The sequence below is a fragment of the Triturus cristatus genome, chromosome 4_1 (genome assembly GCF_964204655.1).
Source record: "Triturus cristatus chromosome 4_1, aTriCri1.1, whole genome shotgun sequence".
Lineage (NCBI taxonomy): Eukaryota > Metazoa > Chordata > Amphibia > Caudata > Salamandridae > Triturus > Triturus cristatus.
Window position 1 is genome coordinate 271,094,721 of NC_140585.1, and position 72,089 is coordinate 271,166,809.

Consider the following 72,089-nt stretch of genomic DNA (forward strand, 5'->3'; position numbering starts at 1 on the left):
TTTCTTGGAGAAGGGCAACTTGCACTCCCATACGGTCCAGGCATGCAAACACTGATCTGATATTTTTTGGTATGTTAAGGCCTCGGACATTCCAAGTAAGGAACTTGATCACACTATTCATCGTGAAGGATCTTCCATATGTGACCGCCTAACCAATTGTCTAACATGTGGTAATCGTACATAAAGATCTGTCTGAAAGTGTACATTTTACATTCTGGCTGTCCCACGATGACCCCACCCCACCCTCCACCCACTTCAGCTGCCCCAACATGCCAAAGCCATCCCAAAACCCATCCCAGCCCTCCCCCCAAACTCCCACAACTAAACAACAGAGTCGGGATACACCCATTTTTTTGTGGGGAGCGCAGAGACACGTGCCTCCTACAAGTAGGAGTCAACCGAGCTCAAAAACAGTATACTAGCAATGCATACCACCGGCAATATGCAATCACCACTATGAGGCTGCACCCGCGGGGACCCAAGCTACACAAACCAGGGTAGGGCTGACAGCATGGAGGACCCAGGAAGGGGCATAAAAAAGAGTTTAAAGCCAGTATAAAGGGCTCGCGCTGCCAGCAGTTAGCAATAGATCGGCAAACCCAACATAAGAAGAAAGAGGCTGCAGAGCCAGGCAAATGGTAGCAAACATGGTGGGCACAAACTGGCAGGAGATAAACACCGTAAGCAAAGATAGACAATAAACTTAGAGCCAGCTGGACAAGAAAGATATAGCATCTCAGATGGACAGCAATATATCAAGAGAGTCAGTAAACTACGATTAGCTGGCATAGTGGTTCGCTGCTCTTCTTCCTCAGTTGCAGCTGTAGAGTCTCGCTTCTGGCGTTTCAGATGGTTGGCATGTTCCATTGCGGCCTACGGGGAGGAAAAAATCTTATTGTCCTCAGTAGTGCCTATACGAAGCCGAGCCGGATACAGCATAGCGTAGGGGACCCCCTCATTTTGCAGAAACTGTTTTACAATGCCAAATTCTTGCCTAGCCGTCTGTGCGGCCAATGTAAAATCGGGGAAGAAGGCCAATGTGTTGCCCTGATGGACAATAGTACCTTTCTCTCTTGCTAGATGCAGTATGGTGTCCCGATCCCTGTAGTTCAAGAATCTGGCTATTATAGGGCGAGGAGGGGCCCCCGGGACCAGCCGTGCAGCTAAAGAGCGGTGGGCACGCTCCGCTATAAACATGCTGGATAAGTGCTCTGTGCCAAAGATATCCGAGATAAGATGCTCAACATATGTCTCCATCCTGCCCACATTTGTCAACTCTGGTAACCCAGTAATACGGAGATTGTTGTGCCGGGATCGCGCCTCTAAATCCTCATTCTTTGCTTGGATAAGTGCTAAAACCTTTTCCATGTTAAGGGTTTTATCCGTGACCGTACTCAGACCATCTTCAGTCGCCGAAACTCTTTGTTCCACCTCCCCCATGCGTGCAGTTTGTTTCTCAAGTTGAGATGACATGTGGTCTAGTCGATGGTTCACAGCAGCCATCGTGCCCTCGATAGACTGCAAAGTGCGTTGCATAGCCAGCAACGTGGATTCTAGTGAGGGGGGGCCATCCGCGCAGGCATCAGCCTCCGAGTCAGAGACGTTTTTTTGCGGAGTCTTGGGGGCCCTATGTGACTCGACGGTAAGGCGCGGCTGGGATTTGTCAGTCCTTCCCATAATTATTGAGTAACGCCACAAGAGCTGTAGGCAATAGTCAATGAACGTAGAGCCGAGGGCGAGCATGAGGAAATGTCCAACCTGACTACTCCCCCTTAGCGTGAATCTGTTAGTGACCGTCGACCAATCAGGCCTCAGGGCGCAGGAGCGCAAGCCGTGGATAGGGAAGTAGGCTTCACACCGGGAGGGGCCCAATTGCACAGATACCTCCGGAGGGGACCGTCCCAGTAGATCAGATGTCATGCGTGGCAGGTCAGGAGTGTGGCAGCGTGCTGCAAGTTGCCGGGGTGCAGTCAGATGTGCACCACTCAGGGGGGTCAAATAGCGAACACACAGCAGCCCCCCGCCGTCCAGGCTAGCGTCTGCCCTATCCAGGCCAGGGAGTCGCGGCCTACCACCAGTACTGGGCAAAGGACTTCCCCATATTTGTAACGTAGACGTCACCTACGCAGTTAAGGAGGGCAAACCAAATGGCGGTGTATGGCTAGTACCTCACAGACTCACAGAGCGCTATATGGCTAGCGCTGAACTTCACAGCCGGCCCTTGCAATGAGGAATTCTGGAGACCGGTGAAGCCCCCGCTGCACTGGCAAGAGCCCACCCAGGGATGTATCCAAGCAAGTCAGGCGTGTGAGGCAGCAAGCAGGGGGGAGGCAGCGTGCCCCAGGCCAAGGAGATGCACCATGTGGCTAGCGCCGAACGTCACAGCAGACCCCTGCAAAGAAGAATTCGGGGGATCACTTTAGCCCCTGCTACCCTGGCAGGAGCTTGCCCAGGGATATGTCCAAGCAATCCAGGTGTGCAAGGCAGCAAGCAGAAGGAAGGCAGCGCGACTTGTCAACCATGCACAGGACAGGCGGCTTAGATCTGTGAACCAGCAAGGGAGGGCATGCAGTGTCACTCGTGGTCCGTTCAGGCAGTATGGCGGGGACCCCAGAAGACCGTTGCGCAGCAGGGTCAGCAGCGGCTCCCGCCCCGGTCACCAAAAGGCCCAGCAGGAGACTCTGCAATGCACCCCGCGCTAGCCGTAGGCCGCGGCCGGCTTCAGGCCCGACCCCGCCTCCGCAGCTTAGACCCGCGCCGGGCCCCGATCCCACGCACCGCAACCAGCACCGACAGGCGCGTAGTAGATCCAGTGACGTTCCGCTTCTCCGCAGGGGGGCCGCCTCAGCCGGTAAGGACCACCGCCCAGCCGTCTCCCAGGCGCCGCTGCCCGTCACCTCGCAGCAGTCACCTCGTAACGCACAGATAGCGGCCTCACAGAGCAGCATCCAGCCGCGCCAACAACGAGCCGCACCCCAGCAGAGATCTCCCCAGGTTGCAGCCCTCAGATGAGCAGGGGGGAAACGTGCAGCAGATGTCACATCCAGGCCCCAGGTGACAGCGTGGCCTACCGCGACCCAGCAGCCGCCATTTTCCCCAGCACAGTGTCGAATCGAGGTCAGTGTGTTTTGACCAGTTGAAGAGAGCTCACGGGCCCGCAAGCGGCATGTGCAGGTGCAGCAAGCAAGGAGAAGGTCCCTCCGTCCACTAACTGGTGTCCGAATCGATGAATGCAGCAGATATTTGGCAGATGGCAGCTCGGTTTGGCAGAGCCTCACAAGTGTGCGGCCATCTTGCCATGCCCCCTCTAGCGCCCCCCGAATACAATGGAGTTTATGGGGATTATTCCCCTCACATTGTGATGAGGACAATCCATATATGGATTTACAGGAGGCCTGTGGATGTACACTTCTCGTACACTGGGTTTTGTTCTCCTGCTGCGCCATCAACAGAAGAGAGTACCTCCTTTGTTGTGGGAATGCTATGGGCAGTGGAAGTCTATGGGGCATATTCTCAAGTATTTATCGCCGAATTATCGGCACTTTATAGCAGCCAAAGTCGCGATAAATTTATTGCCCCATTCACAAGCTGATACTAACAGCCCATACCAATTTACCTGTGATAGCAGCCGCAACAAACATCGTCACCGATGACCTCGGCAACTAACGCTAATGAGATGCAGAGTAGGCGTTCCCGTGCAAAAAGCCGTGACAACACCACTTCGCAACATTCTCAACGACCAGCCAGATCGGTGATAAGATCCCAAAATAGGCGATAAGGCACGTTAGCAGCGGGAAATTAACACCTGCTCTTACCTGGTGTAAAGTCGGACAACCACCGGCACCAGTGACCAGACAAGGGAGCACAGCCCAGAGTCACACATGAAGAACAACAGATGCCCTGGACCAACTGAACATGCAGCCTGGAGCCCCCATAGGGCAACAACACCCACTGCCACCACCCCTAGGACCCCCCCGCCCCCCGGGCCCTACCCCAGGCACCCCCCCCTGTGGACAAAGACATTGCACATCAACTCTACGAAATCATGAACCAAACAATTTGCCTGAAGTCGCACAAAAACATGTGAGGACAGAAAAAGGAGAATCACACATTCATCTTAGAATAACCAAATAATCCGTATATTACAGAATAAACCCAAAGCAACAATTCTGAAGAGTCATGGTGGGTCTTCTCAGGACATTCTGTAAGTCACAGCCTGCAAGACATAAACCTAGATAAGAAGGTGTGTCATGTGCTCATCAAAGTACAGAGAGAGAGAGCGAAAGAGAGATAGAGTTAGAGATAAAGAGAGAAAGAGAGGGAGAGAGAGAGAGAGAGAGAGAAAGAGAGAGAGGGAGTGAGAGAGAGAGGGAGAGAGAGAGAGAAAGCGAGGGAGAGGGAGAGAGAGAGAGAGAGAAAGAGAGAGAGAGAAAGAGAGAGAGGGAGAGACAAAGAGAGAGAGAGGGAGAGAGTGAGAAAGAGAGAGTGCCAACACTGCGGACCCAGGCCTCACTGCTCACCTGCTGCCACCGGTGCCAGTACACACTGCAGTCCCCCAGGTCTCTTATCTGAAACAGTTTCCAGAGACATGAATGGCAGAGTCCATACAGTTGCACACGCCATCATTGCTTGCCTGCCCCTGTGCACACATGCTGCTGCATCCCAGCCCCTCCCGCCACCCAGCAGTGATTGCCCGCCCCTGCGCAACCAGGCCTCACTGCTCACCTTCTGCCACAGGCGTGTCTCCAAGAGGGCCCAGCACGTACCGGTGGTAGCTCCAAGCCCGGTGCCCACGACCATGGCACCCTCCACATCATGCAACCCCGCACCGGGGGCCACCAGGTCACACACTCTGGGTCTTGATTTTGCTATGGCAGAGACCATATCAGTGCACAGGGCATCGTCGCAGGTTGCACACCCGCTCAGCACTTTAGGTGCCCCTACCTCAGTGCACCAAAAGACAACGTCCCGTGGCGGTGTGCCTGTGCCTGCCGCAGTGTATGCGGTGCCATCAAGTCTGTGCACCGCAAGCCATAGACCCTTTATGATTGGGTCTCGTGGTGCGGACGCCATAATTTTTTCTTTTTTTTCTTTTAATTATTTTATATAGCGCTGAATCACCCCTAGGGGTATCTCTGCGCTTGTAACAATCCTACTGCATCGGCGAACTAATTAAAAGAGATAGGTTTTAAGGAGTTTTCTGAACTGAGAGATGGTCATGTCAACACGGAGATATTGTGGTAGTTCATTCCAGAAAACCGGGGCCAGATAAGAAAAAGCTTTACCGCCAGTACGTGATTTTTTTATTCTAGGGATAGAGAGTAAACATTTAGATCCAGATCTGAGAGAGCGTAGAGGGGTGTAAGTAGTTATTTTGCTAGAAAGATAGGACGGACTGAGACTGTTTAAGGCCTTAAAGACCATGCAGCCTATCTTAAATGTAATCTCTTTTCCTTACTGGAAGCCAGTGAAGCTTAGTCAAAAGAGGCATAGAGGGAGTCCTGTGCAGAGCTCCCGTAACTAGGCGGGCCGCCGTGTTATGCACAACCTGTAGTTTATTTAAGGAGGCTTCATGAGTCGAAAGAAGCAGAGCATTACAGTAATCGATTCTACTTATGATCAAAGCCTGTATCAATGTTTTCCTATTGGCAGGAGGAAGTAAGGGAAAGATTCTCCTGAGTAGGCCCAGAACATGGTAGCATGTGTCAATTGTTGAATTGACATGGGCATCTAAAGTGAGCTTTTGATCGATTTTAACGGCAAGATTTTTGATCTCCTGTTTAGGAGTGGGGGCTTTGCCCAGCTCCTCAGGCCACCAAGTAGGGAACCAACAGATGGTAGCACCTCCAAACAGCATAATCTCAGATTTTTCTGAGTTTAATTGGAGGAAATTACTTTGCATCCAAGAGGCAATAGCCATCATGCCCTGGGAGAAGATATGTTGGATATCAGATCTGTTTTTATCAAAGGTAAGGAGGAGTTGGGTATCATCTGCATAAGAGATGGGATTAAAACCCAAACTTCTCATAAGCTTCGCCAAAGGGGTCACATAGATGTTAAAAAGAGTCGGGCTCAAACATGAGCCCTGAGGGACCCCCTTGGTAACCCAGGAAGGGGCAGATTTGAAAGGGCCCAGGGTGACTGTCTGTGTTCTGTTCGTTAAAAATCAGTCAACTATTTCAGAGCGAGTCCCTTAATTCCCAACCCCTGTAACCTCACCAACAGAATCTGGTGAGAGATAGTGTCAAATGCTGCTGAAAGGTCAAGCAGCCCCAAAAGTGCTGCCTGACCATTGTCCAGTGCCATCCTGATGTTGTCAGTCACCTCTACTAAGGCAGTCTCCGTACTGTGTTTGGCCCGGAAGCCGGATTGAGAAACATCAAAGGAATGGGTTGACTCAACAAACGCCGATAGGTGTTTATTAATATGCTTTTCAATAAGCTTGCTCTGCAGGGGAAGCAGAGAGATGGGGCGGTAGTTGGTCAGCTCAGAAGTGTGGATTTTTAGATTTTTACGGATGGGGATGATTTGAGCAGGTTTCCATTCCGAGGGAAGACTCTCAGAGCTCAAAGAGCTATTGAGAATGGTGCAAATGGGTGATGCAAATTGGGCCGAGAATTTAGAGAATACTTTAGCAGGAATGATATCGAGAGGGGAACCAGATTTGGTACATTTCAAAAGAGATATAACTTCTGTAACAGTAACAGCGGGGAAAGTGTGTAGTTGAGAGTGTGTACTCGTATGATTAGAATGGTCTACTATAGGGAGGGAGGAAGAGGAATTTGCTGAAATGATTTTCTGGTAAATATTTTCAACTTCTCTGAATAAAGAAAGAAGACATTTTGTCACAAAAGGATTGTGAGGCAATGTCAATGGTCTCACAAGCTTTCGGATTAGTGAAAGCCTTTAAAATTTGGAAAAGCATCCTGCGATTATTTCCAGCTTGATCTAACAAAGATGCAATGTGAAATTTGCGGGCCTTTTTAATATTTTTATGGTATGTGGTTAAGGCGATCATGTCACCCCCGGCACTGTGAGGTGGCAGGGCCCTAGGATCTCATGCATGAATGTTAACCACACGGAGACACGCAGTTACAGAGTGTAAATGGCATCCAGCACATGCGCCAGGCCCTTCTTATTGGCAGGGTCACATGTCCTGTGACGCCTGTGCTGGAGGGTTTGTGGTGTGGAGTCTCTCCTCCTTTTTCAAAAGATAAGGAGGACCAAAGAACGTTGGGAGTGGGATGGACTGCTTAACATGAGTCACAACCTTTTGTGAAAAGGCTGCCCTGTTACTCAACATCACTTTATCTAGGAAAAAAATGGATAAGGCAGGTACACTGAGACAGTTTGAGGTTCACTCACGTGATAAGCAGAAGTTCAAGTGACCAGTTAAAAGGTTTTCTGAGTCAGGACGTGTAAGGGACAGCTGTGCGGTGGTTCACAAGGGGTGTATTTGATGAAAGTGCGGACTGAATTGAGGTCCCACTAGGGGATCACAAAGGATTTGAGGGAGAAACATGCCAAACGTTTTAAAAACATTACCAGTAAATTTTATTTGTACAATGCCACCCCGCTTTTTTGCCGGCAAATGCAAAAGACCCGGCAAAAAGGCGTTACTGGTGCCCACTGCAAGTCCTTGCTAGGCCTGGAATTAAAAAATCAACAAGACATCTGGCAGTTTGGCCTGTAGTGGGTCAGTATTGTGGGTACCACATCAGGTCACAAACTTGTCCTTGCATCTGGCGTGGACAGAATATGTAGAGGAATGCCTAGCAGCAAGGATGACTTTCACAACTTCAGGAGGAAGACTGAGTGCAGTCAATTGTCAGTGCTTCATGTGCATGCATGGAGGTGCAAATTGTGCAAGCCTGGGTGCAGGATCCTGCCCTGCCCTGCTACTGCTACAGGAGATCCTCCTGAAGCAGCAACTTAAGCAGAAGACAGATGCTCATTGCCAGAAGTTCTGTATAAGACACTTTTCTTGCCCAATCCGGAGCCACTAGGATGACTTAGGCCTGGTCATTCCTGATGTTCTTCAGAACTCTGGCAGCAGAGGCAGCAGAAGAAAGGGATACAGAAGTCCCATGCTCCAATCTATATGGAATATGTCTTTGGGAGAGAGCCTTCTTGTAAACTCCAGCAAGCAACAGTTTTGACATTGTGCATTCTCAACAGTGGCGCAATGATCTAGCCAGGGCTCTCCCCATTACTATAAGATTCCCTGTGCCACCTCAAGATGCAATCGCCACTCAAGATCCTCCAGCTGCTGGCAGCAGAGTTTGTCTGCCCTAGAGTTAAAGATTCTGTCAGGTGGTTCACAGCCATTGAAGTGCCCCGGCACTCCAGCCAGCTCCTGAGGCAAAGAGCCTTCTTGCACAGGATCCCATCACGCCTTGCCTGTTGCGGTCCCACGTGGTGGTGGTTATGTCCATGAGAACTTGAACCAGCCTTTTTCTAATGAGTGGTACGGTGGCTTTCAGTGCCAAGCAGATGGCCCGCAACTTCAACAGGTCAATGTGAAGTCAGATCTCCACCGCAGACCAGAGTACTCTGATCTCAGCCTCTCCAAAATGACCTTCCCGACCCTGAGGTTCTGTAGCGATCCGAACCCGTGAATTCGGTATCATAGTACTGACACGATTTTGGTACCAATGAACCGCAAACGATCCATTGTATACGTGACAGTGTTTTCGCTGCGCAACTAGCACGAATTCACTGGAAACTAGGGCATTCTCTCTAAAAGTCACGGCATCCATTTTAGTTACGCCATCCATCTTGTTTCTTGCCCTCACATAGTCAATGAACGGACGATGACCCCGGCAGAGTCACCTTGTTAAGGACACATAAGCTCGAGCCCCGAGAAAGGCTGACGCTACATGACTAGGCAGAATCAAGCTGCCTCCCTTGCCTGAGGCCAGTCCTGCTATACTGGTTCTCGTGTCCGTTGTCCTGACTGAAAGGCCGAAGACGATTGCCCTGCCCGTTTATGATCCATAAACACCTCTTATCCTACATTTCAATCCTTTGCACCTGGCTCTGCTCCTTTCTTTCTGGGCTTTTACAATGGGGAGGTTACGATTTTTATGATGGGGAGGATCAAGTAGAGAATCAAAAACTGTCGAGAGGACCTGATTGAATACCGAAAACCCACAACTAATCATTGTTTGATATTTATTTATTGTCTGTTTGGGATACCGGGTTAGGCATGAGAAATATTCGTGTAATGTTGCCCCAAGACATTTTTCTTGTATTTAAGAAGCAACCCACTTAATGCAATTTGAACAGTCTCGTAGATTCTGCCTCTGTGTGGTTCCTATGATTTCTGTATCCCTGCAGTAAATAAACCTTGGTCTTTGACGCCGCCATCGAGAAGCCCGTGTCTCTGTTATTTGTGCACCGAGACAGGAGGAACTCAGGGGTCTTCGGGTGTTGTTTCCCTGACACCTCTGGACTCTTAAAAGTCCAGAACCTCAAATTGGCGCCCAACGTAGGGCGACGTCATCCGGTACCGGTCCAAAGCCTGAAAAGCTCGAGAAGTTTCGTGTGAAGATTCCGAAGGGAGGTACCCCGCTTCATCGATCCCTGCATGTCGTAAAAGTGGCCCGACGATCTCTTCCACGAGGGTTCCCGTTCCCAGACGGCTACAGAGGACCGCTGCCTTGACTGTCGCCCTGTCTTGGACCCGAGGTGCAGACCTTAGTACGGCGAGACGTAGACAGGTTCTCCTTGGTGACGTCTTCCACATTTCAGTTAAGTATTAAGTGGGTTGTGCTCAGTTTGGTTATTTGGATACGTTTGTTTTGGATTTGTAGATTATCATTGGTTGCTCTTGGTAAGATAATCTTTGTATTTGGTATTGGTTCATTTTGGTAGGCCTAAGTTCTCTGCGCATTTTGGTTGGAATTTGTCCTTGTAGTCATGACTAAGGGTAACAATTGTTTTTTGTCCTGGTTACGTTGCAACGGGGATTCACGGTTGGAGGATTCGTGTTTGGTTCCTCCGATTGGGACTCCTACATATGAGCTCTATTGTAAACATGGTGTGGGTCCTATTACGTATAATGAAGTATGGGTCCGTTATACCAAGAAAGATGGTGTCCTTAGTTGGCCACCGCATGGTAGTTTCGAAACAGAAATTCTAGATAATTTAGAAATGAAGTTTTTCAAGAAGAAAGCCCGGCCGGCAATGTTTGATTCTTTTCGCGTATGGCGCAAAGAAGCCAAACAGAGAGAAATTAGGAAAACGAAGAAAGAACAGAAAGAGAAAGGGTTGACCTTGATGGAGTCTGCTAGGCAGCTGCATGTCAACGAGACCGAGAAAGCAATAGAGATAGAGAATAGAAAACACAATTTGGCGATTGATAAATGCTACCCTGTCTTGCCATCTCTTCCTGCTAAGCCGATAGAGGACCCTGAAAAGGATCCTCTGTTGTCTTACCTGTTGAGTTCACCTCCACCGTATGCACAGGGTATTACAGCACCACAGTTACTACCTGTTGTACAGCCAGCTGCTGGTCAGCATGGAATAGGTGCTCCACTTCCTTTGAATCCAGCTCCTGTCTTTCCCGTGATCAATGATCCTACGGCACCCCCTCTCCCTGGGTCGCCTATTCCGCCTTTGCCTATCGTTTCACAAACTGCTTTACCTACTACTCCTACCCTTACTACTTCATCTGCTTCAGCTGCCCTGTCCCCAAGCCCTGTCATTCTGACTCCGCTTTCCGTTCGTCGGAAAATAACCGACTCTGTAACTAATATATTAACCCCTCTTTACAGGTCCTTAATTGGGACCCCCGTTTCTGACTCTATACAGAGACGTAGCCAGCTTCCTGGTCCCGAGGAACGAGGCACGTTAGATTCGACAGCTCTTAGGTGGATGTCGAAAGCTGCGAAGTATGATGCACGAAGAGTGTTAGACACATTTATGCAATGGAATGAACCGACTCAACGTTATGTTTTTGACGTGATGTGTTCTCTTGTGCGTGAAGAATGGGAAGATGATGACTTAGATTCCGTCCCCTCGGATTTAATAAATATTCAGCAGAAATTCGCCGCAGGAATGGTGATAGGTTCAGAAGTAGGGAGAGCGATAGAATTGATTTTAGCTTATCGGGATGAGTCCCCTTTTAGGGCGACAAGAGACCCTGATGGTACACCGATAACTAGGAAAAGACGAGGTCAATATCCGATGAGGGAAGTTCCACCGATATGGCGTGATGCAGTTCAAGCTGATGCGGCTCAGGGTATTTTAGCTGCTCCGGCACAATTCCAGAGAGTGTGGATACACATTCCTTGGAAACGGGCTGAAGTACTAGCAGTAAAACAAGCATTACCAGATCCTCGTAAGAATCCTGCTGGTTATTACAAAGAATTAACGCAGACAGTCCAAGCATGTATCATGAATTTGGCAGACATTGAAATGTTATTTGGTAATGTAGTACCACAGCCTATATGGGCTAAGATTCGGCAAGAGAACCACCCAGTCGCCTTAGGAGGTGATTGGCCAGCTATCGTAGCGGCAGACGCACAGCAGGTTGACGGAGCTAAACCTGAACCTCTGATTGCTGACTTACCTGGCTGAATAATTAACCTGATGAAAACGCTGATGCCAGCGTTATGAGTAAATTGGGATAAACTATCAGCATGCAAGCAAAAGAAGGACGAAAGCGTCTCTGACTTCTTCACTAGATTTGAAGAGACTTTCGTAGACCACAGTGGGCAAGATATGAGTACCGAGGGAGGTCAGAGGTTGTTTGTTGACAAGTTCGTGTTTAATTTACTACCTGAGCTTAGTAACAAGTTAAAGGATTCTGAAAGTGCATGGGCGGTGTCGACGACAGCACAGATACTTGCAACTGCACAGTATTATGAGAATAGAGAGAAAGAAGAGAAGGAAAAGTCAGAAAAGAAAACGAAAGATTTAAAAACCAAAGTTCTTTTGCAACAGGCATATCCGCCTCGTTCAAATCAGTCAGATTCACAGCAGCGACCCCAGTTTCAACAGCAGCCACAATTCCAGCAAGGGACGGCCCAGAGATTTAATTATAGTTTTCCCCGACAACAGTTAGCATGGAATCAGTGTGCCTATTGTAAAAAGGAGGGTCATTATAAGAATGAGTGTCCAGTACTACACCCACAAACTAGTGGTGTCCCAGCACAGAGAGGTCATGTTGGGTTTATGCAAGTTCCTAGAGGTAGAGGACGTGGTACAATGACACCACAGGCTGATCGCCAATCGAAATATTTCGACCAGCGAAATGTACAACCTACGCAGCCAGGTAGATCTCCGCAGTATCAAGTTGAAGATTACTACGATCATAATGAAGAAATTCATAGAAGCGAGCAATAGGACAGCCGCAGGCAGAGAGAGGGAGTAGTATCAGTTCCAGTTGATCAGAGTGGACCTTATGTCGCAGTAGCTACCTCAGGCGTGGTCGAACCGTTTCTGTTGGATACTGGTGCGGCAAAAAGCTCAATCATGCATGCGAAACTCCCTGGCGCACCTTTGTCCGGCTTAACGAACACTTCAGTAGGTTTCCCAGGCGCCCCTGTTCAAAATCCGGTGTCCAATCCTTTATCTATCTCTGTTGGGCCATGCAAGTTAGAAGCACCCCTTATCCTAACTACTGGTTGTAATGAGAATCTCCTTGGTTTAGACCTGTTGAAACGCCTGCATGCGACACTGTACTGTTCTCCTTCGGGAGTACAGCTCACATTAGGAAAAAGAGTAATCTCTCCGATGTACATGTCGATGGACAAGCTCCCACCGGAGCTACGTTCTCTCCCTGATGCTCTTTGGGCGACTGGTCCAAACGATGTAGGCCTCTTGGAAATTCCCCCTTACGTGGTAAGTCTGAAAGCTAATGTTAAATTTCCACGAATCCCACAGTATCGGATTTCAAACGAAGGTGAATAAGCACTCTTGCTGATTGTGAAAGACTTGATACAGAAAGACGTGATTGAGGAAACTAGAGGAAACGTCTGCAATAGTCCTGTCCTGCCGATTTTGAAACGCACTGACCCTTCCAAACCTCCAATCTACAGATTTGTGATTGACCTCAGAGAGGTAAATAAAATTGTGATTCCACAGTTCCCAGTGGTACCAGATATCACCGCATTGTTGACGTTGATTCCTGCATTGGCATCATGGTTTACGGTGATCGACTTGAAAAATGCATTTTTCAGCATTCCGATAGCAGAAGAAAGTAGAGACATTTTTGGTTTCTCCTTAGGAGGACGCAGTTTCAGATTCAAACGCGCTCCACAAGGTTATTGTGAAAGCACTTCAATTTATAGCCAAGCATTAAAAAGTCAATTAGACGCTCTTGTACTTCCTCATGGTGTTGCTCTGATCCAATACGTAGACGATCTTTTATTAGCCGCTGACGACAAGGAAACTTGCAAAGCAGCTACAATTTCTTTATTGCGTCACTTGTCAGACCTACATCACAAGGTGTCACCTTCTAAACTACAATATTGTTGCCAAGAAGTGACCTACTTAGGTCATCTTTTGTCAAAGGAGGGAAGAAGGTTGACCCCAGAGAGAATCAAAGCAATTTCACAGATGACTGTACCAAGCACACAAAGAGAAGTGCGTGCGTTTTTGGGTATTACGTCATACTGTAGGCAATGGATCCCAAATTTTTCTCTCATGGCGAAACCATTGGTAGCCCTGACTGGAAAAGGTGTCCCAAGCCCTTTGCCATGGTCTGATGAATGTCAACAGAGCTTCTCCGACTTGCGTAATGCGCTGTGTTCAGCTCCTGTGTTGGGTACTCCTGACTACAGTAAGCCGTTTACTCTATATGTCCACGAAAGAGAAGGTTGTGCATTGAGCGTATTAACGCAACAATTTGGCGACAAGCAGCGGCCCTGTGCATATTTTTCATCCACGTTAGATCCGGTAGCCAGAGCATTGCCAAGTTGTTTGAGAGCCACGGCAGCAGCCGCAGTGTCTATTCGACAGTCTGCTGGATTAGTCATGAACAACATGCTAGTAGTCATGGTTCCACATGCTGTGGATACACTCATGAATCGAACGAAAACTCAGCACCTCACCAGTGCTAGATTATCAGGCTACGAGCTGACACTATTGGCAAGTCATATTCAGATCAAGCGATGCAACATATTAAATCCAGCAACGCTGTTGCCGACTGCTCAGGAGTCGAGTGATTCAGAGCCCCATGATTGTTGTTTCAAAACTGAAGAAGAGACAAAAGGTAGAATTGATTTAAAGGATACTCCGTTATCAGACCCAGACGGCACGTTATATGTCGATGGGTCCTGCTTTAAACTCCAGAATGGTGACGTGACGGCCGCGTATGCAGTTACGACTTTGAGTACGATTGTTGAGGCTGCAAGAGTGAGTCAGAATTCTGCCCAAGCAGCAGAATTAATTGCATTGACAAGAGCGTGTGTTTTAGCTGAGGGAAAGAGAGTGAATGTGTTTACTGACAGCCAGTACGCCTTCGGCGTTGCACATAGTTTTGGGCGTCTCTGGAAAGAAAGAGGTTTTCTCACGTCTCATGGAACTAAGATCCAACATGGACAGCTAGTCAGCGATCTATTGGAATCCCTGACCCTACCGAATGAAGTTGCGATTGTGAAGTGCAGTGCACATCGAAAGATTACGGATGATGTTGGCCGAGGGAATGCATTTGCCGATGAGGTTGCCAAAGAAACGGCCAAGAACATGACGAGCCGAATGTACGTTGCAATGTCTGCAAGATGGATTGCTGAATCAGGAATGTGTGAGAATACGATTGACAGTGTGAAAGCAATCCAAAATGAGGCAACTGAAAATGAGAAGAATGAATGGAAGGAGAAAACGGGTAAAATAGATTCGAGTGGATGTTGGATTGATCTGTCTGAGCAGCAACGTTGGATGTTACCCAATGCGTATGTACTTGCAGTAGTCACGATGGCACATGGAGCGGCGCACATCAGTTCGAAAGGGATCTGTAAAATGTTAGCTCCAGTATGGAAGAACGATGGAATTACTAAGTGTGCGGAAAGAGTGGTGAAAAACTGCATGGTATGCCTGATGCATAATCCTGGCAAGGGAACCCCAACCCCAACTGGTCATTTTGCTCCCCCTTCTTGTCCCTTTGAAGTGATTCAATTGGACTATATCCACATGGACAGGTGTAACAATCTTAAGTATGTCCTAGTGGTAGTATGTGCCTTTTCAAGATGGATTGAGGCATACCCACTAAAGGATAACACTGCCATGTCCACTGCCAAAATCCTCCTCAAAGAGTACTTCCCTAGGTATGGTATGCCACGGATTGTTTGGTCAGACAACGGAAGTGAGTTTGTAGGGAAAGTTATGAAGAGTGTGTGTGCAGGTCTAGGAATTGTACAAAAATTCCACAGTGCGAACCATCCACAGTCAGCAGGTTTGGTGGAAGGGTACAATGGCACCCTGAAGCTGAAGCTTGCGAAAATTCAAGCTTCCACTGGTCTCTCTTGGCCAGACGCACTGCCTTTAGCTTTACTGTCCACCAGAGCGACTGTACACTCTCGAGTAGGGCTTAGCCCATATGAGATTGTGTTCGGTCGTCCTGCTAATGTTTGGGGAGTCCCTAGGCCAAAGGAATTCAAACAGATCGAATACCCAATGTTGATTGATTACCTTTATGACTTGACTGCTAAACTGAGCCTTATTCATCAACAGGTATTCGAATCCTTGCCTAAACTGCCGGAGAGTCCAGGCCATACGTTGAAACCCGGCGACCAGGTGGTAGTGCGGACTTTGAACGCACTCGAAACCTTCAGCCAAGATTCGTGGGCCCGTTTCAGGTCCTCCTCCTAACCAGAACTGCAGTACGGCTAGCTGGAAGGAAGAATTGGGTGCACGCCAGCCACACAAAGCGTGTCCCTCTTCCACTCCCCTATGACAACTGGGTTAGACGAGGAATTGGTGTGTTCGAAATAGAACCTGTTCCTAGGCACATCCCTTTCAGTGATGCAGAGTACCTAACGGACCATCCACGAACCGAAACGCAGAACTTTGGCACCTCAGCAGAAACCGCTCCTTTGAATCCTGAACCAAGTATTGCACAAAGTGAACACTTGTCTCCTGTGGAGTTGAACATTTCTGCACCTGTAGACCAGCTATTTCCAGACCAAACAAGACCCGGAAAGTACAGATATAATCTACGTTCTCATGTTATGAACTAATGACATTGCATTATCGCCCTTCTGTTTAAAGACTGTAAAACTGTTTTGATCATACTGCATTCCAGTCAATCAGGAAGTTTGCTAGAATTTTTTTATTTTTTTATTTTTGTTTCTTTCACCTTGCCATCTGGGTTACCGTAGGGTCGTAACGTGTGCCTTGTTTTAATTTACAGGGAATCAGACATTAGGTCGGTTTCTTCTGTTTGTCTTGGGAACTCCCAGGATAAACAGAGGTAAGTTTCTAACAGGTACAAACCATCCGTTGCGAACGGTTGTAGAAGATGGAGCTTCCTGAATTACGACGGGTTAAAGTCATAAATGTGCACAAGACAAAATTATATGACATATTGTGTAGTAAATGTTTCCTAATGCAATGTGCCCTGACACTTCTGATTGTTTTTATAACTCTGATAGGCGGAATTATTTTTGGTATTCAATTGATCTTTGCACCTGTTACGTCCACAGTATCTCCCCATATTTCTGTTTCCCCAACTATTGGTACTATTCACTCTTTCCACCCTTTTCCTGCTCACGAGCAAGCTCGACGCTCTGAGTTTATAAATAACACTTTCATTCAGCTCTTGCATCAACATCAACTAGTGGTTAACACAACAAACTGCTGGGTATGTGGCCTGATACCACATACCATGGACAAGGGCATCCCTTATTTGGTTCTGCCTTTCAGTTATAATGGATCATTCTGGGCATTTCAGACCATGTTCGCCTATGCTCTAGAGACCTACCCTCCACGACCTCCGCGTTCCACCCGGTATAACTCTGCTAATAGAGCCTTGGTAAAAGGAATCACTGATATGGTGAGAGATGTCACTAATACTCCGTACATTCCCAAGGATGAGTTGCGAGTTTACATGGGGTGGAACATTACAGAATATGGCATTACTCTGGGTGAGAACAAACGTAAGAGCTCAACTCCGATCTGGGTCGTACCCCACCAAGGTCAGGTCTGTTTGCAAGGGAATGGGAGGAATCCGAAGGCTCGACTGGGGAAGAGTGACTGCATTGAAACATACGTGTTCCCGTCACAATCTTCCCCTGCATTCTTAGCCGCTAAGGGTACCTATTTTGTTTGTCAAGACAGAGCATATACATGGCCGCCCGCTGACTTCTCAGGTTCATGTTATATCGCTCAACTGTTACCTCCGACATACACTGCTGCACCGGACTATCACAAAACGAGAGTTGTGAGAGGTGTATTCAGTAAAGAGGATACTGCTGGCCAAGAAGCAGGAGACTTTTTCAAAGGTTTCCTCCCGTTCTGGGGGCCTATGGTCAACAGTAGAAACCTGCGTCAACTAACACGAGTAGTTGAATCCACCATTATTGAAACTACAGGTGCCCTTAGTAACCTGACAGCTGAGCTTCAAGCGGATCGCCTCATGACGTTACAGAACTGTATGGTTCTTGACGTGTTACTTGCAGATCGAGGTGGGGTATGCAAAATGATCCAATCAAGTTGCTGCGTTTTTATCCCAGATAATGCGCCAACAGTATACAAGGCCATCTCTAAGTTACACAAAATCTCCGACTCCATTCACGTAGAGGAAGGTGACTGGTCACTAATGGGATGGTTCTGGAACCTGTTATCTGCATGGGGGTGGAAGGTTCTAATGGTCATTGGTGTTACGTTAGTATTTTTATTCTCGTGCAGTCTCATTATTCAGTGTGGCCCTGCCTTATGTAGCGTTTGTGTTTCATCATGCGTAAGAAGACCACCTGTTTTCAGAGATACGCCACGGGATAGAGTAATGCTACAACAAGATATCAGTGACCTGATGAATATAGAACTGGACTCTGACATAGAGTGAGTTGTTGCCTATGTAAGGGCAAAAGGACGGTCTGAGGTTCTGTAGCGATCCGAACCCGTGAATTCGGTATCATAGTACTGACACGATTTTGGTACCAATGAACCGCAAACGATCTATTGTATACGTGACAGTGTTTTCGCTGCGCAACTAGCACGAATTCACTGGAAACTAGGGCATTCTCTCTAAAAGTCACGGCATCCATTTTAGTTACGGCATCCATCTTGTTTCTTGCCCTCACATAGTCAATGAACGGACGATGACCCCGGCAGAGTCACCTTGTTAAGGACACGTAAGCTCGAGCCCCGAGAAAGGCTGACGCTACATGACTAGGCAGAATCAAGCTGCCTCCCTTGCCTGAGGCCAGTCCTGCTATACTGGTTCTCGTGTCCGTTGTCCTGACTGAAAGGCCGAAGACGATTGCCCTGCCCGTTTATGATCCATAAACACCTCTTATCCTACATTTCAATCCTTTGCACCTGGCTCTGCTCCTTTCTTTCTGGGCTTTTACAATGGGGAGGTTATGATTTTTATGATGGGGAGGATCAAGTAGAGAATGAAAAACTGTCGAGAGGACCTGATTGAATACCGAAAACCCACAACTAATCATTGTTTGATATTTATTTATTGTCTGTTTGGGATACCGGGTTAGGCATGAGAAATATTCGTGTAATGTTGCCCCAAGACATTTTTCTTGTATTTAAGAAGCAACCCACTTAATGCAATTTGAACAGTCTCGTAGATTCTGCCTCTGTGTGGTTCCTATGATTTCTGTATCCCTTGGTCTTTGACCGAGACAGGAGGAACTCAGCGGTCTTCGGGTGTTGTTTCCCTGACACATCTGGACTCTTAAAAGTCCAGAACCTCAACCCAGCAGTAACCCATCCGTCATCACCTTCGGCTCTTGGTGTGACAGGGATCTGCCACTGATGCAGCTATGGTCAAGCAGCCACCACTACAGGTCTATTGCAGTCTCCTCAGCCACCTGGATAGAGTCCGACAGGTTCCCCTTGTGCTGGGTTCACTGACACTTCAGGTTCCACTGCAGAGCCCAGATATGCCACCTGGCATGGTTGACAAATAGGATGCAGGAGGTGAAGAGGCCATGAAGTCTCTTAGCCCGTGTCATTGAGAGTCAGGACCAAGGCACAAAACTTGTACACCCATGTGGTAAGGGTGAGGCAAAAAAAGAGCACAACAAACTGAAAATGCTCCTGGCCTACCTGGAACCACAAGGAGCTTCTCTAGGACTGCAGGATAGGAACATAAAAGTAGGCATCCAAGGAAAACAGGCCCTGGGCCAATGTGATCATCTTCAATTTATCTTGCCACAGGAAAGTGTTCAGAGTAAGAAGAACTAAAATAGGATGAAGACCTCCATCCTTCTTTGGAACGATGAAATAACAAGTGTAGCAGCCAGGCCCTATTTCCAGGGCTGGGACCCTCTCCATGGCTCATTTCACCAAAAGAAACTCTTGATGCAAGATGGACAGGTGCTCTTCTGGAAAATGCGGCAGGTCAAAAAGGAATGGGAGGGCATAGCTCCATTGGATAATCTGAAGGACCCACCTGTAAGATATAATACTTTGCCACCTTTGGAGGAAACGTTTAATTCTGCTTCCCACAAGATAGTCGTGCGCCGCTAAGGCAAACTGGCTTGGAGGCATGAGCCCTGGATGTTTGCTGCTGATGTGGACATTGTCAGCTATATCCCAGTCTCTGAAAGAACTGGGGTGCCTGTTGTGGAGATAGTGAGCCTTGGGGTTGCTCTGGGGTTGCCTTGAAAGGCGAACAATTGCAGAGGGTGTTGTCTTGTTGGAGTTGAAAGGCCTAATTAACAAGCCATGTCCTGGCTTTCTTTAAAGCATTCCAGTGCTGAATCAGCCTACTAGCCAAACAAAAGAGACACATCAAAAGGTATATCCATCAAAATGTCCTGTACATCACCATCGAATCCTGTAGATCACATCTATGCATGACGCCGTAGACTAAACTAGTGCTGACTGCTGTGCTCAAGCAGTCAGTAGTGTCCAGTCCAGAACGAATTACTTATGTTGCTGCTTCCATCCTGTAAAGTGGGGTTTGCATGGCCCTGTACTGCTCCAGCTGCAACACTCCACTGAATGTGCAATAAATATTCATATTCACACAGATGTGTCATGTCTATGATCTTTTAAGTGTGGAAGTATGGAGGAATGTAGGGTCAGTGATTCCCCCTTACGTCCATGTTGCTCATGTTATGGGACTTGGGTCACAGGGTGACACATTACCGATTGTGGTCCGGGTGGCACCGACTCTACTACGGAGACACACACATTAGTTACTTCCTTGTCCAGCCCAGGACGGGACCACGTCCAGAGCCCCGGGGTCATTGTTCACACCCTTACACTGAACTGGCATATGCCAGGACAGCCCACTCCGCTTACGCTCACGGGGGGGACAACAACGCTACATGTCCCAGGTCTTCCCTGTCGGGATCTGCTGTTCACAGGTCTAGTTGTCAGCATGCCACAGCCACTCCCTCACGGCTGGTTTAGTCACTCAATAAGTTGGACCCCAGGAGAATTTTAAGCTTTTACATTTATCACTCCGAAGACCATCAGGTGGACAATCAGCTTTTTGTGGGGTTCTCTGGGTCAAAGAAAGGCAAAACAGTACAAAGATGGACAGTCCTCCATATTAAGCTCCGCTAAGCACTGGCCAAGAAGCAGCTTCCAGATGAACTGAGGGCTTATTCCACCACAGTCCAAGCTGCTACAGCTGTACTGGCACATCAAGTTCAATTCTGGATATCTGTCAGGCCACGACCTGGACACCAGCGGACATGTTCACAAAGCAATACTACCTTGTTAGGTTATGTAGTTATGGTATGCTGATTTGTATAGTGCACTGATTACTCAAGAGGATATCCTGGTCCTTGGGCAGGTGCGTAGGTATGTTGTCCCCAAGGTGCTTGTACAAAAGAGCCAGGTCTTCGGCAGTGATGAAGATGCTCTAATGTATTGAGGGAGGTTGTTCCATTTCTTGGGGGCTGTGTAGGAGAATGTCCTATTACTTACCGGTAATCTTCATTACTCCGGGTCCCGTAGTCCTCGACACCGTCATGGACAAGTGAGATGTAACTATCTCACTGACAGAAAAAGAACGAAGGAATGCTGGACCTACCCTTCCCCCTCCCACTGGGAGTACTTTAGGAGTACCGTCCCAGCATTCCTCCTGAAATACCAAGCCCCAATGAAGGCCGGCAGACAGGGAGGGAGGGAGGGAAGTCATGACGGTGTCGAGGACTACGGGACCCGAAGTAATGAAGATTACCGGTAAGTAATAGCACATTACCCCCAGGTCCCTCCGTCCTCGACACCGTCATGGACAAGTGAGAAATACCAAAGCAAACCCCGGCATTCATACCAGAAAACACAACAAACCACCAGGATAGCAAACAAACCCAGAGATTTATTGGAAATAAAGTATAAAAAAACATTTAGGAGCGAACAGAGCTCAACACCCCCAATGCAAAACCTCCATCATCCCCCAACAGATTGAGGAGGCGATAATGCCTGATGAAAGTATTGGAAGAGGCCCACGTGGCAGCCCTACAAATCTCAGAGAGAGGAACACCCTGAACCTCCGCCCAAGAAGCAGCCACCCCTCTCGTAGAACGACCCTGAACCCCCAAAGGAGGAGGAGAACCAGACAGAGAGTAGGCCAAGGAAATGACTTGCTTCAGCCAACGGCCGATGGACACAGAAGAAGCCTTACTCCCAAGCGAAGCCGCACCAAAGGAGACAAAAAGGGAGTCCGACTTGCGAAAAACCGCCGTAGGGTCCAGATAAATGCGCAAAGCCCTGCACACATCCAACAAAGACCACTGGGGACCACCAGGAGAATCCAAAACAGAGCCCAGGGCAGGTAAAACCAACTCCTGACACCTGTTAAATTGCGAAGAAACCTTCGGCACAAAAGAAGAATCCAGTCGGAGCACCACACCCTCCTCCGTGAAGGAAAGAAAAGGAGGCCGCGCCATCAAGGCTCCCAACTCCCCAAGACGACGAGCAGAGGTGACAGCCACCAGGAAAACCACCTTGAGAGTGAGACATTTTAAATCCACCACATCCAAAGGCTCAAAAGGAGGACCGATCAAAACCCGCAGGACCAAAGGTAAATCCCACAGGGGAAAAGAAGGACGAGGAACAGGCCGAGAAACAGTAAAACTGCGTAGAAGACGAGAAACCAAGTCTTCAATATCCGAAAGATTGCCCCACGGGGAACGAAAAGCCCGAACAGTGGCCCACTGGGCCCGCAGAGTAGACACAGCCAAACCCTTCTCGAAACCTTCCCACAAAAATTGAAGGACAACCTGCAAGGAACAGAACAAAGGGGAGACCCCCAACGCCGAACACCAACGATCAAAATTACCCCAATGCCTATCATAAGCCTTAAGGGTAGAAGGCCGCCGGGAACGCTGAAGAGCCACCGCTAAATGTTCCGGGAAAAGGCGCCGTCTCCAACCCTGCCTCTCAACTTCCACACCAACAACCGCAACCGGAGAAGCGACAGGCACGGGGAAGACCGAAGTGGAGACGGAGACAGGGGAAGAAACCAGGGACCCTGCACCGCCAAAAGACGCACCGTTGGAAACCAAGACCTCCAAGGCCAAAACGGCAGGACCGCCACCACCTCCCGATCCTCCTGACACAAACGGGCCAGAAACCTGGGAACCAGAGCCAGGGGGGGGAAGGCATAGAGGAGACGCGACGGCCACGGGAGAGACAGAGCGTCCACCCCCCAGCAACCCTCCTGCAGAAACCGGGAGCAAAACCGAGGGAGCTGAGCATTGTGCCGGGAGGCAAAGAGGTCCAGAAAGGGACGCCCAAACCTCCCGCACAAAAGCCGAAACGCAACCGGGGTGAGAGACAACTCCAGAGAATCCGGAAAGCACCGACTCAGGGCATCCGCCACAAAGTTGTCCACTCCCCGAAGATGAACCGCCGTCAGAGACAGCAGATGGCCCTCCACCCAACAAAACAGGGGCACCACTATCGCATTCAAGGAAGCCGAACGAATCCCCCCTTGATGATTCAGATAAGCCACCGTCACCATATTGTCGGACCGCACCAACACGTTCCGACCGAGCAACAGACCCCGAAAACCCATCACAGCTCGGGACACCGCCGTGAGCTCTCTCCAGTTGGACGACCGGCGGCTCTCCAGGAGGGACCAACGACCCTGAAGGGAGCGAGACCCCAAGGTCGCCCCCCAACCCAAGGCGCTGGCATCCGACGTCAAGACCAGAGAAGGAGAAGACTGCAGGGGCAGACCCAAAGACAGATGATCCCTCACAGACCACCAAAGAAGAACCGGGAGGACCACCGGAGACACAGGAATAAGAACATCCAAGTCGCGGGACAGGGGATCCCAGAGAGACAGGAGGTACACCCAAAGGGGGCGCAGATGAAAACGTGCCCAGGCCACCGTAAAAACCGTCGCCGCCATCAGACCCATAAGACGCAACCAAAGGCGCACCGGAAAGGCACCCCCCACCCGGAAACGACGAGCAAGGTCACCAACGTCACAACCCGAGGCTCGGGGAGGAACACACGGTTCAGATCCAAACGGAAGCGGGCCCCAATGAAAACCATGTCCTGTGACGGCGTCAGCTGACATTTGGGCAAGTTGATCAGAAAACCATGGGCCCGCAACGCCGAGCACACCACCTCCCTGGCCTCCAGCAACAGGACCCGAGATGGAGCATGGATCAACCAGTCGTCTAAATAGGGGTACACCATCACCCCTTGGAGATGAAGCCACGCGACCAAAGGCGCCACCACCTTCGTAAACACCCTTGGCGCCGACCGGAGACCGAATGGCAACACCATGAACTGGTAATGACGCCCCTGAACACAAAACCGCAGAAACCTGCGGGATCGAGGATGGACCGAGACATGGTAATACGCATCCTGAAGATCAAGGGTACACATGAAGTGACCCGGCAGCACCAATGGAATCACCCTCTGCAAGGTCTCCATGCGGAAAGGAATCTTGGCCACCCATTTGTTCATAACCCGCAGATCCAAAATCAAGCGGAAACCCCCGTGTTCTTGGGAACCAGAAAGACCAGGGAATAGAAACCTAACCCCGTCTCCAACGGAGGAACCTCCTGAATGGCACCCTTCCGAAGAAGGTCCAGAAGCCCGAGAGAAAGATGAGACCGCTTCACACGACTCGAAGGCCAAGGAGTCGGCCGAACACCCGAGTCTGGAGGAGGAGCCGTAAACTCCAGAACATAACCCTGGCGAATGATGTCCAACACCCAGACGTCGGAACAAGACTGAACCCAGGCATCCAGGAAGAAGCGCAGCCGCCCTCCAACCAACAACCCGGGAACCACCGCCAAAGAGTCAGGAACGTGGCTTGGCAGGAGGAGGGGACTTAGCCTTACGGTCCCGACCACGGCCAGAAGCAAACCTACCCTGGCCTCTCACAAACTGCCTACGAGAAGCAGGGCGAAAGAAAGATTTGGGTTTAGAAGGGACAGGAGCAGTAGCAGAGACTTTAAAAGAAGAAGAATGCTTCTTTTTCTTAAACAATTTGTGCAATTTCGCCTCCAACTCCCCCCCAAACAACATTGTACCCTGAAAGGGCAACCTCAAAGCGCATGCTTTCTGCGCAGAGTCAGTCTTCCAGTCCTTAAGGACAAGACTGCGACGTGCAGCCACACAAGCCCCCCCGGACAGAGCAGAAGCACGCACAACGTCAAAGGAGACATCAGACAGCAGCTCCACCTGACGCTCAATTTGCTCCAGTAAACCAGAACAGTCCGTGGCATTATCCATAGACTGATAGAGAGACTTCAGGTCAGACAACAGGGACTGCGACACATAAGTCCCGTAGATGCCCGCCCTCAAGGCCAGGTGGGAGCCAGAATACACCTTACGGAGCGCCACATCCACCTTTTTGTCAACCGGATCCTTTAGCACAGCATCTTCAGCAAGGGAGGTACGCCCCACCAAACTAGCCACAAACGAGTCAATAGGAATTGAATCAGGCAGTTCAGTAGCCATATCCTGCAGAGGATAGAGTTTAGTCATGAATCGCGGAATCAGAATGCGATCAGGATCAGCCCACTCGCGCTTCAAAACATCCTTGATGAAGGGATGGACAGGTACATCGACAGTGGCAGCACTCTGAAATTGTCGCAACAAAGGGCCCCTAGAGGTACTAGGCGCGTCCCCGTCAGGGAACCCCATGTTCTCTTTAACATGCTGCACAATAATGGTCATAGCATCCTTGTCCACATATTTGCCCTTCAACTCTTCATCCCCCAAACCAGCAGACTCATCGCCACTAGAGGCCGAAGAAACAGGAGCAGGACACCTGCGACGGGATCCAACATCACCCATCTCAGTCAAGGTTTCCCTGATCAAGCGCTTAATATGCGCATCAGCACCAGCATCACGGCGCCTGGACCTGGCAGGTGAGGGGGACCTGGAAGCACTAGAAGAAGAGGAAGACCTCTCCCGGTGATGTCTTTTCCTGGAATGCTTTCCCATCGTAAAGAACACACCAACAACAGCAAAATTGCCAGAGATAACAACCGCTATGCGGTACTCACCCCAAACGCTCGTTATAACGAGTTTCCCAAAGCCGGTAACCTCGAGGCGCCTGACTTCCGTCCACACGATCAAAAACCGGAAGTCAGGCATGACGACTTCCGGCCGGGGAAGTAGCTCCAACCAATCCAGAGGAGCAGCTCGGCCGCGACCCCCAGCAAGCCCGGCAGGCCAGGATGATGAATACAGGCCCCAGCTAGGCCCGCAGGACACAAGGGTTCGCTCTCCTGTAATGGAATCTATAAGGAAGTTGGCACGGAAACTGCAAAGTACAAAGACAGCATTTATTAACCCTTAAGGGTGGTTCTACAATCCACACAACACTCTTCAGTATTGCATAGAGTAGCACAAAGAACCTTCGTACATGGTCCCCTTTTATACACAACAGAGGGGCTCATAAGCGGGTGGATACAACATGAGGCCGAAGAACATTACCATTTATGGTCATTTTCAATACTGAATCAATATGTGGGCGGAGCTAACGCACTCCTTGAGCCCGCGAAAACATGGTCAAGCAAGGCTAACTGATAACAGATGTGGTCAAGTCTGGGCATGTGCCAGATAGACAAAGGAGCTATTTATAGACGGTTACTAGGCAGATTGCAAGAGCAACTAACACAGAGGTTGGACTCTTCTCGTGGGGAACACGTGAGAGCATGACAATACAAAATGGAGTCCAAGCTTCGGTCAACATAACAGAGAAAACACGATCTATAAAAGGGGAATTAATGTCTTTAGTAAATGCTTAATCACATCGTTGTATCAATTTACAACAGACGACCCTTTCAGCATTTACTGAAGACATCCGGTTTGTTAGGATAATCATCATATATGTCAATTGTCATCATTTCTTCAACTTCTTTAGCTAAACGTGTTTGGTGGGCAACATCGGCAATAGCTTTCTTATCAGGGATACAGAATGATACACATAATGAGCAGAGCAAGGGACCACATTGAACGCAGATACAGCACAAAAACAGAACCGCCACAATAATGCAGAGACCAGTTAAAACCTTCCATCCCCAGGCAGTAATTAACGCCCAAAACCATCCAGAAAAGGACCAGGTGCCGTTTTCTGTATGGATCTCAGCTGCAATTTTATGCAGTTTATTGATGGCATTATAAACTGATGGCGTATGATCAGGGATAAACACACAACAGCTACTTCCAATAATTTTACATGCTCCTCCTCTGTCAGCTAGCATAACGTCTAATACCATACGATTCTGCAATGCAACAATTCTAGTGATCTGCAATTCCTCCGTAAGATTCCCAAGAGCAGCAGCAGTCTGATTTGTCACAGCTTCTACCACTCTTGTTAACCTCCGGATCTTCCTACTGTTCAGGGCAGCTCCAACAAAGAAAAACAGTCCTAAGTTAAAATCAATATACTGTTGCAGACTGGTATCAGTCTGATCTACATCATAAATTGATAAAGTACGTTTATACCTATTTACAGTCACATTATTCAATAATTTCAGATCCTTATGATAAGATGCTGGCGCTAGGAATACAGGAGGTAATAGAAATGATACATAGCATACCCCAGACCACCCAGCCGGCAGACGGTAATTACCTTTATTTCCACACACAAAATACGTATTATGAGAGGCCAAGAAGGTACTATTGTTCAACCCATCAATATTCAAAACAGTAATGCAATCACTAACACCAACAGGGATGGAACCCACACTCTGGACACACAGGTCCGCTTGAGCTTGTGCTACTTGGATCACAAATTTGTCTTTTCCCGCAGTGTCTCTTGTGTTCGTGAAAATGTAGGGAATGGATTCATTGTCTGGTCGGTACTCTTCCCACTCCCAAATTGTCCCATTCGCTTGTGGATACCCATTTTTGTCTTGATGGCATTCTTTATTAAGTCTAAAAAGCAATCGTCCCACTGTCGGTTTCCGAGTGGCAAAAAGCAAAGTATACCATGCTCTACAAGAGCCATTATGAGAGAAAGGAAGTGGTATAAATGGCGTTCCTCCTTTCTTCTGATGAGCTGGCATCATCCCACATATCCAACAGTTCGTAGCATTCGTAGCAACGTGGGTATGATGCAACATCTGGATGAAAGTGTTATTCAAGTAAGATTGTCGATGCTTCAACTCTTGATACGGTAATGTATAAAAGTAGTGCTCCTCAGGCACCGGAGTTGTCAACACAAGAATCTTCCGAGCGGGAGTTACATCCTCCACGAACCATGTGGTTATCCCAACAATGGCTACTGTCAACATGAACCCTAATGCACAAAGGATTTTCTTTTTCTTCATATCAAAACAAAAATAAAACCCAATATCTTCCTGAAACTAAAAGTCTGTCAGAACTCTTCCCCTTGGGCAGCGGTTGATTTCTTCACCAGCGGGCCAAGACGGGTGTCGCTACACTAATGCAGGGCTGATCCCCCCCCCTTGCCTCATCGGCTCTCCGTTTCACTAACCCAAGGGCCGTTCTGACAGTATGTCCCGGTACTGGAAAACTCACTTCCTTGGTCGAAGATGATATCGCCTTCCTCCAGGAGTCGCGTGGTCCGGAAAGAGCTCCTCAGTGGTGTTTGGCTCCGCAGCACGGCCTGTCTCTGCAGCCAAAATTTCTCGATGATCGGTCAGCACGGCAGGTTCCACCAATCCGGGCGGCACCTTCCTACAGTGCAGAGAGTGGATCCAATTCTTTCGGTTGGAGACTCGCACAGCCGTCCTCGTTGCGAGGAGGACCTGCTCAGGGCCCACCCATCTCGGCTCCAAACTGTTCGTTCTGTCGAAGACCTTCACCATGACATGGTCACCGGGCCGGAGACCATGTCCTTCGCCGGCAGACCGATCAGGGAGCGCCTCTCGGACCTGTTGATGGATAGAAACCAAGTTATCCGTTAACTGTGCCAGATAATCGCTCATCATTACACAAGGTACATCATACACAGCCTTAGGTCTTGGTGGACCCCAGATATTCATTGGGCGTCCAAAAACGATCTCGTATGGCGTAAGGCCAGTTCGAGAATGTGGTACTGATCTAATCGACAATAACGCCAGTGGCAGAGCGTCTGGCCAAGTCAAAGACGTCGAAGCTTGAATTTTGGCAATCTTAAGCTTCAGTGTACCATTATACTTCTCAACTAGGCCTGCAGACTGAGGGTGAAACACGGCGTGGAACTTCTGAGTGATGCCTAGGCCCTTCAAAACGTACTTTATAACATCCGCTACGAAGTGAGGGCCATTATCACTCCACAGAAGTCTACAGACGCCATACCGAGGGAAGAACTCTTTCAGCAGCATCTTCGCAGTAGTCATCGCCGTATTGTCTTTCGTAGGGTACGCTTCAACCCATTTGCTGAAAGCGCAGACCACTACTAGAACATACTTCAGATTATTACAGCGCTCCAATTGGATGTAATCCATCTGCAGAACCTCAAAGGGTGCAGTAGGCGTTACAAATCCTCCTGCTGGAGTTCGAGTACCCTTTCCTGGGTTATACCTCAGGCAGATCATACAGGTCTGCACCACCCTCTTTGCTGTGCTAGCAATCTCTGGATGCTCCCAGACTTGGGTAAGCAATTTCACAATTGCGGAAGCTCCAACATGTGCTAGCCCATGTGCCATCTGAACCATAGGTTGTACAAAAGCCGTGGGTAATTTCCATCTATCCATCTGCTTATTTCTCCAGCAGCCCTCGTCATCCAGTTCTCCCTCGCTAGCCCATTGTTCCCGCTCTTTGTCAGAAGCAGTCCTTTGCATTTCTCGCACTTCCTCCTTTGCATCATGCCATCTCTCCACCTGTGACTTCACTACATACATGGCAGTAGTACCGGGCTGCATCGCAGTCTCCCGTGCTACTCGATCCGCTAACGCATTCCCTTCTCCAACTTTATCAACCACTTTCCTATGGGCGCTACACTTAACGATGGCAATTTTCTTTGGGTATGTCAATGCAGTTAAAAGGTTATGAACTAACTCTCCATGCATTATCTGTACTCCATGTGACGTTAAAAACCCTCTCTCCTTCCAGAGTAGGCCGAAGTCATGCGCTACTCCGAAGGCATAGCGGCTATCTGTATAAACATTCACACACAGTCCTGTACTGAGCTTACATGCTCGTGTTAATGCTATCAGTTCCGCTGCTTGAGCTGATTTCTGTGGTATGCGTGCTGTCTCCACTATCGTTTGTAATGTGGTAATTGCATATGCTGCTGAAGTCGTACCATCTGGTAGCTTCAGACAGGATCCATCCACCCACAGTTCTCCATCTACATCTGGGAAGGGCGTATCCTGGAGATCAATACGACCCTTTGTTTGTTCCTCGGTCACGAGAATACAATCATGCGCTTTCCGCGCCTCAGGCTGGGTTTCGGGGTAAGGCAACAATGTGGCCGGATTTAACGTTATACACCTTTTCAACGTAATATGAGGAGCCAAAAGTGTCAACTCATATCCCGTTAAACGGGCACTGGTCAAATGCTGCGTCTTTGTTTGATTAAGCAGGGCATCAACAGCATGGGGAACTAATACCAACAGCTTATGAGATAACACAATTCCCTCGCTTTGGCGTATTGACACAGCTGTCGCCGCAACCGAGCGAAAACACCCTGGTAATGCTCGGGCGACAGGATCAAGTACAGCCGAAAAATATGCACATGGGCGCTGCTTATCGCCGTGCATCTGCACTAAAACTGACAATGCACATCCATCTTTCTCATGCACATACAACGAAAAGGGTTTTGCATAATCAGGGGTCCCTAACACTGGTGCTGAACAAAGGGCCTGTCGTAGTTGCTGAAAAGCAGTATCACACTCATCTGACCAAGGGATTGGAATAGGCGTGTCCTTAGTCAAGAGGGCTAACAATGGCTTAGCTATGTGCGAAAACCCCAATATCCACTGTCTACAAAAAGAAACAAGGCCCAAAAATGCACGCACATCCTTCTGTGTGGACGGTCTCGGTGTGTCCAAAATTACTTGGATACGATCCGGTGTGAGTGCACGTCCCTCCTTAGACAAAAGGTGACCCAAATAAGTCACCTTTGGTCTACAGAATTGCAATTTCTTCCTAGATACCTTATGATTGTGGGACGCTAAAAAAGAAAGTAAGGATAACGTACTTTTCTCACACAACTCCAGAGTGTCAGCCGCCAGCAAGATGTCATCAACATATTGAATGAGGGCGACCCCCTCGAGCAGAATAAAGGAATCCAATTGTCGTTTCAAAGCCTGACTATAAATGCTAGGACTTTCTGTATAGCCCTGGGGAATCCTACAAAAACGATAAGATCTATTATTTAATGTAAACCCAAAAAGATATCGACTATCAGGGTGAATGGGAATGGAAAAGAAGGCATTTTTCAAATCAATCACTGAGAACATGGTCGCCGTAGGCGGGACCAAGGTAAGCAATGTCGTGATATCAGAAACCACTGGGTATTGAGGTATCACGATCTTGTTCACCTCTCTCAAATCAATTATGAATCGATAAACTCTGGCATCCGTATCCTTTTTCAATATGGGAAGAATCGGACTATTACAAATGTTATAGGGGACTTCCTCCACTACCCCTACCGCTATCAAATCCTGCACTATCTGTGTGAGAGCCTCCTCCCCCTCCTGGGAAATACGGTACTGTGGGAGGCGTGGTAACACCGCCCCCTCCTGGACGCTAATGTGGACCGGTGGAATCACCATTTGTCCTACATCAGTATCCGAAGTCGCCCACAACGCACGAGGGAGGGTAGATAACAGCGCATCCTCTGACATCGTACACATCCGTTCAGATCGGGGGTAATTGTCATTCAATATTACCCGCACACCAGCAGGGGAGCAGCAGATCGTAGCCCTAAAATGCTTTAACATATCAAGACCCATAATGTTGTCCGGTGTGTACGGGGCAAGCAGAAACGGACAAGGTGCAGAAAAAGAATCAACCTTAAACATGAGGGGCTGTGAAAGAGGGCTTCGGGAGAGTGTACCGTCAAACCCTACCGATGTGACCATTAAGCCGGATGGGGGAGCCCCCGGAACCAATTGCTTAGATAGCGCACTACGTGTCGCTCCAGTATCCACTAGGAACTGATCAGTAGAGCCCAAAACCTCAGCCGATACATAAGGGCCCTTCTGATCGACTGGCACCTCAACTGATTCTAACCCCCATCCAACGCATTCCTATGCATGCTGAGTGTCATGGTACCCCGACCGGTCAATCCCTGACGCTTGATACTGATGCTGGCGATCGAAAACATTTGATCTATCTCGGTGCTGCCCAGCAGAGTCAAAACGAGCCTGTTCATTAGAATTCCCTCGGAAGTTGGAGAAACCCCCTCTACCTCGCGGGCCACCGGGGGTATGCCCCTGACGCGATGCATGCAACACCGGGCAGTCCCTAGCCCAATGACCCGATTGCTTACAATACGCACATTGATTCCTATTCAAATCAGACCGGCCCGAGGGAGGACCATAAGATCCTCCCCTACCTCTATTACTACCCCGTCGAGGCGGGCCATAGACTTGTGCCAACATCACCTTTGTTTTCAAATCTTTCGATTTCTTTTCCTCCTGGCCCTTCGCTTCTTGCTCCTGACGCTCATAATACTGAGCGATAGTCAGGAGGGCCGTCGGTGTAGCGGAAGACCAAGAACTTTCACTCGCTTTTAGACGGGCCGCAACTGCCGGCAGCAGATTAGCCACATATTTATCCGCGAAAAGGTGGCGTCCCGTATCTTCGGTAAGCGACTGTCCACTAAAATCGTGAAACGTCTCCTCAAAGCGCGTAAAGAAGTCCGCAACTGACTCGTCAACTTTCTGTTTACATGCAGCTAACATATTCCAGTCAATCTTTTTAGGGGGGATAATTGTCTTTAACTTAGCCACAATAGCAGCAGGGAGATCTAAAATATTCTGGGGCGGTTTCTGCGCAGGCTTCCTCTCCCTATCCTCATCTTCCAGTTCAGACCATCGAGCCTTAAAAGTGGCAACATCATCTACCTTCCGCACAGATCGCCACATATCTGGTGGTAGAATAAGCCCAAAGAACAAATCTATATCTGCTAAAGTCATAACGCAAGAATTCAAGGCCCACTTCTTCATAGAAGGCCGCTGGATTCTTGCGGGGGTCGGGCAGCGCATTCTTCAATGCCATAACATCAGCTCTATGCCACGGAGTATAAACCCAATTATACACAAAATATCCCTTAGCATCGGCGGAGGTAATGTCCGAGCTAGTCCCCGCTCCTTTAGGAGGAACATACAAAGGCGCCGCCTCTCGCATTGGTTTAACATGCACTACATCATCCTTATCTGACTGGGAGGTGGATGAGTGGCCCTCTGTTGTGCACGAATCCGACTGCTTCTCCTCCCCTGCTCGCTGGCGCGCTTTCTCTTTAAAGACCAGCACCTCGTCCCGCAAGGCGAACAGCCGCCGAGCCGTATCTGGAGCCTTAGAAAAAGAGAAAACACCATTACGCAATGCTTTAGCATCCGATGACACTTCGTCGGGCTCAAAAACACCAGAACGTTTCCGGAAAGCATCAATCACTTCCTCCGCAAAATGACCCAGAAAATACAATTTATCTCTCTCCTGCCACGGCCCCCAAGTATGGAATAATTCCTCTATGGATATCTTGCCGTTAAGTGCACGGAAGGAAAGTTGCCGAAGCTCAGCCATTTGCTCGGCTGATAACATGGACCGCGTATCTACCTTACCCGTACCCGGGACAGAATCTTGCGGCCTCGGAGCAGATGCGCCGACATAAGGGGGCGGAGAGCGATCTAGTAAATAAAAATCATCATCAAGATTATTAAGGACAGGATAAAGTGGCTGCCGAACAGCGTATTGTCCCGAAACTTGTAGCCTACGCTCCTTCTCTTGCCTGTCCGTCTGCTCTCTGTCCTCCCGACGCTTCGCTTCCTGTGCTCGCACATGATCATTCTTCCGTTGTTCTTTATCAAACAGCGCTTTCTCACGCTTCTCTCGCTCACGCACCTCCTTCACCCACAACCGCACACACTCAAACATATCCTGACGAGCACGCCGCTTACACATACACTGTTCCACATACTCAATCTTACGTATATCAAACGATCCATACAAAGGCCATCGCAACTCAGGATCTTTTTTTGTATATTTCCTCCATACTGTGCTGTACATTATGGAAGAAAGACCATGCTTCACATACATATCCCTATTAGGAGTCCCCTCTGGGGGAGCTGGAGCAGATTCCTCGAGGTTCAACCGGTTCCCAAAACAGCAACACCACTTACGGAGTGCGCTGAAAGCAGGCATGCTCAGAAATAATGCAAAATATGCAATATTATAGAAAAATGGCACTTAATCGTTGCGCCGTTCAAAGTTACACAGCTCCGGAGAAATCTCTCCACATTACCTGCCTATATGTGTTGCAACGCATATATATTCACAAAGACAAATACAAAATATGACTAGTCATCACAAATCAAACTCAAATAGCCAGATCAGGCTTCAAAAACTCGGAGCAAGTACCGTACACCGGTTCTTACCAATCAAGAGTCCAGATTCCAACTGCCAAGCTCCACAATCGCCCAAACGGCTTTCACGGCAAGACCGACAGAAGAGGTCTCAGTCGAGGACCGGCGCCACCCAGACGGTCAGCTCGGAAGGGAAGGAAGAAAAACCTTGGGATGCCAGGGCTAAGGCGCCGCTGGCAGTGATCACGTCCCCGGCTCAATTCCTCACCTTCGTCGCGACCAGTCCTTCGAGCATCCGAGTCGCCGATGAGCCCCACGTGACGGGCGCCAATTGATGAATACAGGCCCCAGCTAGGCCCGCAGGACACAAGGGTTCGCTCTCCTGTAATGGAATCTATAAGGAAGTTGGCACGGAAACTGCAAAGTACAAAGACAGCATTTATTAACCCTTAAGGGTGGTTCTACAATCCACACAACACTCTTCAGTATTGCATAGAGTAGCACAAAGAACCTTCGTACATGGTCCCCTTTTATACACAACAGAGGGGCTCATAAGCGGGTGGATACAACATGAGGCCGAAGAACATTACCATTTATGGTCATTTTCAATACTGAATCAATATGTGGGCGGAGCTAACGCACTCCTTGAGCCCGCGAAAACATGGTCAAGCAAGGCTAACTGATAACAGATGTGGTCAAGTCTGGGCATGTGCCAGATAGACAAAGGAGCTATTTATAGACTGTTACTAGGCAGATTGCAAGAGCAACTAACACAGAGGTTGGACTCTTCTCGTGGGGAACACGTGAGAGCATGACAATACAAAATGGAGTCCAAGCTTCGGTCAACATAACAGAGAAAACACGATCTATAAAAGGGGAATTAATGTCTTTAGTAAATGCTTAATCACATCGTTGTATCAATTTACAACAAGGAGAGGCGGCCATCGGGCCAAGATGAAACCAACGCGGTATTACACCGCCGCGAGGTTTACGAAAATGGAGAGGCCCGCGCCACTCCCCCCAAGCCCAGCAGGGAGGGAGAGGCCAACAACGAAAGGCCGCCGGCACCAGGTAAGAACCAGCAGCCACAACGCGATATCCAGAAAGAAGGCAGGAGCGCCCCCGCTCCTGCCGCGTCCTCACACTGTCAGGATGACAGAAAAAGAACAGGAGGAATGCTGGGACGGTACTCCTTAAGTACTCCCAGTGGGAGGGGGAAGGGTAGGTCCAGCATTCCTTCGTTCTTTTTCTGTCAGTGAGATAGTTACATCTCACTTGTCCATGACGGTGTCGAGGACGGAGGGACCTGGGGGTAAAGTGCAACCTCCAGTTTTGCTTTTGCATATGCAGAGAGTGTGTGTGAGTGAGAATGAGAGAGATAGTAGGTGTCTGGTGGGTTGGTGAAAGTACATGTGGCTGTTTAGGTATTCTGGTCCTGTGTTGTGTAGGTCTTTGTATTTGTGTGTGAGAAGTTTGGATTGGCTGTATTTGTGAATAGAGAGCCAGGAAAGCTTCCTGTGGTGAGGTGTGATATGGGTGCAGCATGGGAGGTCAAGTATGAGTATTGAGGCGGTGTTCTGGATGGTCTGGAGTCTGTGTAGGTGTTGTTTGTTGATTACGGCATAGAGTGTTGTTGTAGTCCAGCCTCCTGGTGATGACAGCCAGTTTCGATGGTAAGGGCATTTTACTTGCTCGGTTTGGCAGGACTTGTGATATGAGCCATCCCACAGACTCACCACTTGAGAGGAACTGATTTGGGATATATTCTAAAGTGAGGAATCTGCAATTAGAAGTATTCGGCAGAACAAGCTACTTACCTTCAGTAAGGCTCTTTATGGTGGAAACTCTAGTCCACTTTACAAACTTAAAAGTTCCAATCTAGGAATGTGCACACTGGTAGCACTGATTATTGTTGTACTCCACGTCCCAGAGCCTGGACAAAGTCCAGAAAGAAACTGACATCCGCGTGCAGAGGTGCTTCATATATACAACTCCGTTCATCAGTACTGAGGCAGAACAAAGTCAGCATAGAGTTGCACAACGCAACATACAGGTGTGCTGGAGCAATGCTGTTTTAAATCTTTTGGATCCAGTCTGGCACCTGGAGATTTTCTAAAGGTGAATTATCTGTGGTTAGATAGAGTATCCATCAGAAAGAGCATTACTGAAGGTAAGTAACTAGTTTGTTTATGATGTTGATGCACTATTAGTTTTGATGCAGATATTTTACATCATTGTGGCAATATAGATTTTGGAACAATTCTGCAGAGGATACATGGTCCATAAATTTGCTGATCAGATTTATTTTTGTTTTTTTGCTTCAAGCACACGTCACTTGAAAGTTTGTTGCCAGCATCAGATGTTGTCGGATTACAGAGTAAACGTGTGACCATTTTCGACCTAGAGGAGGACCTTGAAGATGTGCTGGAGGAACAGGTACTGTGATGGAAGTGATTTTTAGATTCGGACCACTGCAATGTGATTGTAATAGTCAATAATAATGCTTAGTGGTGCATATGCGACCTTTGATATATTCAACAGAATGTTCATAATATATTAGGATGAATTCTGCCCTTCGCAGTAAATGCTTTGCTTGCTTTTCTTAATTCAAAGGAGGTGTCCAGAGATGACTTGGCTGGTGATAAAAAGGATACAGAAGTGGATATGTCGGAGGCCAAATATCCTAAGGCTCCCATTAGTGAACCTCTTGTTATCAGTCCTGGTTTGCCAACTGAAAAGGTAATTAAAGAGAAGAAGAGTAGGATTGTATCAGGTAATGATATATTTACTCTGTGTGGGCTCAGAGTAGTGTTCTTCAAACTATGTTATGACAAACCCCCTTATGTAAAAAGAAAATGCCTGCCAAGTGACATACCTTGCCAAAATGTTCAACAGGGAAGGTTGGCTACTGTTAGCACATTGAATTAGAAGTCAATAAATGTTGGCAAGTGTTAAACTCTAAAATATTAGAACAGGCAGGAAATTCAGTGATGCATATACCACCTGCCCTTCTAACTTCACAATATAAGGCTTATCCAGCAACAACAACAGTAGAGCAGTATAAGCTTCTTTCGCGCATTTAGTGGCCATATAAGAGGCACCAATAGTGCAACCTGAACTAATGCTGTCATTAGTTCATCGGAGCCAGTAGCACCAAGGTCCACAACTTTGACAGTTCCATTGCTCCCAATAATATCTCTTTTACTACCCAAGCAGGGGGTTAGTGATCCCATTCCCCCTTGTTTGCTACTTCACAACAAGTACATGAATGATAACAGCAGTGCTAGATTTCATCTCATACAAAACAAGAGCAGTGCAAGCATCAGCCGTGTAAGGTTATCCCACAGACAAAAGGTGTATGGCATGGGCAGGAGAGAGCCACGCTTGAACACAAGGGCCTACTGTAGGTAGAGTACAGAGATGTCAGTTAAATGCATTTTGGAAACCCTCTAACGGTCAAGGCTAGAGAAGCTTTGAAAGAGTTGATGAGGTGCGTGTCTTGAAACTTTGCACTCAGCACATATTCAGCTCATAGTCAACCCCACCTGTCCTGGAGTTTTAATGCTGGGAGCTACCCATATAGGCAGCCTACACGTTGTTCTGGGTTCTTGGTGCGAGCTTGTGCAACACCACTCTGGAAGATGGATCTCTTCACTTCCTAAGTGAGTGCTATGATTTTATGAGTGGAAGTTTGGTGAAGTCTTATAAAGAGCCACTTCTAAGATTATGGTCTGTCCATAACATGTGGTCCAGGAATCCCATTCCCATATGAAACAAGATCCTTGGCCTGTGATGTCGGTTCCTTTTAGACAATGTTTAAGGAGGCAGTTCTGATTAAAGAATGCGTTGCAACTTGTGTTCTTTATTTTCCATTGCCTTTTTGTAACTCTGAGTTATAGTAGATTTTTTTACTTTTTGTAGCTGGAAATTCTATTGGATATTGTATCAGGATATTTTCCTGCCTCCTTCTCCTTCCTAGAGTTTGGTGCTTCCCATTCTTATCATTCATTCTCTGCATCTTCAATCACGATTTTTTAGATTTCCTTGAGGTTTTTTTTCTCAAAGTTGTTTTTTTCTTTTTCTTCAATTTGGGACCTTTTTAAGGAGATACTTGACTTAATCCCGCTTCTAAAGCCATTCCCGTGAGAGGTCAGATTAGGGGTCGAAGTCCTTCGGTAAATCCAAATCAAAGTCCAAACACAAAAAAGTGAAGTGGGACCTAACCCCTTCTCATACTCTATATTCAAAAACAAAAAAAAGGCATGAGGGCGTCCTGATGTGAGTTGGTCTCCCTCTGAGTCTCTGGTTTCGGTACCGATTCCCCAACTGAACCCTGCATTTTATTTGCTCTCTCTCCCTTTTGTAAGGCCGGGCAGCAAATTGCTGCCGGTCGTTCACAAAAACGCTTTTGCACACTTACACTTCCTTTTTTTTCCACTGACCGATCTAAAATAATAATAGAAAATGGCGCGTAAGTCATTCTGTAGGTGCATGCATGCCCGATGACACACATGCAGAGCCCTACAGAATGAGTCAACCATGTACAGCATATGGCATCAAAGTCAGGATTTGCGAATCCTAAATAGCGAATTTTAAGAAATCGCTATTTAGGACTCGCAAATTCCTATGCATGTAGGAATTGCAAAAAAATTGCGATTCCTACATATTCCTTAATTGCGACTTGCAAATTGCAAATCGCAATTAAGGAATAGCTACCCATTCATTCCTATTAGCCTAAAGGCCCATAGGAATTAATGAGAATTGAATGCGCAATATGCGAGTGCCAAATAGGCACTTGCAAATTGCATATGCAATTTTAAGGGTGCAAGGGTGCCTAAAGGACACCCTGTTGCACCCCTGAAATTGCCATGTTACCACATGTTGCGCACAAACATGCCCCAAGGGCATGTGTGTGTGTGAACCATGAAACTTTGAAAAATGCACTTTAGTGCATTTTTCAAAGTTTTTGCAAATTACCATCAAGTTCAAATTGATGGTAATTTGCGATCCCGGTTTGCAAATTCGCAATTTGAAATTTCATCATACATTGCATTTAGGTAATCGCAATTTGCGATTCCCTAAATGCATTCGCAATTTAAGTAATCACAAATTTTGCTATTACTTAAATTGCGATTCTGCATTTGGGTTGCTGCATCCCAAATGCAAAAATACCGGTTGCAAAGGGGCAGATTCTGCTAATCTGCCCGTTTGTGATCGGTATATTCGTTGATGCATGTGCACCATGGTTTTTTGTTGTTGCTGATAGCACACAACGACAGCAAATTGCAATGCTTCTTACAAATGATGTTTAGCATTGCCAGATAGCATTAAGCCAGTAGGTCCCAAAGTCAAGACTTACTCGCTTTGCCAATACTTTAACTTTGAAGGTGGCATTTTCTATATTCTTCGGGTTGGTTTTATTTAGGCTGAGAAAGGACTTAAATGGAGTTATAATAAAAGGATATATTGCTGCTATTTCAGCTTGTTTTGTTTTCTGTTTGGGGCAAGACTCTTTGTTCAATGTACATGAGCGGCGGGACTAGATGATGAGTCAAGGTATCCCTCCTTTTTAGGTCTCGGCCTGACGTCAGCAGCACATGCGCTACGCTCGTCATACAAGACTTCTTGGAATCGATACGATTCCAGAAGCCTCGTCCCAGCTCTGCCTTCAGCTTTCATTCGTGCGCGTCGTTTGGCGTCACAAATTATACCAAAAGCAGTGCAATTATTGCACTGAAGGCATGTCAAGCATTCCTTGTTTCCACCCTGTCTCCTTTTAGGCACGGCCACTGGGATTGGATCGTTTATGGGCGGAATTACACTCTTTCCTTTAAAGGACTCGAAGCACTATTTTTTTCTCATTTGCAGCTCCGTCCACACGCTTGTAATGGCCGCTGACAGCCTCTCCTGTTTCAGCCCCCCACCCTCACAAAATGTGGAATTCTGCTGCATCATCAATGCACCTTATCTCTCTGGTGTTTAGCTTTTTAAAGCAATCTATTCATGCATTCATTTGCAAATTATGATGAGCTGACGAGTATATTTTGTGTGAGGCGGGGTTGGACTACAGAGGTATGTTTGAATGGTCCCAGTTAAGGATACAATGTATATTTGTAATACATGTTCTGGTGTGCAGGCATGAACCCAGTGGTCTCTGGGGTAGTTAGCCAGGCATTGGAAGAAAATGGGCTCTCGTCACACAGGGAGTGCAGCGTCATCTTAGATCTTGCACGGCAAGGATGCAATGAGCCCCAGTGGGACACTCACTGCTTAGAGGTGATGCAGACACACCACAGAATGAACACAATTGCCTTTTGTGCACCCGGCATGTGCATCTGTTGTGACTCTGCACTTGTGCCCTGGTGTTGTGCACATGGAAGAAGGGCCACGGGAAGCAGGGCTGCGGGAACAGAGGCGCCTGGAGGGTACTCAGCCTTTGTGTACATTATCGTGACCCTCTGTCTGGCAGCAGCTCAGTGCTGTATTTAACGATTGAAGGAGATGAGACCACCTGATGTACACACACTCGCTGTGCATCAAGAGGCAGAGAACCAGGTCAGCAGAGCTGCTGTAGAGCCAGACAAACCAGGTCAGCATAGCAGCTTTAGAGGGAGAGAACCAGGTCAGCAGAGCTGATCTAGAGCCTAAGAACCAGGTCAGCAGAGCTCCTCTAGAGCCAGAGAACCAGGTCAGCCGAGCTGCTGTAGAGCCAGAGAAACCAGGTCAGCAGAGCTGCTTTAGAGGGAGAGAATCAGGTCAGCAGAGCTGCTTTAGAGCCAGAGAACCAGATCAGCAGAGCTGCTCTAGAGCCTGAGAACCAGGTCAGCAGAGCTGCTTTAGAGCCAGAGAACCAGGTCAGCAGAGCTGCTTTAGAGCCAGAGAACCAGGTCAGCAGAGCTGTTTTCGAGCCATCGAACCAGATCAGCAGAGCTGCTGTAGAGCCAGAGAAACCAGGTCAGCAAAGCTGCTTTAGAGGGAGAGAACCAGGTCAGCAGAGCTGCTCTAGAGCCTAAGAACCATTTCAGCACAGCTGCTCTAGAGCCAGAGAACCAGGTCAGCAGAGCTGTTCTAGAGCCTAAGAACAAGGTCAGCAGAGCTACTCTAGAGCCTAAGAACCAGTTCAGCACAGCTGATCTAGAGCCAGAGAACCAGGTCAGCAGAGCTGCTTTAGAGCAAGAGAACCAGGTCAGCAGAGTTGCTTTAGAGCCGGAGAACCAGGTCAGCAGAGCTGCTCTAGAGCCTAAGAACTAGGTCAGCAGAGCTGCTCTAGAGTCTAAGAACCAGGTCAGCAGAGCTGCTCTAGAGCCAGAGAACCCGGTCAGCAGAGCTGCTGTAGAGCCAGAGAAACCAGGTCAGCAGAGCTGCTCTGGAGCCAGAGAACCAGGTCAGCACAGCTGCTCTAGAGCCAGAGAACCAGGTCACCAGAGCTGCTTTACAGACAGAGAATCAGGTCAGCAGAGCTGCTCTCGAGCCTAAGAACCAGGTCAGCAGAGCTGCACTAGAGCCAGAGAACCAGGTCAGCAGAGTTGCTGTAGAGCCAGAGAAACCAGGTCAGCAGAGCTGCTTTAGTGGGAGAGAACCAGGTCAGCAGAGCTGCTTTAGAGCCAGAGAATCAGGTCAGCAGAGCTGCTCTAGAGCCTAAGAACCAGGTCAGCAGAGCTGCTGTAGAGCCAGAGAAACCAGGTCAGCAGAGCTGCTTTAGGGTGAGAGAACCAGGTCAGCAGAGCTGCTGTAGAGCCAGAGAAACCAGGTCAGCAGAGCTGCTTTAGAGTGAGAGAACCAGGTCAGCAGAGCTGCTGTAGAGCCAGAGAAACCAGGTCAGCAGAGCTGCTTTAGAGCCAGAGAACCAGGTCAGCAGAGCTGCTTTAGAGCCAGAGAACCAGGTCAGCAGAGTTGCTTTAGAGCCAGAGAAACAGATCAGAAGAGCTGCTGTAGAGCCAGAGAAACCAGGTCAGCAGAGCTGCTTTAGAGGGAGAGAACAAGGTCAGAAAAGTTGCTCTAGAGCCTTAAAACCACTTCAGCACAGCTGCTCTAGAGCCAGAGAACCAGGTCAGCAGAGCTGCTTTAGAGCCAGAGAAGCAGGTCAGCAGAGCTGTTCTAGAGCCTAAGAACCAGGTCAGCAGAGCTGCTCTTGAGCCAGAGAACCCGGTCTGCAGAGCTGCTGTAGAGCCAGAGAAACCAGGTCAGCAGAGCTGCTTTAGAGGGAGAGAACCAGGTCAGAAGAGCTGTTCTAGAGCCTAAGAACCAATTCAGCACAGCTGCTCTAGAGCAAGAGAACCAGGTCAGCAGAGCTTCTTTAGAGCCAGAGAACCAGGTCAGCAGAGCTGCTTTAGAGCCGGAGAACCAGGTCAGCAGAGCTGCTCTAGAGCCTAAGAACTAGGTCAGCAGAGCTGCTCTAGAGTCTAAGAACCAGGTCTGCAAAGCTGCTGTAGAGGGAGAGAACCAGGTCAGCAGAGCTGCTCTAAAGCCTAAGAACCAGGTCAGCAGAGCTGCTCTAGAGCCAGAGAACCAGATCAGCAGAGCTGCTGTAGAGTCAGAGAAACCAGGTCAGCAGAGCTGCTTTAGAGGGAGAGAACCAGGTCAGCAGAGCTGCACTACAGCCAGAAGACCAGGTCAGACGAGCTGCTGTAGAGCCAGATAACCAGGTCAGCAGAGCTGCTCTAGAGCCTAAGAACCAGGTCAGCAGAGCTGCTCTAGAGCCAGAGAACCAGATCAGCTTAGCTGCTGTAGAGCCAGAGAAACCAGGTCAGCAGAGCTGCTTTAGAGGGAGAGAGCCAGCGCAGCAGAGCTGCTTTAGAGGGAGAGAACCAGATCAGCAGAGCTGCTCTAGAGCCTAAGAACCAGGTCAGAACAGCTGCACATGAGCCAGAGAACCAGGTCAGCAGAGCTGCTTTAGAGCCTAAGAACCAGGTCAGCAGAGCTGCTCTTGAGCCAGAGAACCCGGTCTGCAGAGCTGCTGTAGAGCCAGAGAAACCAGGTCAGCAGAGCTGCTTTAGAGGGAGAGAACCAGGTCAGCAGAGCTGTTCTAGAGCCTAAGAACCAGTTCAGCACAGCTGCTCTAGAGCCAGAGAACCAGGTCAGCAGAGCTGCTTTAGAGCCAGAGAACCAGGTCAGCAGAGCTGCTTTAGAGCCGGAGAACCAGGTCAGCAGAGCTGCTCTAGAGCCTAAGAACTAGGTCAGCAGAGCTGCTCTAGAGTCTAAGAACCAGGTCAGCAGAGCTGCTCTAGAGCCAGAGAACCCGGTCAGCAGAGCTGCTGTAGAGCCAGAGAAACCAGGTCAGCAGAGCTGCTAAAGAGGGAGAGAACCAGGTCAGCAAAGCTGCTCTAAAGCCTAAGAACCAGGTCAGCACAGCTGCTCTGGAGCCAGAGAACCAGGTCAGCACAGCTGCTCTAGAGCCAGAGAACCAGGTCACCAGAGCTGCTTTACAGCCAGAGAATCAGGTCAGCAGAGCTGCTCTCGAGCCTAAGAACCAGGTCAGCAGAGCTGCACTAGAGCCAGAGAACCAGGTCAGCAGAGTTGCTGTAGAGCCAGAGAAACCAGGTCAGCAGAGCTGCTTTAGTGGGAGAGAACCAGGTAAGCAGAGCTGCTCTAGAGCCAGAGAACCAGGTCAGCAGAGCTGCTGTAGAGGCAGAGAACTAGGTCAGCAGAGCTGTTTTAGAGCCAGAGAACCAGGTCAGCAGAGCTGATTTAGAATCATAGAACCAGGTCAGCAGAGCATCTTTAGAGCCAGAGAACCAGGTCAGCAAATCTGCTTTAGAGCCATAGAACAGGTCAGCAGAGCCGTTGTAGACCCAGAGAACAAGGTCAGTAGAGCTGCTCTAGAGCCTAAGAACCTGGTCAGCAGAGATGCTCTAGAGCCAGAGAACCAGGTCAGCAGAGCTGCTTTAGAGGGAGGGAACCAGGTCAGCAGAGCTGTTTTAGAGCCAGAGGACCAGGTCAGCAGAGCTGCTCTAGAGCCAGAGAACCAGGTCAGCAGAGCTGCTCTAGACCCTAGGAAGCAGGTCAACAGAGCTGCTCTAGAGGCAGAGAACCAGGACAGCAGAGCTGCTGTAGAGCCAGAGAACCAGGTCAGCAGAGCTGCTGTAGAGCCAGAGAACCAGGTCAGCAGAACTGCTTTAGTGCCATAGAACCGGGTCAGCAGACCTGCTTTAGAGGGAGAGAACCAGGCCAGCAGAGCTGTTTTAGAGGGAGAGAACCAGGTGAGCAGAGCTGCTTTAGAGCCAGAGAACCAGGTCATCAGAGCTGCTTTAGAGCCAGAGAACCAGGTCAGCAGAGCTGCTGTAGAGCCAGAGAACTAGGTCAGCAGAACTGTTTTAGTGCCATAGAACCGGGTCAGCAGAGCTGCTTTAGACCAAAGAACCCACCAGGTCAGCAGAGCTGCTTTAGAGCCAGAGAACCAGGTCAGCCGAGCTGCTGTAGAGCCAGAGAACCAGGTCAGCAGAGCTGCTCTAGAGCCTAAGAACTAGGTCAGCAGAGCTGCTCTAGAGTCTAAGAACCAGGTCTGCAGAGCTGCTGTAGAGCCAGAGAAACCAGGACAGCAGAGCTGCTTTAGAGGGAGGGAACCAGGTCAGCAGAGCTGTTCTAGAGCCTAAGAACCAATTCAGCACAGCTGCTCTAGAGCCAGAGAACCAGGTCAGCAGAGCTGCTTTAGAGCCTGAGAACCAGGTCAGCAGAGCTGCTTTAGAGCCGGAGAACCAGGTCAGCAGAGCTGCTCTAAAGCCTAAGAACTAGGTCAGCAGAGCTGCTCTAGAGTCTAAGAACCAGGTCAGCAGAGCTGCTCTAGAGCCAGAGAACCCGGTCAGCAGAGCTGCTGTGGAGCCAGAGAAACCAGGTCAGCAGAGCTGCTTTAGAGGGAGAGAACCAGGTCAGCAGAGCTGCTCTAAAGCCTAAGAACCAGGTCAGCAGAGCTGCTAGAGCCAGAGAACCAGATCAGCAGAGCTGCTGTAGAGTCAGAGAAACCAGGTCAGCAGAGCTGCTTTAGAGGGAGAGAACCAGGTCAGCAGGACTGCACTACAGCCAGAAGACCAGGTCAGACGAGCTGCTGTAGAGCCAGAGAACCAGGTCAGCAGAGCTGCTCTAGAGCCTACGAACCAGGTCAGCAGAGCTGCTCTAGAGCCAGAGAACCAGGTCAGCCGAGCTGCTGTAGAGCCAGAGAAACCAGGTCAGCAGAGCTGCTTTAGAGGGAGAGAGCCAGCGCAGCAGAGCTGCTTTAGAGGGAGAGAACCAGATCAGCAGAGCTGCTCTAGAGCCTAAGAACCAGGTCAGCACAGCTGCACATGAGCCAGAGAAACAGGCCAGCAGAGCTGCTTTAGAGCCTAAGAACCATGTCAGCAGAGCTGCTCTAGAGGAAGAGAACCAGGTCAGCAGAGCTGCTGTAGAGTCAGAGAAACCCGGTCAGCAGAGCTGCTTTAGAGCCAGAGAACTAGGTCAGCAGAGCTGCCTTAGAGCCAGAGAACCAGGTCAGCAGAGCTGCTCTAGAGCCAGAGAACCAGGTCAACAGAGCTGCTCTAGAGCCAGAGAAGCAGGTCACAGAGCTGCTCTAGAGCCTAAGAACTAGGTCAGCAGAGCTGCTTTAGAGCCAGAGAACCAGTTCAGCAGAGCCATTGTAGCGCGAGAGAACCAGGTCAACAGAGCTGCTCTAGAGCCTAAGAACTTGATCACAGAAGCTGCTTTAGAGCCAGAGAACCAGGTCAGCAGAGCTGCTCTAGAGCCTAAGAACCAGGTCAGCAGAGCTGCTCTAGAGTCTAAGAACCAGGTCTGCAGAGCTGCTGTAGAGCCAGAGAAACCAGGTCAGCAGAGCTGCTTTAGAGGGAGGGAAACAGGTCAGCAGAGCTGTTCTAGAGCCTAAGAACCAATTCAGCACAGCTGCTCTAGAGCCAGAGAACCAGGTCAGCAGAGCTGCTTTAGAGCCAGAGTACCAGGTCAGCAGAGCTGCTTTAGAGCCGGAGAACCAGGTCAGCAGAGCTGCTCTAAAGCCTAAGAACTAGGTCAGCAGAGCTGCTCTAGAGTCTAAGAACCAGGTCAGCAGAGCTGCTCTAGAGCCAGAGAACCCGGTCAGCAGAGCTGCTGTGGAGCCAGAGAAACCAGGTCAGCAGAGCTGCTTTAGAGGGAGAGAACCAGGTCAGCAGAGCTGTTCTAGAGCCTAAGAACCAGTTCAGCACAGCTGCTTTAGAGCCAGAGAACCAGGTCAGCAGAGCTGCTTTAGAGCCAGAGAACCAGGTCAGCAGAGCTGCTTTAGAGCCGGAGAACCAGGTCAGCAGAGCTGCTCTAGAGCCTAAGAACTAGGTCAGCAGAGCTGCTCTAGAGTCTAAGAACCAGGTCAGCAGAGCTGCTGTAGAGCCAGAGAAACCAGGTCAGCAGAGCTGCTAAAGAGGGAGAGAACCACGTCAGCAAAGCTGCTCTAAAGCCTAAGAACCAGGTCAGCACAGCTGCTCTGGAGCCAGAGAACCAGGTCAGCACAGCTGCTCTAGAGCCAGAGAACCAGGTCACCAGAGCTGCTTTACAGCCAGAGAATCAGGTCAGCAGAGCTGCTCCCGAGCCTAAGAACCAGGTCAGCAGAGCTGCACTAGAGCCAGAGAACCAGGTCAGCAGAGTTGCTGTAGAGCCAGAGAAACCAGGTCAGCAGAGCTGCTTTAGTGGGAGAGAACCAGGTCAGCTGAGCTGCTCTAGAGCCAGAGAACCAGGTCAGCAGAGCTGCTGTAGAGGCAGAGAACCAGGTCAGCAGAGCTGTTTTAGAGCCAGAGAACCAGGTCAGCAGAGCTGATTTAGAATCATAGAACCAGGTCAGCAGAGCATCTTTAGAGCCAGAGAACCAGGTCAGCAAATCTGCTTTAGAGCCATAGAACAGGTCAGCAGAGCCGTTGTAGACCCAGAGAACAAGGTCAGTAGAGCTGCTCTAGAGCCTAAGAACCTGGTCAGCAGAGATGCTCTAGAGCCAGAGAACCAGGTCAGCAGAGCTGCTTTAGAGGGAGGGAACAAGGTCAGCAGAGCTGCTTTAGAGCCAGAGGACCAGGTCAGCAGAGCTGCTCTAGAGCCAGAGAACCAGGTCAGCAGAGCTGCTCTAGACCCTAGGAAGCAGGTCAACCGAGCTGCTCTAGAGGCAGAGAACCAGGACAGCAGAGCTGCTGTAGAGCCAGAGAACCAGGTCAGCAGAGCTGCTGTAGAGCCAGAGAACCAGGTCAGCAGAACTGCTTTAGTGCCATAGAACCGGGTCAGCAGAGCTGCTTTAGATCCAAAGAACCCACCAGGTCAGCAGAGCTGCTTTAGAGCCAGAGAACCAGGTCAGCCGAGCTGCTGTATGTAGGAGAGTAGGGTCTGCAATCCTATGATCACCCAGATTTTTTGCTTTTGCTTCATTGGTTTACGACTTTCTCCGGCTGTGGGCCTGCCAATCAGACCCACAGCCTAGCTGTTCTCTCTCGAAATTAACACACATGTACATTAGGTGCATCCACTAATTGGAACTGGGCCGCCTTGTCAGTCCCTGTCTCAGCATACCACAGGTATCCAGGGCATCGGTGTACCCAGGGCCTACCAGGGGCTGAAGCATGTATTATGCCACCCCCGGAATGGCCGCCCAAATCTGACACAACTGGCTGCACGACAGCTGGGGCCACGTGGTGTAATCACCCGTTGCTGTAGGTGTAGTATTCCTACACCTAAACCCTAAAATGGACACATGGATTCCTATCAGTCACTCCTATAGCAGGCCTTAACAATCCTGAAGGCAGAGTGCAGGGAATCATGTGGGACGGTGCTCTGGCGCGAGCTGAGCCCGTCGACGGCTTGCGGAACCAAGTCCTAATAGCCGTTCCATGGTGACGCGGGCCAACTACTTTTAATGCATTATAATCCTTGCGGTTATTTGCTAACTTTGGCATCGCATCACCTATACATGTCGAGTAAGGTGTCATACGAATGGGAATACGAACCCCTCGCCAGTCCTGGTGACGGGGTTAGCATTCCCCACTTTTAGAGGGACACGACATGGAAGTAACCTTGAACCCCGGTTAAAGTTGACTCAAGCCTCAGCATCACAAAATGGATGCTGCCACCAGACACAAGTCTGACCTCCTGCTGCTGGGAGACCTTCCAGCGAAGGGAGCTTGGACAAAGGGTTTCCTGTCGAGGGCGGTGTTAGCACCATCCCAGACAGGGTTTGTGTATCCCAGGTAGGCAGGGCTGAAAGGAAGGTGATTGCCAGTGGCACCCCGGTGCTCACTGTGCATAGCCCGGCTCAAACCAGTTTCGGGGGCACACCAGCCCCTGAGCTGGCGCGAAGCCGGACAAAGGATAGGGGTGTAACCACCCCCCTCCTGGCTCCACCCATAGGTAGAACCTAGTCACGGGCCAGCCCCTTTTTCTTAGAATAAAGGTAGGAGCGAGTCCCCTTCCCAAATTGGATAATCAGATAATCGGATAACTCCGAATCACGAACTACTTTCCACGAAAGGAACTCTTGACTATTTCTGAAGACTCTCCCTTGTGGCTAAGGAGTAGCCACCCTGCACCAGCAGGCACCATCTAAGCGCTTGCGGTTTGCTGTAAGTCTCTCCTACGGATCAAGACTGCCCAGCTCGACGAGACCCGAGTTCCCTGCCATCTCTGACCTTTTACCTCCCTCATCAGCTCAGCTGAGAGTCGTAGGTGTGACGAGACCTGCGGGACCGGCTATCTTCAGAACCTGCACGACGCTTATCTAGCACGCCCACCGAGGGACCCTCGAGTGAGTGCACCTAGGGTTTGAGAAGCCCTAACCCTGAGCAGCTCCAGCATCGAAGTCTGCCTCCCCAGCATCCCCGAGATCTGCGTGGGGGCCCTTCCGCTCCTTGTTGTTCACCGCGTTGTTCGACCACTTGCCGACCGGCTTGTGGCCCTCTTCACGACGCACCACGATTGTTTCATCACTAGTCTGGTTGCTCCAGACTGGCTCTTGCTCCCCTTCAACAGAGGAGTACCACGGACCCTCCTGGTCCACTCCCGACGCCATCTTGACTCCCCCGCTTGGGTGGCCACTGCCAAGATCCGCTGCCCCTTCCTGGGCCCAGCATCATCGACAGCAGACACCTTCGTGGGACAGCTCGCCCTCCATCCTGGTCGCCGCCGCGCCTCCTGGTCCGAGGAACAGCCGAGTCCGACGTCACCCACTCACCTGGTCGAGGTGACTTCAGCCGGTACCCTCCTGGTACCCACACGATCGCTGGCTAGCGGTTGAGAACTGAGTCCCCTCTGCTTTCAGGTTTTCCTTCACCACCGATCCAGGCTTGGATCGCTCTGAACATCGTCACTGGTCGCCTGCCAGCAACTTCTTCTTTCAGGCTCCTGAGACTACACGAGGACTCCCGACATCTTGCCGAACTTCACGCAGCCGCAGCCTCCGGGCTAGGTAACTCGAGCATCTCGGTGCTCCATCGCAGGTTCGCTCTACAAGTGTCCAGTTCCTTTTTCGTTTAGTCCCACTGATCGGATCACTCCGGAATCAGTATCTCCAGACTCTAACCATTCGCATTTCACTGTTAGTGTAGATGGTTTCTCGTGCCCCTCGGGCATTTGTGTAAATGGTGCAACTGAAGTATTTTCCTAAGAGTTTTGTAGTGTGCTTAGCTCCCTGACTCATAAAGAGCCAGGGTAGTCTTGTTATAAATAAATATCCTTTTATTTTCATAACAACTTGTGTGGTGTCCTTTCACTTGGTGTTCAAGGGGTATATGTGATGGTAAACAGCTGGCTTAACACGCCCTCTAGAGTTTAGCCGAAAGACTGCTCGTATCCACGCTACTAGGATAGCTGGTCTAAAAGGTTGACTTACAACCAATCATCAATAAGGGTCGTTTGGAATGATACACAGTGATCACTAGAATAGTGAGCACTACATATCAGGCCAACTTCTCACACTGTAGAGCCAGAGAACCAGGTCAGCAGAGCTGCTCTAGAGCCTAAGAACTAGGTCAGCAGAGCTGCTCTAGAGTCTAAGAACCAGGTCTGCAGAGCTGCTGTAGAGCCAGAGAAACCAGGTCAGCAGAGCTGCTTTAGAGGGAGGGAACCAGGTCAGCAGAGCTGTTCTAGAGCCTAAGAACCAATTCAGCACAGCTGCTCTAGAGCCAGAGAACCAGGTCAGCAGAGCTGCTTTAGAGCCAGAGAACCAGGTCAGCAGAGCTGCTTTAGAGCCGGAGAACCAGGTCAGCAGAGCTGCTCTAAAGCCTAAGAACTAGGTCAGCAGAGCTGCTCTAGAGTCTAAGAACCAGGTCAGCAGAGCTGCTTTAGAGGGAGGGAACCAGGTCAGCAGAGCTGCTGTGGAGCCAGAGAAACCAGGTCAGCAGAGCTGCTTTAGAGGGAGAGAACCAGGTCAGCAGAGCAGCTCTAAAGCCTAAGAACCAGGTCAGCAGAGCTGCTAGAGCCAGAGAACCAGATCAGCAGAGCTGCTGTAGAGTCAGAGAAACCAGGTCAGCAGAGCTGCTTTAGAGGGAGAGAACCAGGTCAGCAGGACTGCACTACAGCCAGAAGACCAGGTCAGACGAGCTGCTGTAGAGCCAGAGAACCAGGTCAGCAGAGCTGCTCTAGAGCCTACGAACCAGGTCAGCAGAGCTGCTCTAGAGCCAGAGAACCAGGTCAGCCGAGCTGCTGTAGAGCCAGAGAAACCAGGTCAGCAGAGCTGCTTTAGAGGGAGAGAGCCAGCGCAGCAGAACTGCTTTAGAGGGAGAGAACCAGATCAGCAGAGCTGCTCTAGAGCCTAAGAACCAGGTCAGCACAGCTGCACATGAGCCAGAGAAACAGGCCAGCAGAGCTGCTTTAGAGCCTAAGAACCATGTCAGCAGAGCTGCTCTAGAGGAAGAGAACCAGGTCAGCAGAGCTGCTGTAGAGTCAGAGAAACCAGGTCAGCAGAGCTGCTTTAGAGCCAGAGAACTAGGTCAGCAGAGCTGCCTTAGAGCCAGAGAACCAGGTCAGCAGAGCTGCTCTAGAGCCTGAGAACCAGGTCAGCAGAGCTGCTCTAGAGGCAGAGAAGCAGGTAAGCAGAGCTGTTTTAGAGCCAGAGAACCAGGTCAGCAGAGCTGATTTAGAATCATAGAACCAGGTCATCAGAGCTGCTTTAGAGCCAGAGAACCAGGCCAGCAGAGCCGTTGTAGACCCAGAGAACCAGGTCAGTAGAGCTGCTCTAGAGCCTAAGAACCTGGTCAGCAGAGATGCTCTAGAGCCAGAGAACCAGGTCAGCAGAGCTGCTTTAGAGGGAGGGAACCAGGTCAGCAGAGCTGCTGTGGAGCCAGAGAAACCAGGTCAGCAGAGCTGCTTTAGAGGGAGAGAACCAGGTCAGCAGAGCAGCTCTAAAGCCTAAGAACCAGGTCAGCAGAGCTGCTAGAGCCAGAGAACCAGATCAGCAGAGCTGCTGTAGAGTCAGAGAAACCAGGTCAGCAGAGCTGCTTTAGAGGGAGAGAACCAAGTCAGCAGGACTGCACTACAGCCAGAAGACCAGGTCAGACGAGCTGCTGTAGAGCCAGAGAACCAGGTCAGCAGAGCTGCTCTAGAGCCTACGAACCAGGTCAGCAGAGCTGCTCTAGAGCCAGAGAACCAGGTCAGCCGAGCTGCTGTAGAGCCAGAGAAACCAGGTCAGCAGAGCTGCTTTAGAGGGAGAGAGCCAGCGCAGCAGAACTGCTTTAGAGGGAGAGAACCAGATCAGCAGAGCTGCTCTAGAGCCTAAGAACCAGGTCAGCACAGCTGCACATGAGCCAGAGAAACAGGCCAGCAGAGCTGCTTTAGAGCCTAAGAACCATGTCAGCAGAGCTGCTCTAGAGGAAGAGAACCAGGTCAGCAGAGCTGCTGTAGAGTCAGAGAAACCAGGTCAGCAGAGCTGCTTTAGAGCCAGAGAACTAGGTCAGCAGAGCTGCCTTAGAGCCAGAGAACCAGGTCAGCAGAGCTGCTCTAGAGCCTGAGAACCAGGTCAGCAGAGCTGCTCTAGAGGCAGAGAAGCAGGTAAGCAGAGCTGTTTTAGAGCCAGAGAACCAGGTCAGCAGAGCTGATTTAGAATCATAGAACCAGGTCATCAGAGCTGCTTTAGAGCCAGAGAACCAGGCCAGCAGAGCCGTTGTAGACCCAGAGAACCAGGTCAGTAGAGCTGCTCTAGAGCCTAAGAACCTGGTCAGCAGAGATGCTCTAGAGCCAGAGAACCAGGTCAGCAGAGCTGCTTTAGAGGGAGGGAACCAGGTCAGCAGAGCTGCTGTGGAGCCAGAGAAACCAGGTCAGCAGAGCTGCTTTAGAGGGAGAGAACCAGGTCAGCAGAGCAGCTCTAAAGCCTAAGAACCAGGTCAGCAGAGCTGCTAGAGCCAGAGAACCAGATCAGCAGAGCTGCTGTAGAGTCAGAGAAACCAGGTCAGCAGAGCTGCTTTAGAGGGAGAGAACCAGGTCAGCAGGACTGCACTACAGCCAGAAGACCAGGTCAGACGAGCTGCTGTAGAGCCAGAGAACCAGGTCAGCAGAGCTGCTCTAGAGCCTACGAACCAGGTCAGCAGAGCTGCTCTAGAGCCAGAGAACCAGGTCAGCCGAGCTGCTGTAGAGCCAGAGAAACCAGGTCAGCAGAGCTGCTTTAGAGGGAGAGAGCCAGCGCAGCAGAACTGCTTTAGAGGGAGAGAACCAGATCAGCAGAGCTGCTCTAGAGCCTAAGAACCAGGTCAGCACAGCTGCACATGAGCCAGAGAAACAGGCCAGCAGAGCTGCTTTAGAGCCTAAGAACCATGTCAGCAGAGCTGCTCTAGAGGAAGAGAACCAGGTCAGCAGAGCTGCTGTAGAGTCAGAGAAACCAGGTCAGCAGAGCTGCTTTAGAGCCAGAGAACTAGGTCAGCAGAGCTGCCTTAGAGCCAGAGAACCAGGTCAGCAGAGCTGCTCTAGAGCCTGAGAACCAGGTCAGCAGAGCTGCTCTAGAGGCAGAGAAGCAGGTAAGCAGAGCTGTTTTAGAGCCAGAGAACCAGGTCAGCAGAGCTGATTTAGAATCATAGAACCAGGTCATCAGAGCTGCTTTAGAGCCAGAGAACCAGGCCAGCAGAGCCGTTGTAGACCCAGAGAACCAGGTCAGTAGAGCTGCTCTAGAGCCTAAGAACCTGGTCAGCAGAGCTGCTTTAGAGCCAGAGGACCAGGTCAGCAGAGCAGAGCTGCTCTAGAGCCAGAGAACCAGGTCAGCAGAGCTGCTCTAGACCCTAGGAAGCAGGTCAGCAGAGCTGCTCTAGAGGCAGAGAACCAGGACAGCAGAGCTGCTGTAGAGCCAGAGAAACCAGGTCAGCAGAGCTGCTGTAGAGCCAGAGAACCAGGTCAGCAGAGCTGCTGTAGAGCCAGAGAACCAGGTCAGCAGAACTGCTTTAGTGCCATAGAACCGGGTCAGCAGACCTGCTTTAGAGGGAGAGAACCAGGCCAGCAGAGCTGCTTTAGAGGGAGAGAACCAGGTGAGCAGAGCTGCTGTAGAGCCAGAGAACCAGGTCGGCAGAACTGCTTTAGTGCCGTAGAACCGGGTCAGCAGAGCTGCTTTAAAGCCAGAGAACCCACAAGGTCAGCAGAGCTGCTTTAGAGCCAGAGAACTAGGTCAGCCGAGCTGCTGTAGAGCCAGAGAACCAGGTCAGCAGAACTGCTTTAGTGCCATAGAACTGGGTCAGCAGAGCTGCTTTAGAGCCAGAGAACCAGATCAGCAGAGCTGCTCTAGAGCCTAAGAACTAGGTCAGCAGAGCTGCTCTAGAGCCAGAGAACCAGGTCAGCAGAGCTGCTGTCGAGCCTAAGAACCACGTCAGCAGAACTGCTCTAGAGCCAGAGAACCAGGTCAACAGAGCTGCTCTAGAGCCAGAGAAGCAGGTCACAGAGCTGCTCTAGAGCCTAACAACTAGGTCAGCAGAGCTGCTTTAGAGCCAGAGAACCAGTTCAGCAGAGCCATTGTAGAGCCAGAGAACCAGGTCAACAGAGCTGCTCTAGAGCCTAAGAACTTGGTCAGAGAAGCTGCTTTAGAGCCAGAGAACCAGGTCAGCAGAGCTGCTCTAGAGCCTAAGAACCAGGTCAGCAGAGCTGCTCTAGAGCCAGAGAACCAGGTCAGCAGAGCTGCTGTAGAGCCAGGGACACTGACTGACTGACTGACACTGACTGACTTTGACACTGACTAACTGACTGACTGACACTGACTGACACTGACAATGACTGACATTGACTGACATTGACTGACACTGACTGACACTGACTGACTGACACTGACTGATACTGACACTGACGGATACTGACTGACTGACACTGACTGACATTGACTGACATTGACTGACTGACCCTGACTGACTGACACTGACTTACTGACAATGACTGACTGACACTGACTCACGCTGACTGACTGACACTGAATGACTAACACTGACTTACTGACACTGACTAACTGACACTGACTGACACTGACTGACACTGACTGACTGACACTGACTGACCCTGACTGACACTGACTGACACTGATTGACACTGACTGACTAACACTGACTGACTGACACTGACTGACTGACTCACACTGACTGACTGACGCTGACTGACTGACTGACTGACTGACTGACTGACACTGACTGACACTGACTGACACTGACTGACACTGACTGACTCTGACTGACTGACTGACACTGACTGAAACTGACCGACAGTGACTGACTGACACTGTCTGACACTGACTGACTGATACTGACTGACACTGACTGACACTGACTGACTGACTGACACTGGCTGACACTGACTGACACTGGCTGACTCGGACTGACACTTACTGACACTGACTGACTGACACTGACTGACTGACACTGACTGACTGACACTGACTGACACTGACTGACTGAGACTGACTGACTGACTGAGACTGACTGAGACTGACTGACTGACACTGACTGACTGACTGACAGACTGACTGACTGACTGAGACTGACTGACTGACACTGACTAACTGAAACAGTCTGACTGACACTGACTGACTGACACTGACTGACACTGACTAACTGACTCTGACTGACTGACACTGACTGATACTGACTGACTGACACTGACTGACTGACTAACACTGACTGACTGACACTGACTGACACTGACTGACTGACACTGACATTGACTGACTGACTGACACTGACTGAATGACTGATACTGGCTGACTGACACTGACTGACTGACACTGACTGACTGACACTGACACTGACTGACACTGACTGACACTGACTGACTGGCACTGACTGACACTGACTGACTGACACTGACTGACTGACTGACACTGACTGACTGACACTGACTGAAAGTTACAGACACTGACTGACTCTGACTGACACTAGCTGACACTGATTGACAGTGACTGACTGACACTGACTGACTGACTGGCACTGACTGATACTGACTGACACTGACTGACTGACACTGACTTACTGACACTGACTAACTGACACTGACTGACACTGACTGACTGACACTGACTGACACTGACTGACACTGATTGACACTGACTGACTGACACTGACTGACTGACTGACTGACTGACACTGACTGACACTGACTGACACTGACTGACTGAGACTGACTGACACTGACTGACTGACACTGACTAACTGAAACAGACTGACGGACACTGACTGACACTGACTGACTGAAACTGACTAACATTGACTGACACTGCCTAACATTGACTGACTGGCTGACACTGACTGACTGACTGACACTGACTGACTGACACTGACGGACTCTGACTGGCACTGACTGAAACTGACTGACAGTGACTGACTGACACTGATTGACACTGACTGACTGACTGACACTGACTGACTGACACTGACTGACTGAGACTGACTGACACTGACTGACACTGACTGACTGAGACTGACCGACTGACTGAGACTGACTGACTGACTGACTGACACTGACTGACTGACTGACTGCCACTGGTTGACACTGAATGACTGACTGACACTGACTGACTGACACTGACATTGACTGACACTGACTGACTGACTCTGACTGACTGACACTGACTGATACTGACTGACTGACACTGACTGACACTGACTGACTGACACTGACATTGACTGACTGACTGACACTGACTGACTGACTGATACTGACTGACTGACTGACACTGACACTGACATTGACTGACTGACACTGACTGACTGACAGACTGACTAACACTGACTGACTGACACTGACTGTCTGACTGACAGACTGACTGACACTGACTGAAACTTACAGACACTGACTGACTCTGACTGACATTGACTGACTGACTCTGACTGACATTGGCTGACTGACGCTGACTGACACTGACCGACACTGACTGACTGACACTGGCTGACTGACACTGACTGGCTGACACTGACTGACACTGACTGACTGACATTGACTGACACTGACTGACACTGACTGACACTGACTGACATGACTGACACTGACTGACACTGATACTGACTGACTGACACTGACTGACTGACACTGGCTGACACTGACTGACACTGGCTGACACTGACTGACACTGACTGACACTGACTGACACTGACTGACACTGACTGACTTACTGACACTGACTAACTGACACTGACTAACACTGACTGACACTGACTGACACTGACTGACACTGACTGACACTGACTGACTGACACTGACTGACTGGCACTGACTGACTGGCACTGACTGACACTGACTGACACTGATTGACACTGACTGACTGACACTGACTGACTGACTGACACTGACTGACTGACTCACACTGACTGAGACTGACTGACACTGACTGACTGACACTGACTGACACTGACTGACATTGACTGACACTGACTGACACTGACTGACACTGACTGACTGGCACTGACTGACACTGACTGACTAACACTGACTGACACGGATTGACACTGACTGACACTGACTGACATTGACTGAGACTGACTGACACTGACTGACACTGACTGACACTGACTGACTGGCACTGACTGACACTGACTGACTGACACTGACTGACACTGATTGACACTGACTGATTGACACTGACTGACTGACTCACACTGACTGAGACTGACTGACACTGACTGACTGACACTGACTGACTGACACTGACTGACTGACACTGACTGACACTGACTGACTGACACTGACTGACTGACTGACAGACACTGACACTGACTGACTGACACTGCCTGACTGACTGACTGGCACTGACTGACTGACACTGACTGACTGACTGGCACTGACTGACTGACACTGACATTGACTGACACTGACTGCCTGACTCTGACTGACTGACACTGACTGATACTGGCTGACTGACACTGACTGACTGACACTGACTGACACTGACTGACTGACACTGACATTGACTGACTGACTGACACTGACTGATACTGACTGACTGACTGACACTGACACTGACTGTCTGACTGACAGACTGACTGACACTGACTGACTGACGCTGACTGAAACTTACAGACACTGACTGACTCTGACTGACATTGACTGACTGACTCTGACTGACATTGGCTGACTGACGCTGACTGGCTGACACTGACTGACACTGACTGACACTGACTGACTGACACTGACTGACGTTGACTGACTGACACTGACTGGCTGACACAGACTGACACTGACTGACACTGACTGACTGACATTGACTGACACTGACTGACACTGACTGACACTGATACTGACTGACTGACACTGACTGACTGACACTGACTGACTGACACTGACTGACACTGACTGGCTGACACTGACTGACACTGACTGACACTGACTGACACTGACTGACACTGACTGACTGACACTGACTGACACTGACTGACACTGACTTACTGACACTGACTAACTGACACTGACTAACTGACACTGACTGACACTGACTGACTGGCACTGACTGACACTGACTGACTGACACTGACTGACTGACACTGATTGACAGTGACTGACTGACACTGACTGACTGACTTACACTGACTGACTGACTGACACTGACTGACACTGACTGACTGACACTGACTGAAACAGACTGACTGACACTGACTGACACTGACTGACACTGACTGACAGTGACTGACTGACACTGACTGACACTGACTGACTGACACTGACATTGACTGACTGACTGACTGACACTGACTGACTGACTGATACTGACTGACTGACTGACACTGACTGACTGACACTGACTGACTGACAGACTGACTAACACTGACTGACTGACTGACACTGACACTGACTGTCTGACTGACAGACTGACTGACACTGATTGACACTGACTGACTGACACTGACTGACTGACTCACACTGACTGAGACTGACTGACACTGACTGACTGACACTGACTGACACTGACTGACACTGACTGACATTGACTGACACTGACTGACAGTGACTGACACTGACTGACTGGCACTGACTGACACTGACTGACTAACACTGACTGACACTGATTGACACTGACTGACACTGACTGACACTGACTGAGACTGACTGACACTGACTGACACTGACTGACACTGACTGACTGGCACTGACTGACACTGACTGACTAACACTGACTGACACTGATTGACACTGACTGACACTGACTGACACTGACTGAGACTGACTGACACTGACTGACACTCACTGACTGGCACTGACTGACACTGACTGACTGACACTGACTGACACTGATTAACACTGACTGATTGACACTGACTGACTGACTCACACTGACTGAGACTGACTGACACTGACTGACTGACACTGACTGACTGACACTGACTGACTGACACTGACTGACTGACACTGACTGACTGACTGACTGACTGACACTGACACTGACTGACTGACACTGACTGACTGACTGACTGGCACTGACTGACTGACACTGACTGACTGACTGGCACTGACTGACTGACACTGACATTGACTCACACTGACTGCCTGACTCTGACTGACTGACACTGACTGATACTGACTGACTGACACTGACTGACTGACACTGACTGACACTGACTGACTGACACTGACATTGACTGACTGACTGACACTGACTGATACTGACTGACTGACACTGACACTGACTGTCTGACTGACAGACTGACTGACACTGACTGACTGACTGTAGGAGAGTAGGGTCTGCAATCCTATGATCACCCAGATTTTTTGCTTTTGCTTCATTGGTTTACGACTTTCCCCGGCTGTGGGCCTGCCGATCAGACCCACAGCCTAGCTGTTCTCTCTCTAAATTAACACACATGTACATTAGGTGCATCCACTAATTGGAACTGGGCCGCCTTGTCAGTCCCTGTCTCAGCATACCACAGGTATCCAGGGCATCGGTGTACCCAGGGCCTACCAGGGGCTGAAGCATGTATTATGCCACCCCCGGAATGGCCGCCCAAATCTGACACAACTGTTTGCACGACAGCTGGGGCCACGTGGTGTAATCACCCGTTGCTGTAGGTGTAGTATTCCTACACCTAACCCTAACATGGACACATGGATTCCTATCAGTCACTCCTATGGCAGGCCTTATCAATCCTGAAGGCAGAGTGCGGGGAGTCATGTGGGATGGTGCCCTGGCGCGAGCTGAGCCCGTCGACGGCTTGCGGAACCAAGTCCTAATAGCCGTTCCATGGTGACGCGGGCCAACTATTTGCTAACTTTGGCATCGCATCACCTGCACATGTCGAGTAAGGTGTCATACGAATTGGAATACGAACCCCTCGCTAGTTCTGGTGACGGGGTTAGCATTCCCCCCTTCTAGAGGGGCACGACATGGAAGTAACCCTGAACCCCGGTTAAAGTTGACTCAAGCCTCAGCATCACAAAATGGATGCTGCCACCAGACACAAGTCTGACCTCCTGCTGCTGGGAGACCTTCCAGCGAGGGGAGCTTGGACAAAGGGTTTCCTGTCAAGGGCGGTGTTAGCACCGTCCCAGACAGGGTTTGTGTATTCCAGGTAGGCAGGGCTGAAAGGAAGGTGATTGCAAGTGGCACCCCGGTGCTCACGGTGCATAGCCCGGCTCAGACCAGTTTCGGCGGACCTACCAGCCCCTGAGCTGGCGCGAAGCCGGACAAAGGATAGGGGTGTAACCACCCCCCTCCTGGCTCCACCCATAGGTAGAACCTAGTCACGGGCCAGCCCCTTTTTCTTAGAATAAAGGTAGGAGCGAGTCCCCTTCCCAAATTGGATAATCAGATAATCGGATAACTCCGAATCACAAACCACTTTCCACGAAAGGAACTCTTGACTATTTCTGAAGACTCTCCCTTGTGGCTAAGGAGTAGCCACCCTGCACCAGCAGGCACCATCTAAGCGCTTGCGGTTTGCTGTAAGTCTCTCCTACGGATCAAGACTGCCCAGCTCGACGAGACCCGAGTTCCCTGCCATCTCTGACCTTTTACCTCCCTCATCAGCTCAGCTGAGAGTCGTAGGTGTGACGAGACCTGCGGGACCGGCCACCTTCAGAACCTGCACGACGCTTATCTAGCACGCCCACCGAGGGACCCTCGAGTGAGTGCACCTAGGGTTTGAGAAGCCCTAACCCCGAGCAGCTCCAGCATCGAAGTCTGCCTCCCCAGCATCTCCGAGATCTGCGTGGGGGCCCTTCCGCTCCTTGCTGTTCACCGCGTTGTCCGACCACTTGCCGACCGGCTTGTGGCCCTCTACACGACGCGCCAAGATTGTTTTCATCACCGGTCTGGTTGCTCCAGACTGGCTCTTGCTTCCCTCCAACAGAGGAGTACCACGGACCCTCCTGGTCCACTCCCGACGCCATCGTGACTTCCCCGCTTGGGTTGCCACTGCCAAGATCCGCTGCCCCTTCCTGGGCTCAGCACCATCGACAGCAGACACCTTCGTGGGACAGCTCGCCCTCCATCCTGGTCACCGCCGCGCCTCCTGGTCCGAGGAACAGCCGAGTCCGACGTCACCCACTCACCTGGTCGAGGTGACTTCAGCCGGTACCCTCCTGGTACCCACACGATCGCTGGCTAGCGGTTAAGAACTGAGTCCCCTCTGCTTTCAGGTTTCCTTCATCACCGATCCAGGCTTGGATCTCGCTGAATATCGACACTGGTTGCCTGCCAGCAACTTCTTCTTTCAGGCTCCTGAGACTACACGAGGACTCCCGACATCTTGCCGAACTTCACACAGCCGCAGCCGCTGGGCTAGGTAACTTGAGCATTTCAGTGCTCCATCACAGGTTCGCTCTACAAGTGTCTAGTTCCTTTTTCGTTTAGTCCCACTGATCGGAACACTCCGGAATCAGTACCTCCAGACTCTATCCATTCGCATTTCCCTGTAAGTGTAGATGGTTTCCCGTGCCCCTCGGGCATTTGTGTAAATTGTGCAACCAGTAGTATTTTCCTAAGAGTTTTGTATTGTGCTTAGCCCCCTGACTCATAAAGAGCCAGGGTAGTCTTGTTATAAATAAATATCCTTTATTTTCATAACAACTTGTGTGGTGTCCTTTCACTTGATGTTCAAGGGGTATATGTGATGGTAAACAGCTGGCTTAACACGCCCTCTAGAGTTTAGCCTAAGACTGCTCGTATCCACGCTACTAGGATAGCTGGTCTATAAGGTTGACTTACAACCAATCATCAATAAGGGTCGTTTGGAATGATACACAGTGATCACTAGAATAGTGCGCACTACATATCAGGCCAACTTCTCACATTGGTGAGCAGCGGTTGGGATTTGAGCTTGCTGTTGTTTTACCACACACGTATCCTAAGAATATCGCAGTGAAAGATCACATAAGTACCCAGGTACATATAACTTAACTTAGAATACTCCGAGTTCTACTGAACCGGCTGTTGTAGTGTAACAGGGCTTAGCACACCCTGACTACAACTCTTAGCAAGGGATCAGTAGGTAAACCCATAGTGTAGGTAGGTGCAACACTTACACCTCACTAGACAAGCATGTCGGTCCACGGAGAGTCCTCGCAGACTCCCTTAGTGGTCAGTGACCCTCCACAGGTCGTGTCACGATATGCAACCCTTAGCTTCAAGGAGATGAGACAACTGTGTGCCTCCAGGAAGCTAAACCAGGGTTCTAACCCTACCATCGCAATTCTGATAGGTCTCTTAGAGGCGTACGATGCTAGGAGGTCCTCTAACACAGGTCCCCCCAGTGCAGATGGGAACATGCCTCCCTTAGAGGGAACCCTCGGTGACCCAGACCTCGACCTCCACACAGAGGAGGAGGACGAGGACGAGTTATCGGGAGACGAGGCAGACAAAGGTCCAGTGGTAGTCGGCAGGCTTACAAGGACCAACTTAAGCAGGCATGAGAATGGAACTGGGGGAGCCCCGGGCCCACGCTCAAGCCGGCTTAACCTTGGGAACGGACGAGCTAGGTCTCTCTCCAGAGGCTCTGGCAGATCGGTTCATACACATGTCTCTCAGGCACCTTCTCAGAGAGGAATGACTTCCCCTCAGAGGAGGGAGCACGAAGCGAAGATGCGGGAGGTCAATCTGAGGATCGAGCGGGAAGAACTTGCCCTCGCCAAAGAAAGACTTGCCTTAGCCCGAGAGCAGAAATTAAGTGGGTTAGATCCCACTGGTGGCAGCATTCTCAATAGAGAGAAAGACAGGGGTATAGACACTAGACACCTGAGTAAAATAGTGCCCCCCTTTAAACAAGGGGACGACATCCACAAGTGGATAACTGCCTTGGAGAGGGCCTGCACTGTCCAGTGCGTCCCCCCAAGCCAGTGGGCAGCTATACTGTGGCTTTCCTTTGAAGGTAAAGGAAGGGACAAGCTCCTCACTACAAGAGCTGAGGATGCTAACAACTACCAAGTCCTGAAGAACACACTGATTGATGGGTTCGGCTTAACCACGGAACAGTACAGGGTGCTGTTCCGGGACACCCAGAAAATTCAGTCTCAGGATTGGGCTGACTTTGTCGATTGTGCCACTAAGGCTTTGGAAGGCTGGTTGCTGGGTAGCAAGGTTACTGATTACACAGGATTGTACAATCTTATCATGCGAGAACAGATTTTAAACAACTGTCAGAACCAATTGTTGCATCAGCACCTTGTCGACTCGGATCTGACCTCTCCCCAAGAATTGGGAAAGAAGGCAGACAGATGGGTCAGAACAAGGGTCAAGCAGAACCAGAATCAGAACCAGGGTGGTCAGAAGAAAGCAGACCAAAAGGGTAACAAGAACGAACAAAATGACCAGAAGTCTTCGACAGGTCCCCAACAAACCAAAGAGGGTGGGGGTCAGGCTTCACAGAAGAAGAAGACTCAAGAAGGCCAGTCAAAAAGGTGGTGCCAATACTGTAAAAGTAAGACTCACTGGTTTAGTGAGTGCACCAAGAAAGGAGGGCAAACTCCTACCACTGCAGCCCCTAAGGCACCTGCGCCCCCTAGTACAGTCAGCAGTGGTAGTGCGCCTCCCAGGGCATTAGTTGGGTTAACCTTGGGAACCGAGGGGAGTGACGACTTAGTCGGCACGCTCACTCAGGCCGTCCTTGTCTGTACCGGGGATATGGATATGTCCCCTGATGCCAGTCCCAATACTTTGGGCAAATACAGGCAGACACCTTTGATAAATGGAAAAGTGGCTCAGGCCTACCGGGACACGTGTGCCAGTGTCACCATGGTGACGCCTAACTTCGTGGACCCTGGACAGATCATGCTAGGTACCAGTTACCTAGTGACCAATGCCAGCAACGTCACTACCAATCACAGTATGGCAGTTGTTGATTTCTCCTGGGGAGGGGTAAGTGGCCCGAAAAAGGTTGTGGTTAGTTCAGACCTCCCCGTAGAATGTCTGTTGGGCAATGATTTGGAAACGTCACAATGGTCAGAAGTGGAGCAGAGGACTCACATGGAAATGTTAGGCTTGCCAGCACATGTCCTTGCTGTGACCAGGTCACAGGCCAAAAGATGCCCCACTGAACAGGTGCTGGATCCTGGAAGAACGGACCAGACACCTTCCAAGAAAAGGAGCAGTAAGGGTAAGGCTTCGGCTTCCCCCTTGCCCCAGGTCATGGATCAAGTCTCCGAGGAGGCTGACCTTAAAGAACTGAGGGAAACTGAGCCGCAAGAGCTTGAACCTGGTCAGGTTGAGTTTCTGGGCTCAGGGGGACCCTCCAGGGAAGACCTGGGGAAGGCACAGTTAGACTGCCCCTCACTTGAACCCCTCAGACAGCAGGCTGCTGCTGAGGCTGCAGGGAACGCCACAGGTACCCACAAAGTGTACTGGGACGATGGACTCCTGTACTCTGAGGCAAGAGACCCCAAACCTGGTGCGACCAGGAGGTTGGTCATCCCCTTGTCTCTGAGAGGTTTCCTTCTCACCTTGGCCCACGAGATTCCCCTTGCAGGTCACTTAGGCCAGAATAAGACTTGGGACAGAATTGTTCCACACTTTCACTGGCCCCACATGTCCGAAGATACGAAGGAGTTTTGCCGCTCCTGTGTCACTTGCCAAGCCAGTGGTAAGTCAGGTGGCACAACAAAGGCCCCCCTCATACCACTACCCGTGGTGGGGGTACCCTTTGAACGAGTGGGGATCGACATTGTCGGACCAATGGAACCCCAGACAGCATCAGGGCACAAGTTTATACTGGTGGTGGTGGACCACGCCACCAGGTATCCTGAAGCTATTCCCCTTAGGACCACTACAGCACCTGTGGTGGCACGGGCCCTACTTGGAGTGTTCTCCAGAGTGGGCTTCCCTAAGGAGGTCGTCTCAGACAGAGGTGCAAACTTCATGTCGGGATATCTGACTGCTATGTGGAAGGAATGTGGTGTCAACTACAAGTTCACCACACCCTATCACCCACAATGCAATGGGCTGGTTGAGAGATTCAACCGGACCCTAAAAGGGATGATTCACGGACTACCTGAAAAGCTTCGGCGGAGATGGGATGTCCTGATACCCTGCCTCTTGTTCGCCTACAGAGAGGTCCCGCAGAAGGGGGTTGGCTACAGCCCTTTTGAGCTTCTGTTCGGACATCCTGTAAGGGGACCCCTTTGTTTGGTAAAGGAAGGATGGGAGAGACCTCTCAGAAAGCCGGCATCGAACATTGTGGACTATGTACTCGGTCTCCGCTCGCGGATGGCGGAGTACATGGAAAAGGCGTCTAAAAACCTTGAGGCGAGCCAAGAATTACAGAAAGCTTGGCACGACCAAAAGGCTGTCCTAACTGTGTATCAGCCTGGACAGAAGGTGTGGGTGCTGGAGCCAGTGGCCCCAGCAGCACTCAAAGACAAATGGTCTGGGCCCCACACGATCATTGAGCAAAAGGGAGAGGTCACCTACTTGGTAGACCTGGGAACTCCCCGGAGCCCCCACAGGGTGCTCCATGTAAACAGGCTCAAGGCATATGTCGACAGGGAGGGCATGGGCTTGCTCATGGCCACAGATGAGGGACAGGAGGAGGAGAGTGACCCTCTCCCAGACCTGCTCTCTCAGAACCCTGACGATGGATCAGTAGATGGTGTTGTCTTTTGTGGCAGCCTCTCTGGACATCAACAAGAGGATTGTAAACAGGTTCTTCAATCCTTTCGACATATGTTCTCTCTGACACCCAGTCAGACCAAGTGGTGTACCCACGAGGTCGACACTGGGGACAGTCTGCCCGTAAAGAGTAAAATCTATCGGCAACCTGATCATGTCAGAGACTGCATCAAGACAGAGGTGCGGAAAATGTTGGAGCTGGGAGTCATTGAACCCTCGGACAGCCCCTGGGCTAGTCCCGTAGTGCTCGTGCCGAAACCTCACACCCAGGGCGGTAAGAAAGAGATGAGGTTTTGCGTGGACTACAGAGGTCTCAATGCGGTCACTAAGACCGACGCCCACCCGATACCAAGAGCAGACGAACTTATCGACCGGTTGGCCTCGGCCAACTACTTAAGTACGTTTGACCTGACAGCTGGGTATTGGCAAATCAGGTTAGCTGAGGAGGCCAAGCCCAAAACAGCATTTTCTACCCCGGGTGGGCATTATCAGTTCGTGGTAATGCCCTTTGGTTTGAAAAATGCACCTGCCACCTTCCAAAGGCTGGTGAATCGAGTTCTCACTGGGTTGGACGACTTCTGTGCGGCGTATCTGGACGATATCGCTGTCTTTAGCTCCACCTGGGAGGATCACCTGGTCCACCTGAGGAAAGTGTTAGAGGCCCTGCAGAAGGCAGGCCTCACTATCAAGGCCACCAAGTGCCAGATAGGGCAGACACAGGTTGTATACCTGGGCCACCTTGTAGGAGGAGGTCAGGTTCAACCGTTGGAGGGCAAAATACAGGCCATCCAGGACTGGGCTCCTCCAACCACCCAGACTCAGGTTCGAGCTTTCTTGGGCCTGACTGGTTATTACCGGAAATTTGTCAGAAACTATGGATCCATTGTGACCCCGCTAAACGACCTGACAAGTAAAAAGATGCCAAAAAAAGTTCAGTGGACAGCAAGCTGTCAGAAGGCATTCGATGACCTAAAGCAGGCCATGTGCACAGCACCTATCCTAAAGAGTCCAGACTACTCCAAACCATTCATTGTCCAAACAGACGCTTCGGAGCTGGGTGTGGGAGCTGTTCTATCGCAACTGAATTTTGATGGTCATGACCAGCCCATAGCTTTTATTAGCAGGAGGCTGACCCCCAGAGAGAAGAATTGGTCAGCTATTGAGAGGGAGGCCTTTGCTGTGGTTTGGGCCCTGAAGAAGTTGAGGCCATACTTGTTTGGCACTCACTTCAAGATTCAGACCGACCATAAGCCCCTCTTGTGGCTAAATCAAATGAAGGGTGAAAACCCCAAACTACTTAGGTGGTCCATTTCCCTACAGGGTATGGACTTCACAGTGGAGCATAGACCTGGCACTGATCATGGCAATGCAGATGGGCTCTCCAGGTATTTCCACTTAGAGCAAGAAGACTCACCTGGTCAAGGTTAGCTTATTGTCCCAAAGTTTGGGGGGGGGTCATGTAGGAGAGTAGGGTCTGCAATCCTATGATCACCCAGATTTTTTGCTTTTGCTTCATTGGTTTACGACTTTCCCCGGCTGTGGGCCTGCCGATCAGACCCACAGCCTAGCTGTTCTCTCTCTAAATTAACACACATGTACATTAGGTGCATCCACTAATTGGAACTGGGCCGCCTTGTCAGTCCCTGTCTCAGCATACCACAGGTATCCAGGGCATCGGTGTACCCAGGGCCTACCAGGGGCTGAAGCATGTATTATGCCACCCCCGGAATGGCCGCCCAAATCTGACACAACTGGCTGCACGACAGCTGGGGCCACGTGGTGTAATCACCCGTTGCTGTAGGTGTAGTATTCCTACACCTAACCCTAACATGGACACATGGATTCCTATCAGTCACTCCTATGGCAGGCCTTATCAATCCTGAAGGCAGAGTGCGGGGAGTCATGTGGGATGGTGCCCTGGCGCGAGCTGAGCCCGTCGACGGCTTGCGGAACCAAGTCCTAATAGCCGTTCCATGGTGACGCGGGCCAACTATTTGCTAACTTTGGCATCGCATCACCTGCACATGTCGAGTAAGGTGTCATACGAATTGGAATACGAACCCCTCGCTAGTTCTGGCGACGGGGTTAGCATTCCCCCCTTCTAGAGGGGCACGACATGGAAGTAACCCTGAACCCCGGTTAAAGTTGACTCAAGCCTCAGCATCACAAAATGGATGCTGCCACCAGACACAAGTCTGACCTCCTGCTGCTGGGAGACCTTCCAGCGAGGGGAGCTTGGACAAAGGGTTTCCTGTCAAGGGCGGTGTTAGCACCGTCCCAGACAGGGTTTGTGTATTCCAGGTAGGCAGGGCTGAAAGGAAGGTGATTGCAAGTGGCACCCCGGTGCTCACGGTGCATAGCCCGGCTCAGACCAGTTTCGGGGGGCCTACCAGCCCCTGAGCTGGCGCGAAGCCGGACAAAGGATAGGGGTGTAACCACCCCCCTCCTGGCTCCACCCATAGGTAGAACCTAGTCACGGGCCAGCCCCTTTTTCTTAGAATAAAGGTAGGAGCGAGTCCCCTTCCCAAATTGGATAATCAGATAATCGGATAACTCCGAATCACGAACCACTTTCCACGAAAGGAACTCTTGACTATTTCTGAAGACTCTCCCTTGTGGCTAAGGAGTAGCCACCCTGCACCAGCAGGCACCATCTAAGCGCTTGCGGTTTGCTGTAAGTCTCTCCTACGGATCAAGACTGCCCAGCTCGACGAGACCCGAGTTCCCTGCCATCTCTGACCTTTTACCTCCCTCATCAGCTCAGCTGAGAGTCGTAGGTGTGACGAGACCTGCGGGACCGGCCACCTTCAGAACCTGCACGACGCTTATCTAGCATGCCCACCGAGGGACCCTCGAGTGAGTGCACCTAGGGTTTGAGAAGCCCTAACCCCGAGCAGCTCCAGCATTGAAGTCTGCCTCCCCAGCATCTCCGAGATCTGCGTGGGGGCCCTTCCGCTCCTTGCTGTTCACCGCGTTGTCCGACCACTTGCCGACCGGCTTGTGGCCCTCTACACGACGCGCCAAGATTGTTTTCATCACCGGTCTGGTTGCTCCAGACTGGCTCTTGCTTCCCTCCAACAGAGGAGTACCACGGACCCTCCTGGTCCACTCCCGACGCCATCGTGACTTCCCCGCTTGGGTTGCCACTGCCAAGATCCGCTGCCCCTTCCTGGGCTCAGCACCATCGACAGCAGACACCTTCGTGGGACAGCTCGCCCTCCATCCTGGTCGCCGCCGCGCCTCCTGGTCCGAGGAACAGCCGAGTCCGACGTCACCCACTCACCTGGTCGAGGTGACTTCAGCCGGTACCCTCCTGGTACCCACACGATCGCTGGCTAGCGGTTAAGAACTGAGTCCCCTCTGCTTTCAGGTTTCCTTCATCACCGATCCAGGCTTGGATCTCGCTGAATATCGACACTGGTCGCCTGCCAGCAACTTCTTCTTTCAGGCTCCTGAGACTACACGAGGACTCCCGACATCTTGCCGAACTTCACACAGCCGCAGCCGCTGGGCTAGGTAACTTGAGCATTTCAGTGCTCCATCACAGGTTCGCTCTACAAGTGTCTAGTTCCTTTTTCGTTTAGTCCCACTGATCGGAACACTCCGGAATCAGTACCTCCAGACTCTATCCATTCGCATTTCCCTGTAAGTGTAGATGGTTTCCCGTGCCCCTCGGGCATTTGTGTAAATTGTGCAACCAGTAGTATTTTCCTAAGAGTTTTGTATTGTGCTTAGCCCCCTGACTCATAAAGAGCCAGGGTAGTCTTGTTATAAATAAATATCCTTTATTTTCATAACAACTTGTGTGGTGTCCTTTCACTTGATGTTCAAGGGGTATATGTGATGGTAAACAGCTGGCTTAACACGCCCTCTAGAGTTTAGCCTAAGACTGCTCGTATCCACGCTACTAGGATAGCTGGTCTATAAGGTTGACTTACAACCAATCATCAATAAGGGTCGTTTGGAATGATACACAGTGATCACTAGAATAGTGCGCACTACATATCAGGCCAACTTCTCACACTGACACTGACTGAAACTTACAGACACTGACTGACTCTGACTGACATTGACTGACTGACTCTGACTGACATTGGCTGACTGACGCTGACTGGCTGACACTGACTGACACTGACTGACACTGCCTGACTGACACTGACTGATGTTGACTGACTGACACTGACTGGCTGACACAGACTGACACTGACTGACACTGACTGACACTGACTGACTGACATTGACTGACACGGACTGACACTGACTGACACTGATACTGACTGACTGACACTGACTGACTTACACTGACTGACTGACACTGACTGACACTGACTGGCTGACACTGAGTGACACTGACTGACACTGACTGACTGACACTGACTGACACTGACTGACACTGACTGACACTGACTTACTGACACTGACTAACTGACACTGACTAACTGACACTGACTGACACTGACTGACTGGCACTGACTGACACTGACTGACTGACACTGACTGACTGACACTGATTGACAGTGACTGACTGACACTGACTGACTGACTGACACTGACTGACTGACTGACACTGACTGACACTGACTGACTGACACTGACTGAAACAGACTGACTGACACTGACTGACACTGACTGACTGACACTGACTGACACTGACTGACTGACACTGACTGACACTGACTGACTGACACTGACATTGACTGAGACTGACTGACACTGACTGACACTGACTGACACTGACTGACTGGCACTGACTGACTGACACTGACTGACACTGATTGACACTGACTGATTGACACTGACTGACTGACTCACACTGACTGAGACTGACTGACACTGACTGACTGACACTGACTGACTGACACTGACTGACTGACACTGACTGACTGACACTGACTGACACTGACTGACTGACACTGACTGACTGACTGACTGACTGACACTGACACTGACTGACTGACACTGCCTGACTGACTGACTGGCACTGACTGACTGACACTGACTGACTGACTGGCACTGACTGACTGACACTGACATTGACTGACACTGACTGCCTGACTCTGACTGACTGACACTGACTGATACTGGCTGACTGACACTGACTGACTGACACTGACTGACACTGACTGACTGTAGGAGAGTAGGGTCTGCTATCCTATGGTCACCCCAAATTTTTGCTTTTTGCTTCACTGGTTTTGGACATATTGAGGCTGTGGGCCTGCCAATCAGACCCCCAGCCTGCTGTTCTCTCTACTAAAGTAAAGCTATGCACCCTAGGTGCATAACCAATTGGAAGTGGATCACCCTGTCAGCCCCTGTACCAGTGTACACTAGGTACCCAGGGCATTGGTGTACCCAAGGCCTGCCAAGGGCTGAAGCATGTATTATGCCACCCCAGGCTTGGCCTAACAATTTGACACAACTGGCTGATCACTCAGCTGGGGTAAGTTGGTGTAATCACCTCTTACTTAGGTGTAGTATACCTATACCTAACCTTAAATGGGACACCTGGTAACCTATAAGTCACTCCTATGGCAGGCCTTAACAATCCTGAAGGCAGAGTGCTTGGTTCCATGTGAGATGGTGCTCTGGCATGAGCTGAGCCTGTCTGCAGTGGTCGGAACAACTTCCTTCTACTGTTTCCAGGTATCGTCATACCATATACTCTTAAGTGCATTATGAACCTCGCGGTTAAAAGCTATCTTTGGTTTGGCTTTATCAAAACATGTCGAGTAAGGTGTCATACGAATTGGAATACTAACCCCTCGCCAATTCTGGCGACGGGGTTAGCATTCCACCCTTCTAGAGGGACACGACATGTACAGTACCTGAAACCCGGGTAAAATCAGACATAGACTCAGCTCCACAAAATGGATGCTGCCACCACAGACACAAGTCTGCCCTCCTGCTGCTGGGAGTCCTTCCAGCTTGGGAGGTGTGGACAAAGGGTTTCCTGCCAGGGGAGGTGCGTGCACCACCCCAGACAGGATTTTGTGTATTGGTCAGGTAGGGCTTGAAAGAAACCAGACATGCCTGTGGCTCACAAGGAGCCTCGGTGCATATGCCAGTTCAAACCGGTCCTGGGGCACACCAGTCCCGGGCCTGGGGCGAGCTGGACAAAGGATTGGGGGTGTAACCACCCCCCTTCCTGGTCCCACCCATAGGGAGGGACCTAGCAGGTAGTCCGGCCCCTAGAATCCGCTTAAAGGTAGGAGCTGTGTCCTAAGACTTCAGACATCCTGAAATCAACTTAACACTAAGAAGAAGACGGGAACTTCGACGCTCTGCTGCACAGAGGACTGAAGCCAATCTCCCCTGTGGTCAGGGAGTGACCACCTTGCTAACGCAAGCACCATCCAGCGAATCAACGTCTGCTTTGCCGCCGCCTCCCGCCGGAGCCCGAGCCCAGAGACTGACAAGACCTGGACCTCCAGACCTCTCACCGCCCGATCCACAGTCCCTGAAAAGAGGAGACCCGTGGAGGCACCGAGACACGTGGAGCCAGCCATCTTGGATCGACTACGACACGCTGACAAGTGCAACAACCGAGGCTCCCTCCAAGTTGTGCTTTGGGATCTGAGAAGCCCAACTCTCGA